The sequence below is a fragment of the Procambarus clarkii genome, chromosome 13, assembly GCF_040958095.1.
Source record: "Procambarus clarkii isolate CNS0578487 chromosome 13, FALCON_Pclarkii_2.0, whole genome shotgun sequence".
Taxonomy (NCBI): domain Eukaryota; kingdom Metazoa; phylum Arthropoda; class Malacostraca; order Decapoda; family Cambaridae; genus Procambarus; species Procambarus clarkii.
This window is the reverse complement of record NC_091162.1, coordinates 27,991,317-28,063,405: the sequence shown is the minus strand read 5'-3', so window position 1 is coordinate 28,063,405 and position 72,089 is coordinate 27,991,317. Positions and strand designations below refer to the sequence as shown.

At 48.4% G+C, this 72,089-nt stretch overlaps 6 protein-coding genes across 6 annotated transcripts; 4 read left to right on the top strand and 2 right to left on the bottom strand.

Annotated features, from left to right (window-relative positions):
* Positions 1-17,413: 17,413 nt before the first annotated feature.
* LOC138364435 (mucin-2-like) lies at positions 17,414-25,325 on the bottom strand. The gene is made up of 3 exons (XM_069324067.1): positions 25,314-25,325; positions 18,142-20,364; positions 17,414-18,010 (listed from the first exon to the last, which is right to left on the bottom strand). Exons 1-3 carry the CDS (start codon positions 25,323-25,325, stop codon positions 17,414-17,416), a joined length of 2,832 nt encoding a protein of 943 aa, XP_069180168.1.
* Positions 25,326-31,570: 6,245 nt separating this feature from the next.
* LOC138364434 (uncharacterized) lies at positions 31,571-32,077 on the top strand. Its single transcript, XM_069324066.1, has one exon. The coding sequence runs from the start codon at positions 31,571-31,573 to the stop codon at positions 32,075-32,077; it is 507 nt and encodes a 168-aa protein (XP_069180167.1).
* A 6,467-nt stretch (positions 32,078-38,544) lies between these two features.
* On the top strand, positions 38,545-39,267 carry LOC138364433 (coagulation factor V-like). The gene has a single exon (XM_069324065.1). It carries the CDS (start codon positions 38,545-38,547, stop codon positions 39,265-39,267), a length of 723 nt encoding a protein of 240 aa, XP_069180166.1.
* Position 39,268: 1 nt separating this feature from the next.
* Positions 39,269-39,694, top strand: LOC138364432 (coagulation factor V-like). The gene has a single exon (XM_069324064.1). The coding sequence runs from the start codon at positions 39,269-39,271 to the stop codon at positions 39,692-39,694; it is 426 nt and encodes a 141-aa protein (XP_069180165.1).
* A 158-nt stretch (positions 39,695-39,852) lies between these two features.
* LOC138364431 (coagulation factor V-like) lies at positions 39,853-40,599 on the top strand. Its single transcript, XM_069324063.1, has one exon. It carries the CDS (start codon positions 39,853-39,855, stop codon positions 40,597-40,599), a length of 747 nt encoding a protein of 248 aa, XP_069180164.1.
* Positions 40,600-40,816: 217 nt separating this feature from the next.
* On the bottom strand, positions 40,817-41,320 carry LOC138364430 (transmembrane protease serine 13-like). The gene has a single exon (XM_069324062.1). It carries the CDS (start codon positions 41,318-41,320, stop codon positions 40,817-40,819), a length of 504 nt encoding a protein of 167 aa, XP_069180163.1.
* Between the last annotated feature and the right edge of the window lie 30,769 nt (positions 41,321-72,089).

Sequence of the window (72,089 nt, the reverse complement as noted above, 5' to 3'; positions counted from 1 at the left end):
AGTTAGTAGTAGTGACATCTTCCTTGTTGTGTGGGGCTGGTCTCGTGTCTCATAGTTAGTAGTAGTGACATCCTCCTTGTTGTGTGGGGCTGGTCTCGTGTCTCATAGTTAGTAGTAGTGACATCCTCCTTGTTGTGTGGGGCTGGTCTCGTGACATCCTCCTTGTTGTGTGGGCTGGTCTCGTGTCTCATAGTTGGTAGTGTTGTATACCGTAAAGGGGTCGTCAAGACTTGGTAAGTAGGTGTTCTTCATTTTGTATAACTGCTTTACTGAGAGTTTGTGGCGGCGTCTGTTCAACGGTTCTATCTTTAATCGGGTGTGGAGACTGTCAGTCCGAATATTTGTCAGCAAGTGTCACTCCTGCTACACATCTGAGTGCTCTACTTTGAACCCTTTGATGATTCAACATATTTGACTGTTTAGTAAGAGCAAGCGGGTTGTATGGGTACTCCAGGACAGGTCGAATAAACATTCTGTATAGGTGTAGCTTCACATGCTGTGGAGCTTGCCTGACTCCGTACAGCCCAGCTAGTTGTGCTTTGGCTATGGCTACTTTCTTATTGATATGCTCAGTGGAATTCATCAGTCTCGATATTACACTGCCCAGAATTGTAGCGGAGTTCTGAACCTGTATTAACGTGCCACCAATGATGGCCCCGAGTGTACTAGCCCAGCTGTCCACCGAAAACAATTGTATCTTGTTAGGTTTTGTCACGTTTTTCCAGTCTTCTTCCCAACTTGCTGTGGCTGCTAGTTCCTCTTTCGTCTTCCTTATTGCCTGAATCGTGTTTAGTTCCTTGGCCAGCAGACATCCACGACACTACATCAATGACAACGTCCGCGAATTGAGTGATAATAGTGTCGCTATAAACAGGGCGTGGCAACAGGGCGTGGCAACAGGGCGTGGTAACAGGGCGTGGCAACAAGGCGTGGCAACAGGGCGTGGCAACAGGGCGTGGCAACAAGGCGTGGCAACAGGGCGTGGCAAATCGTTTACAAAGAGATTGAAGAGGAGTGGGTTGATGCACGATCCCTGAGGAACTCCTGCTGTCGGGGTAAAGGTCTGAGCTTCCTTGTTGTTAAACATTGGAATTATTGTTGTATTGCTTAGAATATGTTACTAGTGTTAGGAGAGCACAGTTGTGGTGTGGCATGGTTGGAGCTTATACAGCACACCATTATGCTATAAACTGTCAAAGGCCTTGTTGACATCTCTGGTTGCTAATGCTGTCTGGTGCTATTGCCTGATACTGTCTGCTGCATCATAGCTTATATTGATGGCATGTTGCATTGATCTGTGGTTTCTAAAACCAAAGTATACTTCAGTATACAGGTGGAGGTACTCCATGTAGTAGTTAATACGATTTGAGAGTATTTTCTCAAAGCACTTTCTTTTCGATTCCAACAGGTAGATAGGCCTATAGTTTCTAGGGACATGTCTGCTTTTGCCTGACTTCTGGATAAAGATCATTTTGGCAGTTTTAAATAGCTGCGGAAAGTGGCCTGAGACGAGGATGGCGTTGAGGACATTGAGGAAGGACTGCAGGTGGTTGAGAGGTAGAAACTTAAGTTGGTTGACTGTTATTCCTGACACACCTGGCGCTTTGTGCCCCGTTTTCTTTAATACTTCTATCGGCTCCCGTAAGGTCGGGTGATCGGGTGGTCAGGGTCGAGGAGTGCGGTGTCCACTAGAGGCCTGCCAGACAGGTTCTCCACATTTACAACAACCCATTGGTCCACAGTACGGTGGTTGTCATTGTTGATTTGGCTGATGTTTTCTGTAAAGATTTCCTCCCAAACTAATCCCAAGAGTTTAGCCTGCAGGTGTGCATCTTCCACTGTGTTGGTTGTCACCTCGTTGTTGTCAACAGTATATGGACAGTTGAGGTGCGACAGCGTTGTCTTTAACGATCCCAGGAGTTGTCTGCTCCTTCCCCAGACTCTGGCAGGTTCTCTCTTGTACTGGTTCGCCTGGTTGACTAGTGTACCCCAAATATGACGTGTAGGAGGTGAAGCCTAAGACTTCACGTCTGAGGGCCTGAAGGATTTGGAGGGATGGCTGGCCTGTGCGTAGACGCCTCACGCATTCTTGTTGGTAATGCCTCATTTTATCCTTGATCTCTCTGGTCGGTTTGTATTGCTGAATTATTCTGGTGTTAGTTAGGTCACAAAGGTGCCAGAGTTGCTTCAGTGATGCGAGCATGTATGGAGGCAATTACTGCGTCAGTGTCCTGGACCGGTTGATTGTCAAGATCAGCGGTTAGATCACTGCCAAGGAACTCCATATATGGACGAAGTCGAAGCGTGTTTAGTTTGGGTCTGTAGCGTCCCAGAATTCTAAAGGGAGATGTTTGGAGGTGTAGAATAACAGGTATGTGATCTGAACCCACATCATTACCTGGGAGAATTCTACTGTAAAAGATATTGCATTCAACATTCGTCAGTATAATATCAGGTTTTCGTTGGTGGTTGCCTACAAAGGTTTTGAAGTAGGGACCCAAGAAGGTTAAGTTCCTCGCTGTCATGAGGTTATATAAGAGTCGACTTTTGATGTCATCACGTCCATTGGTGTCATTGAAAAATGCTGCATGGTGTGCATTGAAGTCCCCGGGAAGGATCGTTGGGACATTTCTGTTGAGTACCTTGTGAATGGCTCTCGAAGGGATGGAGTGCTGCCCTGAGGGGGGGGGGGAGCATGTAGGTAGTTAAAAATAGGAAGTGGGCCATGATTTGTGACTATTTCCAGTGCTAGGGTCATTCTCTTCTTGGAGGTAGATATTGGTGAAGGAGCAGCCCAGCTTGACAAGCGCCGCAACACCTCTGGTCTGCCCAGAGTTCCTTTCAATGGTCGTGTATCCATGAGGTTTGATGTGTTGGTGTGGGCGTGCAGAGGTCTCGTTTAACACGATGACTTCAGGGTGATGGGTGCACGCTTCCAGTTCTAGTCGATATTTGTCGCTGAAGAAGTGCCTAATGTTAAGGTGCATAATTGTAACCCAGGTTATCTGGTGTTGGACTGTCTAGAGTTACTGGCGACCTTCCAGGCCTGCTCTTTTGCTGGCCTTTTTTCCTTAGCTGTCTGGTCAGATTTCGTCCCCTTAAGTGGTGTGCTTTCCCTGCCCCCTGGTGGTCCTCTGCCCCCTCCTCTTCCTCCCTCTCTGGTGCTTCATCATCCTCTTCTGCTTCATCACCATCTTCATCTTCTTCTTCTTCTGCTTGTTCTTGTTATGTTTCATCTTTATGTTCATCGTCTGAGACTCGTTCGTCTTCTACTACTGTATTGGTCCCTTATGGGACTGCTTATCGATGAGCTAAGTTGGCTGGTAGGGAGGCAGTGGCGTCTCCTGTTGTAGGGAAGGTTACTCCTCTCAGTCTTCAACGTGGATATCAAGAGGTTATGTTATTGGTAATTGGTTACATAAATCAGAAGCCCTGCGTTAAGGTGTCACTTGATAAGTGAAACCAGGTACCAAACTTTAGGTCACACACCAGGTACCAAACTTTAGGTCACACACCAGGCACCAAACTTTAAGTCACACACCAAGTACCAAACTTTAGGTCACACACCAGGCACCAAACTTTAGGTCACACACCAAGCACCAAACTTTAGGTCACACACCAAGTACCAAACTTTAGGTCACACACCAGGCACCAAACTTTAGGTCACACACCAAGTACCAAACTTTAGGTCACACACCAGGCACCAAACTTTAGGTCACACACCAAGCACCAAACTTTAGGTCACACACCAAGTACCAAACTTTAAGTCACACACCAAGTACCAAACTTTAGGTCACACACCAGGCACCAAACTTTAGGTCACACACCAAGTACCAAACTTTAGGTCACACACCAGGTACCAAACTTTAGGTCACACACCAAGTACCAAACTTTAGGTCACACACCAGGTACCAAACTTTAGGTCACACACCAAGTACCAAACTTTAGGTCACACACCAAGTACCAAACTTTAGGTCACACACCAGGCACCAAACTTTAGGTCACACACCAAGTACCAAACTTTAGGTCACACACCAAGTACCAAACTTTAGGTCACACACCAAGTACCAAACTTTAGGTCACACACCAAGTACCAAACTTTAGGTCACACACCAAGCACCAAACTTTAGGTCACACACCAAGTACCAAACTTTAGGTCACACAACAAGTACCAAACTTTAGGTCACACACCAAGTACCAAACTTTAGGTCACACACCAGGTACCAAACTTTAGGTCACACACCAAGTACCAAACTTTAGGTCACACACCAAGCACCAAACTTTAGGTCACACACCAAGTACCAAACTTTAGGTCACACAACAAGTACCAAACTTTAGGTCACACACCAAGTACCAAACTTTAGGTCACACACAAAGCACCAAACTTTAGGTCACACACCAAGCGCCAAACTTTAGGTCACACACCAAGTACCAAACTTTAGGTCACACACCAAGTACCAAACTTTAGGTCACACACCAAGTACCAAACTTTAGGTCACACACCAGGTACCAAACTTTAGGTCACACACCAAGTACCAAACTTTAGGTCACACACCAGGTACCAAACTTTAGGTCACACACCAAGTACCAAACTTTAGGTCACACACCAGGTACCAAACTTTAGGTCACACACCAAGCGCCAAACTTTAGGTCACACACCAAGTACCAAACTTTAAGTCACACACCAAGTACCAAACTTTAGGTCACACACCAGGCACCAAACTTTAGGTCACACACCAAGTACCAAACTTTAGGTCACACACCAGGTACCAAACTTTAGGTCACACACCAAGTACCAAACTTTAGGTCACACACCAGGTACCAAACTTTAGGTCACACACCAAGCACCAAACTTTAGGTCACACACCAAGTACCAAACTTTAGGTCACACACCAAGCACCAAACTTTAGGTCACACACCAGGCACCAAACTTTAGGTCACACACCAGGCACCAAACTTTAGGTCACAAACGTCAGGTCAGGCACAAAAACACACTAATACGAGGCACAAAAGCGCGGAACCAAAATAAATAATCCCATCAGGAGCCAGTAACGTTTGACCATCAAAATAATTAACCAGTTGGGCTAAACAATTAATTACAAAGCTTCCCATCACTTAATTTACTTTGGAATAAATTATATTTATCACTGGTAAAAATAGACTCGCTCATCGTATCACAAAATTTACTCTCAAATTCTTCATCAAATTTTAACTGTGAAGATCACGAAGCTTGCAGCCGCACACTAATGAACTCAATCCATGCTGACGGAGACTATCTTTTGGTGCAGGGCGTGCGTGATGTTTGATGTTAGATGTTCCGTCTTCAGGTCCCCGCGTGATGTTTGATGTTCCGTGTTCAGGTCCCCGTGTGATGTTTGATGTTAGATGTTCCGTCTTCAGGTCCCCGCGTGATGTTTGATGTTCCGTGTTCAAGTCCCCGTGTGATGTTTGATGTTAGATGTTCCGTCTTCAGGTCCCCGCGTGATGTTTGATGTTAGATGTTCCGTGTTCAAGTCCCCGTGTGATGTTTGATGTTAGATGTTCCGTGTTCAAGTCCCCGTGTGATGTTTGATGTTAGATGTTCCGTCTTCAGGTCCCCGCGTGATGTTTGATGTTCCGTCTTCAGGTCCCCGCGTGATGTTTGATGTTCCGTGTTCAAGTCCCCGCGTGATGTTTGATGTTAGATGTTCCGTGTTCAAGTCCCCGTGTGATGTTTGATGTTAGATGTTCCGTGTTCAAGTCCCCGTGTGATGTTTGATGTTAGATGTTCCGTGTTCAAGTCCCCGTGTGATGTTTGATGTTAGATGTTCCGTGTTCAAGTCCCCGTGTGATGTTTGATGTTAGATGTTCCGTCTTCAGGTCCCCGCGTGATGTTTGATGTTCCGTGTTCAAGTCCCCGTGTGATGTTTGATATTAGATGTTCCGTGTTCAGGTCCCCGCGTGATGTTTGATGTTAGATGTTCCGTGTTCAGGTCCCCGCGTGATGTTAGATGTTCCGTGTTCAAGTCCCCGCGTGATGTTTGATGTTCCGTGTTCAAGTCCCCGTGTGATGTTTGATGTTAGATGTTCCGTGTTCAAGTCCCCGTGTGATGTTTGATGTTAGATGTTCCGTGTTCAAGTCCCCGTGTGATGTTTGATGTTAGATGTTCCGTGTTCAAGTCCCCGTGTGATGTTTGATGTTTGATGTTCCGTGTTCAAGTCCCCGCGTGATGTTTGATGTTAGATGTTCCGTGTTCAAGTCCCCGCGTGATGTTTGATGTTAGATGTTCCGTGTTCAAGTCCCCGCGTGATGTTTGATGTTAGATGTTCCGTGTTCAAGTCCCCGTGTGATGTTTGATGTTAGATGTTCAGTGTTCAGGTCCCCGTGTGATGTTTGATGTTAGATGTTCAGTGTTCAGGTCCCCGCGTGATATTTGATGTTCCGTGTTCAGGTCCCCGTGTGATGTTTGATGTTAGATGTTCCGTGTTCAAGTCCCCGCGTGATGTTTGATGTTCAGTGTTCAGGTCCCCGTGTGATGTTTGATGTTAGATGTTCCGTGTTCAGGTCCCCGTGTGATGTTTGATGTTAGATGTTCCGTGTTCAAGTCCCCGCGTGATGTTTGATGTTCAGTGTTCAGGTCCCCGTGTGATGTTTGATGTTAGATGTTCCGTGTTCAGGTCCCCGCGTGATGTTTGATGTTAGATGTTCCTTGTTCAGGTCCCCGTGTGATGTTTGATGTTAGATGTTCCGTGTTCAGGTCCCCGTGTGATGTTTGATGTTAGATGTTCCGTGTTCAGGTCCCCGTGTGATGTTTGATGTTAGATGTTCCGTCTTCAGGTCCCCGCGTGATGTTTGATGTTCCGTGTTCAAGTCCCCGTGTGATGTTTGATATTAGATGTTCCGTGTTCAGGTCCCCGTGTGATGTTTGATGTTAGATGTTCCGTGTTCAGGTCCCCGCGTGATGTTAGATGTTCCGTGTTCAAGTCCCCGCGTGATGTTTGATGTTAGACGTTCAGTGTTCAAGTCCCCGTGTGATGTTTGATATTAGATGTTCCGTGTTCAGGTCCCCGTGTGATGTTTGATGTTAGATGTTCCGTGTTCAGGTCCCCGCGTGATTTTTGATGTTCCGTGTTCAAGTCCCCGCGTGATGTTTGATGTTAGACGTTCAGTGTTCAAGTCCCCGTGTGATGTTTGATGTTAGATGTTCCGTGTTCAAGTCCCCGTGTGATGTTTGATGTTAGATGTTCCGTGTTCAAGTCCCCGTGTGATGTTTGATGTTAGATGTTCCGTGTTCAAGTCCCCGTGTGATGTTTGATGTTAGATGTTCCGTGTTCAAGTCCCCGCGTGATGTTTGATGTTAGATGTTCCGTGTTCAAGTCCCCGCGTGATGTTTGATGTTAGATGTTCCGTGTTCAAGTCCCCGTGTGATGTTTGATGTTAGATGTTCCGTGTTCAAGTCCCCGTGTGATGTTTGATGTTAGATGTTCCGTGTTCAAGTCCCCGTGTGATGTTTGATGTTAGATGTTCCGTGTTCAAGTCCCCGCGTGATGTTTGATGTTAGATGTTCCGTGTTCAAGTCCCCGTGTGATGTTTGATGTTAGATGTTCAGTGTTCAGGTCCCCGCGTGATATTTGATGTTCCGTGTTCAGGTCCCCGTGTGATGTTTGATGTTAGATGTTCCGTGTTCAAGTCCCCGCGTGATGTTTGATGTTCAGTGTTCAGGTCCCCGTGTGATGTCTGATGTTAGATGTTCCGTGTTCAGGTCCCCGTGTGATGTTTGATGTTAGATGTTCCGTGTTCAGGTCCCCGTGTGATGTTTGATGTTAGATGTTCAGTGTTCAGGTCCCCGTGTGATGTTTGATGTTAGATGTTCAGTGTTCAGGTCCCCGTGTGATGTTTGATGTTAGATGTTCCGTGTTCAGGTCCCCGTGTGATGTTTGATGTTAGATGTTCAGTGTTCAGGTCCCCGTGTGATGTTTGATGTTAGATGTTCCGTGTTCAGGTCCCCGTGTGATGTTTGATGTTAGATGTTCCGTGTTCAGGTCCCCGCGTGATGTTTGATGTTCCGTGTTCAAGTCCCCGCGTGATGTTTGATGTTAGACGTTCAGTGTTCAAGTCCCCGTGTGATGTTTGATGTTAGATGTTCCGTGTTCAAGTCCCCGTGTGATGTTTGATGTTAGATGTTCCGTGTTCAAGTCCCCGTGTGATGTTTGATGTTAGATGTTCCGTGTTCAAGACCCCGTGTGATGTTTGATGTTAGATGTTCCGTGTTCAAGTCCCCGCGTGATGTTTGATGTTAGATGTTCCGTGTTCAAGTCCCCGTGTGATGTTTGATGTTAGATGTTCAGTGTTCAGGTCCCCGCGTGATATTTGATGTTCCGTGTTCAGGTCCCCGTGTGATGTTTGATGTTAGATGTTCCGTGTTCAAGTCCCCGCGTGATGTTTGATGTTCAGTGTTCAGGTCCCCGTGTGATGTTTGATGTTAGATGTTCCGTGTTCAAGTCCCCGCGTGATGTTTGATGTTCAGTGTTCAGGTCCCCGTGTGATGTTTGATGTTAGATGTTCCGTGTTCAGGTCCCCGTGTGATGTTTGATGTTAGATGTTCCGTGTTCAGGTCCCCGTGTGATGTTTGATGTTAGATGTTCAGTGTTCAGGTCCCCGTGTGATGTTTGATGTTAGATGTTCAGTGTTCAGGTCCCCGTGTGATGTTTGATGTTAGATGTTCCGTGTTCAGGTCCCCGTGTGATGTTTGATGTTAGATGTTCAGTGTTCAGGTCCCCGTGTGATGTTTGATGTTAGATGTTCCGTGTTCAGGTCCCCGTGTGATGTTTGATGTTAGATGTTCCGTGTTCAAGTCCCCGTGTGATGTTTGATGTTAGATGTTCAGTGTTCAGGTCCCCGTGTGATGTTTGATGTTAGATGTTCAGTGTTCAGGTCCCCGTGTGATGTTTGATGTTAGATGTTCAGTGTTCAGGTCCCCGTGTGATGTTTGATGTTAGATGTTCCTTGTTCAGGTCCCCGTGTGATGTTTGATGTTAGATGTTCAGTGTTCAGGTCCCCGTGTGATGTTTGATGTTAGATGTTCCTTGTTCAGGTCCCCGTGTGATGTTTGATGTTAGATGTTCCGTGTTCAGGTCCCCGTGTGATGTTTGATGGTAGATGTTCCGTGTTCAAGTCCCCGTGTGATGTTTGATGGTAGATGTTCCGTGTTCAAGTCCCCGCGTGATGTTTGATGTTAGATGTTCAGTGTTCAGGTCCCCGTGTGATGTTTGATGTTAGATGTTCCGTGTTCAGGTCCCCGTGTGATGTTTGATGTTAGATGTTCCGTGTTCAGGTCCCCGTGTGATGTTTGATGGTAGATGTTCCGTGTTCAAGTCCCCGTGTGATGTTTGATGGTAGATGTTCCGTGTTCAAGTCCCCGCGTGATGTTTGATGTTTGATGTTCAGTGTTCAGGTCCCCGCGTGATGTTTGATGTTCAGTGTTCAGGTCCCCGCGTGATGTTTGATGTTTGATGTTCAGTGTTCAGGTCCCCGCGTGATGTTTGATGTTTGATGTTCAGTGTTCAGGTCCCCGTGTGATGTTTGATGTTAGATGTTCCGTGTTCAGGTCCCCGTGTGATGTTTGATGTTCCGTGTTCAGGTCCCTGCGTGATGTTAGATGTTCCGTGTTCAGGTCCCCGTGTGATGTTTGATGTTAGATGTTCCGTCTTCAGGTCCCCGCGTGATGTTTGATGTTTGATGATCCGTGTTCAGGTCCCCGTGTGATGTTTGATGTTAGATGTTCCGTGTTCAGGTCCCCGTGTGATGTTTGATGTTAGATGTTCCGTGTTCAAGTCCCCGTGTGATGTTTGATGTTAGATGTTCCGTCTTCAGGTCCCCGCGTGATGTTTGATGTTTGATGTTCCGTGTTCAAGTCCCCGTGTGATGTTTGATGTTTGATGTTCCGTGTTCAGGTCCCCGTGTGATGTTTGATGTTTGATGTTCCGTGTTCAGGTCCCCGTGTGATGTTTGATGTTAGATGTTCAGTGTTCAGGTCCCCGCGTGATGTTTGATGTTAGATGTTCAGTGTTCAGGTCCCCGCGTGATGTTTGATGTTAGATGTTCAGTGTTCAGGTCCCCGTGTGATGTTTGATGTTCCGTGTTCAAGTCCCCGTGTGATGTTTGATGTTCCGTGTTCAGGTCCCCGTGTGATGTTTGATGTTTGATGTTCCGTGTTCAGGTCCCCGTGTGATGTTTGATGTTCCGTGTTCAGGTCCCCGTGTGATGTTTGATGTTCCGTGTTCAGGTCCCCGTGTGATGTTGATGTTTGATGTTCCGTGTTCAGGTCCCCGTGTGATGTTTGATGTTCCGTGTTCAGGTCCCCGTGTGATGTTTGATGTTCCGTGTTCAGGTCCCCGTGTGATGTTTGATGTTTGATGTTCCGTGTTCAGGTCCCCGCGTGATGTTTGATGTTCCGTGTTCAGGTCCCCGTGTGATGTTTGATGTTTGATGTTCAGTGTTCAGGTCCCCGCGTGATGTTTGATGTTCAGTGTTCAGGTCCCCGCGTGATGTTAGATGTTCAGTGTTCAGGTCCCCGCGTGATGTTTGATGTTCCGTGTTCAGGTCCCCGTGTGATGTTTGATGTTTGATGTTCAGTGTTCAGGTCCCCGCGTGATGTTTGATGTTCAGTGTTCAGGTCCCCGCGTGATGTTAGATGTTCCGTGTTCAGGTCCCCGCGTGATGTTTGATGTTCAGTGTTCAGGTCCCCGTGTGATGTTTGATGTTCAGTGTTCAGGTCCCCGCGTGATGTTTGATGTTCCGTGTTCAGGTCCCCGTGTGATGTTTGATGTTTGATGTTCAGTGTTCAGGTCCCCGCGTGATGTTTGATGTTCAGTGTTCAGGTCCCCGCGTGATGTTTGATGTTCAGTGTTCAGGTCCCCGCGTGATGTTTGATGTTCAGTGTTCAGGTCCCCGCGTGATGTTTGATGTTCAGTGTTCAGGTCCCCGTGTGATGTTTGATGTTCAGTGTTCAGGTCCCCGCGTGATGTTTGATGTTCCGTGTTCAGGTCCCCGTGTGATGTTTGATGTTTGATGTTCAGTGTTCAGGTCCCCGCGTGATGTTTGATGTTCAGTGTTCAGGTCCCCGCGTGATGTTTGATGTTCAGTGTTCAGGTCCCCGCGTGATATATAATCAATATAATAGAGAGAGCAGCTTCTGTGGCTAGCAGGAACGGATCCAGGCTACTAATTATGGTAGACTTCAACCATGGAAAGATAGATTGGGAGAACAGAGACCCACATGGAGGCCCAGACACATGGAGAGCTAAGCTGCTGGATGTGGCAACAAGAAACTTTCTAAGTCAACACGTCAAGGGACCGACAAGAATGAGAGGAGGGGATGAACCAGCCTTGCTTGATCTGATATTTACCCTAAATGAGTCGGATATAAGGGAAGTTAAGTTGGAAGCCCCCCTTGGGAATGAGTGATCATAGTGTATTGAGCTTTGAGTACCTGGTTGAGCTGGGAATTATCACCCACAAAAAAGAACTGGGAACCAAAGGGCTGGCGTACCGAAAGGGAAACTATGAGGAAATGAATAAATTCCTATGGGATATACATTGGGACACAGAACTCGGAACCAAGTCCGTACAAGACATGATGGACTATGTCACCCAAAAATGTCAGGAGGCTGTAAGCAGGTTTGTCCCAGCCCGACAGGAAAAAACAGAGAAGCAAAGGAAGAATCCGTGGTTTAATAAGGAATGTATGAAAGCAAAGGAGCAGAACAAAAGGGCATGGAGGAACTTCCGTAATAACAGAACACCAGAAAGTAGAAAGAGATACCAGAGAACCAGGAACGAGTATGTCAGTGTGAGAAGAGCAGCTGAGAAAAGGTATGAAAATGATATAGCTAATAAAGCCAAGACCGAACCAAAGCTATTACACAGTCACATCAGGAGGAAGACAACAGTGAAGGAACAGGTGATGATACTTAGGGTGGGCGAAGGACAGGTACACATAGAATGACAAAGAGGTGTGTGAAGAACTCAACAAAAGGTTCCAGGAGGTTTTTACAATAGAACAGGGAGATGTCGCGGCGCTAGAAGAGGTGGCAGCAAACCAGGTGAATTTGCATAGGTTCGAAATTACAAGAGATGAGGTCAAGAAGCACCTATTGGAGCTGGATGTGAGAAAAGCTGTTGGGCCGGATGGAATCTCGCCATGGGTATTGAAAGAGTGTGCAGGAGCATTTTGCCTACCACTCTCCATAGTGTATAGTAGGTCACTGGAAACGGGGGACCTACCAGAAATATGGAAGATTACTAATGTAGTACCAATATACAAAAAGGGTGACAGACAAGAGGCACTGAACTACAGGCCAGTGTCCTTAACTTGTATACCATGCAAGGTGATGGAGAAGATTGTGAGAAAAAACCTAGTAACACATCTGGAGAGAAGAGACTTCGTGACAACCCATCAACATGGGTTCAGGGAGGGTAAATCTTGCCTTACAGGATTGATAGAATTCTACGATCAGGTGACAAAGATTAAACAAGAAAGAGAAGGGTGGGCGGACTGCATTTTTTGGACTGTCGGAAAGCCTTTGACACAGTACCCCATAAAAGGTTGATGCATAAGCTAGAGAAACAGGCAGGAGTAACTGGTAGGGCGCTCCAGTGGATAAGGGAGTACCTAAACAATAGGAAGCAGAGAGTTACAGTGAGGGGTGAGACCTCAGACTGGCGTGAAGTCACCAGTGGAGTCCCACAGGGCTCTGTACTTGGACCTATCCTGTTTCTGATATACGTAAATGATCTCCCAGAGGGTATAGACTCATTCCTCTCAATGTTTGCTGACGACGCCAAAATTATGAGAAGGATTAAGACAGAGGAGGACAGTTTGAGGCTTCAAGAAGACCTGGACAAGCTGCAGGAATGGTCGAACAAATGGCTGTTAGAGTTTAATCCAAGCAAATGTAATGTAATGAAGATAGGGGTAGGAAGCAGGAGACCAGATACAAGGTATCACTTGGGAGATGAAATACTTCAAGAGTCCGAGAGAGAGAAAGACCTGGGGGTTGATATCACGCCAGACCTGTCCCCTGATGCTCATATCAAGAGGATAACAGCAGCAGCATATGCCAGGTTGGCTAACATAAAAACGGCCTTTAGAAACTTGTGTAAGGAATCTTTCAGAACATTATATACCACATATGTCAGACCAATCCTGGAGTATGCGGCACCAGCATGGAGTCCATATCTAGTCAAGCATAAGACTAAAATGGAAAAGGTTCAAAGGTTTGCCACCAGACTAGTACCCGAGCTGAGAGGTATGAGCTACGAGGAGAGACTACGGGAATTAAACCTCATTTCGTTGGAAGACAGAAGAGTTAGGGGGGACATGATCACCACATTCAAGATTTTCAAGGGAATTGACAGGGTTGATAAAGACAGGCTGTTTAACACAAGGGGCACACGCACTAGGGGACACAGGTGGAAACTGAGTGCCCAAATGAGCCACAGAGATATTAGAAAGAACTTTTTTAGTGTCAGAGTGGTTGACAAATGTAATGCATTTGGAAGTGATGTGGTGGAGGCTGACTCCATACACAGTTTCAAGTGTAGATATGATAGAGCCCAATAGGCTCAGGAACCTGTACACCTTTTGATTGACGGTTGAGAGGCGGGACCAAAGAGCCAGAGCTCAACCCCCGCAAGTACAACTAGGTGAGTAGGTGAATACAAGTAGGTGAATACACACTCTCTCTCTCTCTCTCCTCTCTCCTCTCTCTCTCTCTCTCTCTCTCTCTCTCTCTCTCTCTCTCTCTCTCTCTCTCTCTCTCTCTCTCTCTCTCTCTCTCTCTCTCTCTCTCTCTCTCTCTCTCTCTCTCTCTATCTCTCTCTCTCTCTCTCTCTCTCTCTCTCTCTCTCTCTCTCTCTCTCTCTCTCTCTCTCTCTCTCTCTCTCTCTCTCTCTCTCTCTCTCTCTCTCTCTCTCTCTCTCTCTCTCTCTCTCTCTCTCTCTCTCTCTCTCTCTCTCATCTTTCCCATCTCTCTCTCTCTCCCCCCTTCTCTCTCAACTCTCTCTAAGAGAACAAAAGAGAACTTGTTAGCAAGGAAGAGCGGACTAGCAAATGTACAGAAGTTCAAGAAAGTATTCCTGCAGAGGACAAGGGACGCTCCCTCCTCGCAGCCACAAGGAGGGAGCACAGGGAGAAAGAAAGGAATCAGGGAGCCACAACCCCAAACCCTACACTCCCAGAGGGGAGTGGGCAACCCTCCACCAGCAGGTCACCAGACACAGTGAGAGAAGAACCACCCTCGTCCTCCTCCCAATAGATGCCCAACCTGCCCCAACCCCTGGATCCAAGGTGCCCACCTAGGGCACCCTCCCCCCACTCTCCCCTCTCCAGGATCTCCCTTCTTCCCCCCACCCCCCAACACCTCCCTAATCACCCATGCCCTCCCTTCTCCCCCACTCTCCTCAGCCCTCCCTTCTTCCTCATCCCACTCAGCACTCCCTCTCCCCCAACCTCCGCCCCCCAAGCCCTCCTTCCTTTTATGCCACCCCAAGCCCCCCATTCCCCCATCCCCCCATCCCCCCATCCCCCCAAGGCCTCCCTTCTCTCATACCACTCCCCCAAGCCTCCCCCTCTCACCCACCCACTCCAAGACTCCCCCGCCTCTTTTTTTCTCGCCAACCCTCCTACCACATGTCCTGCACCAGGCCTGGTGAACCACCTGTCCTGCACCAGGCCTGGTAAACCACCTGGCCTGCACCAGTCCTGGTGAACCAGCTGTCCTGCACCAGTCCTGGTGAACCACCTGGCCTGCACCAGGCCTGGTGAACCACCTGTCCTGCACCAGGCCTGTTAACCACCTGGCCTGCACCAGTCCTGGTGAACCAGCTGTCCTGCACCAGTCCTGGTGAACCACCTGGCCTGCACCAGGCCTGGTGAACCACCTGTCCTGCACCAGTCCTGGTGAACCACCTGTCCGCACCAGTCCTGGTGAACCACCTGGCCTGCACCAGGCCTGGTGAACCACCTGTCCTGCACCAGTCCTGGTGAACCACCTGTCCTGCACCAGTCCTGGTGAACCACCTGGCCTGCACCAGGCCTGGTGAACCACCTGTCCTGCACCAGTCCTGGTGAACCACCTGGCCTGCTACAGTCCTGGTGAACCACCTGTCCTGCACCAGGCCTGGTGATCCACCTGTCCTGCACCAGGCCTGGTAAACCACCTGGCCTGCACCAGTCCTGGTGAACCAGCTGTCCTGCACCAGTCCTGGTGAACCACCTGGCCTGCACCAGGCCTGGTGAACCACCTGTCCTGCACCAGTCCTGGTGAATCACCTGTCCTGCACCAGTCCTGGTGAACCACCTGTCCTGCACCAGTCCTCGTGAACCACCTGGCCTGCACCAGGCCTGGTGAACCACATGTCCTGCACCAGGCCTGGTGAACCACCTGTCCTGCACCAGGCCTGGTGAACCACCTGTCCTGCACCAGGCCTGGTGAACCACCTGTCCTGAACCAGTCCTGATGAACCACCTGGCCTGCACCAGGCCTGGTGAACCACCTGTCCTGCACCAGTCCTGGTGAACCACCTGGCCTGCACCAGGCCTGGTGAACCACCTGTCCTGCACCAGTCCTGGTGAACCACCTGTCCTGCACCAGTCCTGGTGAACCACCTGTTCTGCACCAGTCCTGGTGAACCACCTGTCCTGCACCAGTCCTGGTGAACCACCTGTCCTGCACCAGTCCTGGTGAACCACCTGGCCTGCACCAGTCCTGGTGAACCACCTGTCCTGCACCAGTCCTGGTGAACCACCTGTCCTGCACCAGTCCTGGTGTACCACCTGTCCTGCACCAGTCCTGGTGTACCACCTGTCCTGCACCAGTCCTGGTGAACCACGTGTCCTGCACCAGTCCTGGTGAACCACCTGTCCTGCACCAGTCCTGGTGAACCACCTGTCCTGCACCAGGCATGGTGAACCACCTGTCCTGCACCAGGCCTGGTGAACCACCTTTCCTGCACCAGTCCTGGTGAACCACCTGTCCTGCACCAGTCCTGGTGAACCACGATGCCTGTACCAGGCCTGGTGAACCACCTGTCCTGCAGCAGGCCTGGTGAACCACCTGGCCTGCACCAGGCCTGGTGAACCACCTGTCCTGCACCAGTTCTGGTGAACCACCTGGCATGCACCAGGCCTGGTGAACCACCTGTCCTGCACCAGGCCTGGTAAACCACCTGTCCTGCACCAGGCCTGGTGAACCACCTGCCCTGCAGCAGGCCTGGTGAACCACCTGGCCTGCACCAGGCCTGGTGAACCACCTGGCCTGCACCAGGCCTGGTGAACCACCTGTCCTGCACCAGTCCTGGTGACCCACCTGGCCTGCACCAGGCCTGGTGAACCACCTGGCCTGCACCAGGCTTGGTGAACCACCTGGCCTGCACCAGGCCTGGTGAACCACCTGTCCTGCACCAGTCCTGGTGAACCACCTGACCTGCACCAGGCCTGGTGAACCACCTGGCCTGCACCAGGCCTGGTGAACCACCTGTCCTGCACCAGGCCTGGTGAACCACCTGTCCTGCACCAGTCCTGGGGAACCACCTGGCCTGCACCAGGCCTGGTGAACCACCTGTCCTGCACCAGTCCTGGTGAACCACGTGTCCTGCACCAGTCCTGGTGAACCACCTGTCCTGCACCAGTCCTGGTGAACCACGTGTCCTGCACCAGTCCTGGTGAACCACCTGGCCTGCAGCAGGTTAACGAGTAAACCAGGTCATTGTGAACAGCTCCGGACCCTAAATAGCTGAGGATAACTTTTACTGAGGTAGTGAGAGAGTGGTGAAGTGAGAGAGTTAAAGGTGCGCTGTGGGCCAGGGAGAGTGGCGGCCACACTGGGAGAGTGGCGGCCACACTGGGAGAGTGGCGGCCACACTGGGAGAGTCGCGGCCACACTGGGAGAGTGGCGGCCACACTGGGGGAGTGGCGGCCACACTGGGAGAGTGGCGGCCACACTGGGAGAATGGCGGCCACACTGGGAGAGTGGCGGCCACACTGGGAGAGTCGCGGCCACACTGGGAGAGTGGCGGCCACACTGGGAGAGTCGCGGCCACACTGGGAGAGTGGCGGCCACACTAGGAGAGTGGTGGCCACACTGGGAGAGTCGCTGCCACACTGGGAGAGTGGCGGCCACACTGGGAGAGTCGCGGCCACACTGGGAGAGTCGCGGCCACACTGGGAGAGTCGCGGCCACACTGGGAGAGTCGCGGCCACACTGGGAGAGTCGCGGCCACACTGGGAGAGTCGCGGCCACACTGGGAGAGTCAGACTGTGGGAGAGTGGCGGCCACGCTGGGAGAGTCAGGCTGTGGGAGAGTGAGAGTCGTGGCCACACTGGGAGAGTCAGGCTGTGGGAGAGTGAGAGTCGTGGCCACACTGGGAGAGTCAGGCTGTGGGAGAGTGGCGGCCACACTGGGAGAGTCGCGGCCACACTGGGAGAGTGGCGGCCACACTGGGAGAGTCAGGCTGTGGGAGAGTGGCGGCCACACTGGGAGAGTCAGGCTGTGGGAGAGTGGCGGCCACACTGGGAGAGTCAGGCTGTGGGAGAGTGAGAGTGGCGGCCACACTGGGAGAGTCAGGCTGTGGGAGAGTGAGAGTCGTGGCCACACTGGGAGAGTCAGGCTGTGGGAGAGTGAGAGTCGCGGCCACACTGGGAGAGTCAGGCTGTGGGAGAGTGGCGGCCACACTGGGAGAGTCAGGCTGTGGGAGAGTGAGAGTCGTGGCCACACTGGGAGAGTCAGGCTGTGGGAGAGTGAGAGTTGTGGCCACACTGGGAGAGTCAGGCTGTGGGAGAGTGAGAGTCGCGGCCACACTGGGAGAGTCAGGCTGTGGGAGAGTGAGAGTCGTGGCCACACTGGGAGAGTCAGGCTGTGGGAGAGTGGCGGCCACACTGGGAGAGTCAGGCTGTGGGAGAGTGGCGGCCACACTGGGAGAGTCAAGCTGTGGGAGAGTGAGAGTGGCGGCAACACTGGGAGAGTCAGGCTGTGGGAGAGTGAGAGTCGCGGCCACACTGGGAGAGTCAGGCTGTGGGAGAGTGAGTGGCGGCCACACTGGGAGAGTCAGGCTGTGGGAGAGTGAGAGTCGTGGCCACACTGGGAGAGTCGCGGCCACACTGGGAGAGTGGCGGCCACACTGGGAGAGTCAGGCTGTGGGAGAGTGGCGGCCACACTGGGAGAGTCAGGCTGTGGGAGAGTGAGAGTCGCGGCCACACTGGGAGAGTCAGGCTGTGGGAGAGTGAGAGTCGTGGCCACACTGGGAGAGTCAGGCTGTGGGAGAGTGAGAGTGGCGGCCACACTGGGAGAGTCAGGCTGTGGGAGAGTGGCGGCCACACTGGGAGAGTCAGGCTGTGGGAGAGTGAGAGTGGCGGCAATACTGGGAGAGTCAGGCTGTGGGAGAGTGAGAGTCGCGGCCACACTGGGAGAGTCAGGCTGTGGGAGAGTGAGAGTGGAGGCCACACTGGGAGAGTCAGGCTGTGGGAGAGTGAGAGTGGAGGCCACACTGGGAGAGTCAGGCTGTGGGAGAGTGGCGTCCACACTGGGAGAGTCAGGCTGTGGGAGAGTGGCGGCCACATTGGGAGAGTCAGGCTGTGGGAGAGTGGCGGCCACACTGGGAGAGTCAGGCTGTGGGAGAGTGGCGGCCACACTGGGAGAGTCAGGCTGTGGGAGAGTGGCGGCCACACTGGGAGAGTCAGGCTGTGGGAGAGTGAGAGTGGCGGCCACACTGGGAGAGTCAGGCTGTGGGAGAATGAGAGTGGCGGCCACACTGGGAGAGTCAGGCTGTGGGAGAGTGGCGCTGGCGGCCACACTGGGAGAGTCAGGCTGTGGGAGAGTGAGAGTCGTGGCCACACTAGGAGAGTCAGGCTGTGGGAGAGTGGCGGCCACACTGGGAGAGTCAGGCTGTGGGAGAGTGGCGGCCACACTGGGAGAGTCAGGCTGTGGGAGAGTGAGAGTGGCGGCCACACTGGGAGAGTCAGGCTGTGGGAGAATGAGAGTGGCGGCCACACTGGGAGAGTCAGGCTGTGGGAGAGTGGCGCTGGCGGCCACACTGGGAGAGTCAGGCTGTGGGAGAGTGAGAGTCGTGGCCACACTAGGAGAGTCAGGCTGTGGGAGAGTGGCGGCCACACTGGGAGAGTCAGGCTGTGGGAGAGTGAGAGTCGTGGCCACACTGGGAGAGTCAGGCTGTGGGAGAGTGAGAGTCGTGGCCACACTGGGAGAGTCAGGCTGTGGGAGAGTGAGAGTGGCGGCCACACTGGGAGAGTCAGGCAGTGGGAGAGTGGCGGCCACACTGGGAGAGTCAGGCTGTGGGAGAGTGAGAGTGGCGGCAATACTGGGAGAGTCAGGCTGTGGGAGAGTGAGAGTCGCGGCCACACTGGGAGAGTCAGGCTGTGGGAGAGTGAGAGTGGAGGCCACACTGGGAGAGTCAGGCTGTGGGAGAGTGGCGGCCACACTGGGAGAGTCAGGCTGTGGGAGAGTGGCGGCCATATTGGGAGAGTCAGGCTGTGGGAGAGTGGCGGCCACACTGGGAGAGTCAGGCTGTGGGAGAGTGGCGGCCACACTGGGAGAGTCAGGCTGTGGGAGAGTGGCGGCCACACTGGGAGAGTCAGGCTGTGGGAGAGTGAGAGTGGCGGCCACACTGGGAGAGTCAGGCTGTGGGAGAATGAGAGTGGCGGCCACACTGGGAGAGTCAGGCTGTGGGAGAGTGGCGCTGGCGGCCACACTGGGAGAGTCAGGCTGTGGGAGAGTGAGAGTCGTGGCCACACTAGGAGAGTCAGGCTGTGGGAGAGTGGCGGCCACACTGGGAGAGTCAGGCTGTGGGAGAGTGAGAGTCGTGGCCACACTGGGAGAGTCAGGCTGTGGGAGAGTGAGAGTGGCGGCCACACTGGGAGAGTCAGGCAGTGGGAGAGTGGCGCTGGCGGCCACACTGGGAGAGTCAGGCTGTGGGAGAGTGAGAGTTTCGGCCACACTGGGAGAGTCAGGCTGTAGGAGAGTGAGAGTCGTGGCCACACTGGGAGAGTCAGGCTGTGGGAGAGTGAGAGTGGCGGCCACACTGGGAGAGTCAGGCTGTGGGAGAGTGGCGGCCACACTGGGAGAGTCAGGCTGTGGGAGAGTGAGAGTCGTGGCCACACTGGGAGAGTCAGGCTGTGGGAGAGTGAGAGTGGCAGCCACACTGGGAGAGTCAAGTTGTGGGAGAGTGGCGGCCACACTGGGAGAGTCAGGCTGTGGGAGAGTGAGAGTCGTGGCCACACTGGGAGAGTCAGGCTGTGGGAGAGTCGTGGCCACACTGGGAGAGTCAGGCTGTGGGAAAGTGAGAGTGGCGGCCACACTGGGAGAGTCAGGCTGTGGGAGAGTGAGAGACAGGTGAGAGTTGGTGGGGGGTGGGGGGGGGGTGAAGGAGGGGTCAGCCAGCCACCAAGCGAGTCAGCCAGACAGACAGACAGCCAGCTAGCCAGCCAGCCAGCCAGCCAGCCAGCCAGCCAGCCAGCCAGCCAGACAGACAGCCAGCCAGACAGACAGACAGCCAGCTAGCCAGCCAGCCCGCCAGCCAGCCAGTCAGTCAGCCAGCCAGCCAGCTAGTCAGTCAGACAGCTAGCTAGGCTGTCAGCCAATCAGCCAGCCAGCCAGCCAGCCAGACAGCCAGCCAGACAACCAGCCAGCCAGACAGCCAGCTAGCCAGCCAGCCAGCCAGCCAGCCAGCCAGCCAGCCAGTCAGTCAGTCAGCCTGCCAGCCAGTCAGCCAGCCAGCCAGTCAGTCATCAGTCAGCCAGCCAGCTAGTCAGCCAGCCAGCCAGCCAGCCAGACAGCCAACCAGCCAGCCATTCAGCCAGCCAGCCAGTTAGTCAGACAGCCAGTCAGCCAGTCAGTCAGACAGTCAGTCAGCCAGGCAGTCAGTCAGATAGCCAGTCAGTCAGCCAGCCAGACAGCAAGCCTGACAGCCAGCCAGCCAGCCAGCCAGCCAGCTTGTCAGCCAGACAGCCAGCCAGCCAGACAGCCAGCCAGCCAGCCAGCCAGCCAGCCAGCCAGCGAGTCAGCCAGCCAGCTAGTCAGCCAGACAGCCAGCCAGCTAGTCAGCCAGCCAGTCAGTCAGCCATTCAGTCATTCAGCCAGCCAGCCAGCCAGCCAGTCAGCCAGTCAGTCAGTCAGCCAGCGAGCGAGTTAGCCAGCCAGCTAGTCAGCCAGACAGACATCCAGCGATCCAGGCAGCCAGCCAGCCAGTCAGGCAGCCAGTCAGCCAGCCAGTCAGCCATCTAGTCATTCAGACAGCCAGCAAGTCAGCCAGTCAGCCAGCCAGCCAGACAGCGAGCAAACCAGGCAGCTAGCCAGCCAGCCAGCCACAGTCAGTCAGTCAGCCAGCCAGCTAGTCAGCCAGACAGCCAGCCAGTCAGCCACCAGCTAGGCAGCCAGATAGCCAGCCAGACAGCCAGCTAGACAGCCAGCCAGCCAGGCAGCCAGCCAGACAGCCAGCCAGATAGACAGCTAGCCAGCCAGCCACCTAGGCAGCCAGCCAGACAGCCAGCCAGCCAGTCAGCCAGCCAGCCAGTCAGCTAGGCAGCCAGCCAACCAGACAGACAGTCAGCCAATCAGCCAGACAGACAGTCAGCCAGTCAGCCAGCCAGCCAGCCAACCAGTCAGCCAGCTAGGCAGCCAGATAGCCAGCCAGACAGCCAGCCAGCCAGCCAGCCAGCCAGCGAGTCAGCCATCCAGCCAGCCAGCCAGCCAGCGAGTCAGCCATCCAGCCAGCCAGCCAGCCAGCGAGTCAGCCATCCAGCCAGCCAGCCAGCCAGCGAGTCAGCCATCCAGCCAGCCAGCCAGCCAGCCAGCCAGCCAGCGAGTCAGCCATCCAGCCAGCCAGCCAGCCAGGCAGGCAAGTGCTCCCTGCAGGTAGTCTTAATGTTGTGATGCAAGTTGTAAATTGTGTAACGCCTCTGATGCTTGTATATTGCTTTTGTGCATGTGTACATGTGTGTGTGCGTGTGTACATGTGTGTGTGCGTGTGTACATGTGTGTGTGCGTGTGTACATGTGTGTGTTGCGTGTGTACATGTGTGTGTGCGTGTGTACATGTGTGTGTGCGTGTGTACATGTGTGTGTGCGTGTGTACATGTGTGTGTGCGTGTGTACATGTGTGTGTGCGTGTGTACATGTGTGTGTGCGTGTGTACATGTGTGTGTGCGTGTGTACATGTGTGTGTGCGTGTGTACATGTGTGTGTGCGTGTGTACATGTGTGTGTGCGTGTGTACATGTGTGTGTGCGTGTGTACATGTGTGTGTGGTGTGTACATGCGTGTGTGCGTGTGTACATGTGTGTGTGCGTGTGTACATGTGTGTGTGCGTGTGTACATGTGTGTGTGCGTGTGTACATGTGTGTGTGCGTGTGTACATGTGTGTGTGCGTGTGTGCGTGTGTACATGTGTGTGTGCGTGTGTACATGTGTGTGTGCGTGTGTACATGTGTGTGTGCGTGTGTACATGTGTGTGTGCGTGTGTACATGTGTGTGTGCGTGTGTACATGCGTGTGTGCGTGTGTACATGTGTGTGTGCGTGTGTACATGTGTGTGTGCGTGTGTACATGTGTGTGTGCGTGTGTACATGTGTGTGTGCGTGTGTACATGTGTGTGTGCGTGTGTACATGTGTGTGTGCGTGTGTACATGTGTGTGTGCGTGTGTACATGTGTGTGTGCGTGTGTACATGTGTGTGTGCGTGTGTACATGCGTGTGTGCGTGTGTACATGTGTGTGTGCGTGTGTACATGTGTGTGTGCGTGTGTACATGTGTGTGTGCGTGTGTACATGTGTGTGTGCGTGTGTACATGTGTGTGTGCGTGTGTACATGTGTGTGTGCGTGTGTACATGTGTGTGTGCGTGTGTACATGTGTGTGTGCGTGTGTACATGTGTGTGTGCGTGTGTACATGTGTGTGTGCGTGTGTACATGTGTGTGTGCGTGTGTATATGTGTGTGTGCGTGTGTACATGTGTGTGTGCGTGTGTACATGTGTGTGTGCGTGTGTACATGTGTGTGTGCGTGTGTACATGTGTGTGTGCGTGTGTACATGTGTGTGTGCGTGTGTATATGTGTGTGTGCGTGTGTACATGTGTGTGTGCGTGTGTACATGTGTGTGTGCGTGTGTACATGTGTGTGTGCGTGTGTACATGTGTGTGTGCGTGTGTATATGTGTGTGTGCGTGTGTACATGTGTGTGTGCGTGTGTACATGTGTGTGTGCGTGTGTATATGTGTGTGTGCGTGTGTATATGTGTGTGTGCGTGTGTACATGTGTGTGTGCGTGTGTACATGTGTGTGTGCGTGTGTACATGTGTGTGTGCGTGTGTACATGTGTGTGTGCGTGTGTACATGTGTGTGTGCGTGTGTACATGTGTGTGTGCGTGTGTACATGTGTGTGTGCGTGTGTACATGTGTGTGTGCGTGTGTACATGTGTGTGTGCGTGTGTACATGTGTGTGTGCGTGTGTACATGTGTGTGTGCGTGTGTACATGTGTGTGTGCGTGTGTACATGTGTGTGTGCGTGTGTACATGTGTGTGTGCGTGTGTACATGTGTGTGTGCGTGTGTACATGTGTGTGTGCGTGTGTACATGTGTGTGTGCGTGTGTACATGTGTGTGTGCGTGTGTACATGTGTGTGTGCGTGTGTACATGTGTGTGTGCGTGTGTACATGTGTGTGTGCGTGTGTACATGTGTGTGTGCGTGTGTACATGTGTGTGTGCGTGTGTACATGTGTGTGTGCGTGTGTACATGTGTGTGTGCGTGTGTATATGTGTGTGTGCGTGTGTACATGCGTGTGTGCGTGTGTATATGCGTGTGTGCGTGTGTACATGTGTGTGTGCGTGTGTACATGCGTGTGTGCGTGTGTACATGTGTGTGTGCGTGTGTACATGCGTGTGTGCGTGTGTACATGTGTGTGTGCGTGTGTACATGTGTGTGTGCGTGTGTACATGTGTGTGTGCGTGTGTACATGTGTGTGTGCGTGTGTACATGTGTGTGTGCGTGTGTATATGCGTGTGTGCGTGTGTACATGCGTGTGTACATGCGTGTGTACATGCGTGTGTACATGTGTGTGTGCGTGTGTACATGCGTGTGTGCGTGTGTACATGCGTGTGTACATGCGTGTGTATATGCGTGTGTGCGTGTGTACATGCGTGTGTGCGTGTGTACATGCGTGTGTGCGTGTGTACATGTGTGTGTGCGTGTGTACATGCGTGTGTGCGTGTGTACATGCCTGTGTACATGCGTGTGTGCCTGTGTACATGCGTGTGTGCGTGTGTACATGCGTGTGTACATGCGTGTGTGCGTGTGTACATGCGTGTGTACATGTGTGTGTGCGTGTGTACATGCGTGTGTGCGTGTGTACATGCGTGTGTACATGGGTGTGTGCGTGTGTACATGCGTGTGTGCGTGTGTGCGTGTGTACATGCGTGTGTGCGTGTGTGCGTGTGTACATGCGTGTGTGCGTGTGTACATGTGTGTGTGCGTGTACTCACCTAGTTGTACTCACCTAGTTGTGTTTGCGGGGGTTGAGCTCTGGCTCTTTGGTCCCGCCTCTCAACCGTCAATCAACAGGTGTACAGATTCATGAGCCTATCGGGCTCTGTCATATCTACACTTGAAACTGTGTATGGAGTCAGCCTCCACCACATCACTTCCTAATGCATTCCATTTGTCAACCACTCTGACACTAAAAAAGTTCTTTCTAATATCTCTGTGGCTCATTTGGGCACTCAGTTTCCACCTGTGTCCCCTTGTGCGTGTTCCCCTTGTGTTAAATAGACTGTCTTTATCTACCCTATCAATCCCCTTCAGAATCTTGAATGTGGTGATCATGTCCCCCCTAACTCTTCTGTCTTCCAGCGAAGTGAGGTTTAATTCCCGTAGTCTCTCCTCGTAGCTCATACCTCTCAGCTCGGGTACTAGTCTGGTGGCAAACCTTTGAACCTTTTCCAGTTTAGTCTTATCCTTGACTAGATATGGACTCCATGCTGGGGCTGCATACTCCAGGATTGGCCTGACATATGTGGTATACAAAGTTCTGAATGATTCTTTACACAAGTTTCTGAATGCCGTTCGTATGTTGGCCAGCCTGGCATATGCCGCTGATGTTATCCGCTTGATATGTGCTGCAGGAGACAGGTCTGGCGTGATATCAACCCCCAAGTCTTTTTCCTTCTCTGACTCCTGAAGAATTTCCTCTCCCAGATGATACGTGTGTACATGCGTGTGTGCGTGTGTACATGCGTGTGTGCGTGTGTACATGTGTGTGTGTGTGTTTGTATACTCACCTCGTTGTGCATGCTTTTGGCTGAGCTTGAGCTCCTGGGAGTCGCCTTTCCACCTGTAAAGAGTGGTGTAAGATCAAGAGCACCTTACTCGCTCTCCTCTCACACATAACTGTCCCGACAACTTGCCCTCATAGTTCCAGCAGTGTGGTGGAGGGTACACACCGCCGCTTGTACTACCCCAGCTCCTCTGTACACTCAGGGTTCCAGCAGTGTGTTGGAGGGTACACACCGCCGCTTGTACCACCCCAGCTCCTCTGGACACTCAGGGTTCACCTCTGTCGAACACTCTCCTGCTGCCTATATTATAGATGATTTTGGTATAATATATGTCGCGAACATATCTCCTCCAGTGACCGTGGATTCTCACCTAGCTCATTGTGGAAGGCAGAGCAATAGGTGCTAACCCTTGGGTGTGGGTGATCCTGAGATGAACAACATGTGTGACTAGTCAAGGAGCCACACATACCTGGTTGATGGGGTTCTGGGAGTTCTTCTACTCCCCAAGCCCAGCCCGAGGCCAGGCTTGACTTGTGAGAGTTTGGTCCACCAGGCTGTTAGTTGGAGCGGCCCGCAGGCCCACATACCCACCACAGCCCGGTTGGTCCGGCACTCCTTGAAGGAAACAATCTAGTTTCCTCTTGAAGATGTCCACGGTTGTTCCTGTAATATTTCTAATGCTCGCTGGTAGGACGTTGAACAACCGCGGACCTCTGATGTTCATACAGTGTTCTCTGATTGTGCCTATGGCACCTCTGCTCTTCACTGGTTCTATTCTGCATTTTCTTCCATATCGTTCACTCCAGTACGTTGTTATTTTACTGTGCAGATTTGGGACCTGGCCCTCCAGTATTTTCCATGTGTATATTATTTGGTATCTCTCTCGTCTCCTTTCTAGTGAGTACATTTGGAGAGCTTTGAGATGATCCCAATAAATTAGGTGCTTTATCACGTCTATGCGAGCCGTATATGTTCTCTGTATTCCCTCTATTTCAGCAATCTCTCCTGCTCTGAAGGGGGAAGTGAGTACTGAGCAGTACTCAAGACGGGACAACGCAAGTGATTTGAAGAGTACAACCATTGTGATGGGATCTCTGGACTTGAAGGTTCTCGTAATCCATCCTATCATTTTTCTGGCTGTCGCAATATTTGCTTGGTTATGCTCCCTAAACGTTAGGTCGTCGGACATCATTATTCCCAAATCCTTGACATGCTGTTTTCCTACTATGGGCAGATTCGATTGTGTTTGGTACCCTGTATTATGTTTCAGAGCCTCATTTTTGCCGTACCTGAGTACCTGGAATTTATCACCGTTAAACATCATGTTATTTTCTGCTGCCCAATCGAAAACTTTGCAAACAAGTTAAATTAATATCTGTTTGTAGTTTATTAATGTCTTCAGCAGAGGTAATTTTCATGCTGATTTTTGTATCATCTGTAAAGGATGACATGAAGCTGTGACTTGTCTTTTTGTCTATATCTTATATGAGAATAAGGAACAGTAGCGGTGCAAGGACTGTACCTTGAGGTACAGAGCTTTTAACATCGCTCGGATTCGATTTTACTTGATTGACTGTTACTCTTTGTGTTCTGTTCGACAGGAAATTGAGTATCCAGCGTCCTACTTTACCAGTTATACCCATTGACCTCATTTTGTGTGCAATCACTCCATGGTCACATTTGTCGAATGCCTTTGCAAAATCTGTGTATACGACATCTGCATTATATTTTTCCTCTAATGCCTCAGTGATTTTGTCATAGTGGTCAAGTAGCTGTGAGAGGCATGATCTTCCCGCTCTAAATCCATGTTGGCCTGGGTTGTGGAGGTCATTGATTTCCATGAATCTAGTGACCTGACTCCTGATCACTCTTTCAAATATTTTTATTATGTGGGACGTTAGTGCAACTGGTCTATAATTCTTTGCCAATGCTTTGCTCCTTCCCTTGTGTAGAGGGGCTATGTCTGCTGCTTTAAGCGCATCTGGTATCTCCCCCGTGTCCAAGCTCTTCCTCCACACTATACTGAGTGCCTGTGCTACTGGCACTTTGCATTTCTTTATAAATATTGAATTCCATGAGTCTGGACCCGGGGCTGAGTGCATGGGCATATTGTCAATTTCTCTTTCAAAATCTGCCACGCTCGTGCTGATATCAGTTATATTTACAGGTGTTTGAGTATCATTCATAAAGAAATTGTCCGAATCTTCCACTTTCATGCTGAGTATCGGAGTGCAAAACATGTCTTCATACTGCTTTTTTAGGATATCACTAATTTCTTTGTCATCCTCAGTGTATGAACCTTCACTAATACGAATAGGTCCAATACTGGCAGTGATTTTCGCTTTTGATTTAGCATATGTGAGGGAATATTTTGGGTTTTTCTATATTTCTTGAATTGCTTTCTGTTCTAGTTGCCTTTCTTCAGTCTGATAGGACTGCTTCCGTCTCTGTTCGATTTCTTCAATCTCCCTGTTTAAATTATTTCTTCTCTGTATGGAGAGTCGTGTCTGCTTAAGCATTTCCGTTAATTTCTTCCTCCTTTTGTAATGTCGTCTGCGTTCTCTTTCTACATTGGACCTCTTTCTGGCTTTCCTCAAAGGAACATGTTTCAGACAGACTTCATATGCTTCAGAAGTCAGTTTTTCTATTCCTTGTGTAGGATTTTTATCTCTTAGAACATTTTCCCATTGAATGTTTGTAAGTTCCCTGTTTATTTTATCCCAGTCTATCCCTCTTATTATTAAAATTGAATTTATTGAATAGCCCTTCTCGCTTGTTGTTTCTCTTGGGCCTACTACCGTTATTAATGTTAGTTTGCACTTCAATGAGCTTGTGGTCCGAGTACGTAGTGTCTGAGACAGTAATGTCTCTGATTAGCTCCTCATTGTTCGTGAATATCAGGTCCAGCGTGTTTTCGTTCCTAGTTGGTTCTGTAATCTGCTGACTGAGCGAGAATTTGTCACAGAATCTCAGTAGTTCTCTGACCTGTGGTTGATTATTTCCAGGTTGACTTCCTGCTATAATGTTATTGTTTACTATTCTCCATTTTAAACTGGGCAGATTGAAGTCTCCAAGGAAGATAATATCTGGTACTGGGTTTGCTAGGTTATCAAGGATATTCTCTATTTTGTGCATCTGTTCAGTGAATTCCTCAACTGTTGCATCTGGCGGTTTGTATATTAATATAATAATAGTCACATGTGTGACTAGTCAAGGCACACATGTGTGACTAGCCAAGGAGCCACACATGTGTGACTAGTCAAGGAGCCACACATGTGTAACTAGCCAAGGAGCCACACATGTGTGACTAGTCAAGGCACACATGTGTGACTAGCCAAGGAGCCACACATGTGTGACTAGTCAAGGAGCCACACATGTGACTAGTGCACGCAGGTGTAGGCAGGTGTTGTCACAAAAGTTGCTCTGGTCTCTGGGGATGTGTTCAGCGTTCACTCCGGGTCAGGTATGGGGAGAGTTTGTCCAAGTGTGTTGCTGTCAGAGGGCGGCTGCTGCTGCACACCAACACTGCACACTGCACACCAACACTGCACACCAACACTGCACACTGCACACCAACACTGCACACCAACACTGTCAACACCACTGTGTTCCACTGTGATCATAATGTACCGTTGTGAGTGTCTACCTCTTATTATTGGCTTTGTTGAAGATGTATTGAGTTTTAATTACTTTATTCATGTCTACTACAGATTATGTGATACCTGAACACTGTGCCCCACATCTGAACACTGTGCCCCACACCTGAACACTGTGCCCCACACCTGCACACTGTGTCCCACACCTGAACACTGTGCCCCACACCTGAACACTGTGCCCCACACCTGAACACTGTGCCCCACACCTGAACACTGTGCCCCACACCTGAACACTGTGCCCCACACCTGAACACTGTGCCCCACACCTGAACACTGTGCCCCACACCTTAACACTGTGCCCCCCACCTGAACACTGTGCCCCACACCTGAACACTGTGCCCCACACCTGAACACTGTGCCCCACACCTGAACACTGTGCCCCCCACCTGAACACTGTGTCCCACACCTGAACACTGTGCCCCACACCTGAACACTGTGTCCCACACCTGAACACTGTGCCCCCCACCTGAACACTGTGCCCCCACCTGAACACTGTGCCCCACACCTGAACACTGTGCCCCCCACCTGAACACTGTGTCCCACACCTGAACACTGTGCCCCACACCTGAACACTGTGTCCCACACCTGAACACTGTGCCCCACACCTGAACACTGTGTCCCACACCTGAACACTGTGCCCCACACCTGAACACTGTGTCCCACACCTGAACACTGTGCCCCACACCTGAACACTGTGCCCCACACCTGAACACTGTGCCCCAACACCTGAACACTGTGTCCCACACCTGAACACTGTGCCCTACACCTGAACACTGTGCCCTACACCTGAACACTGTGTCCCACACCTGAACACTGTGCCCACACCTGAACACTGTGTCCAACACCTGAACACTGTGCCCACACCTGAACACTGTGCACCACACCTGAACACTGTGCCCCACACCTGAACACTGTGCCCCACACCTGAACACTGTGTCCCACACCTGAACACTGTGTCCCACACCTGAACACTGTGCCCTACACCTGAACACTGTGCCCCACACCTGAACACTGTGCCCCACACCTGAACACTGTGTCCCCACACCTGAACACTGTGCCCTACACCTGAACACTGTGCCCCACACCTGAACACTGTGCCCCAACACCTGAACACTGTGCCCTACACCTGAACACTGTGCCCTACACCTGAACACTGTGCCCTACACCTGAACACTGTGCCCCACACCTGAACACTGTGCCCCACACCTGAACACTGTGTCCCACACCTGAACACTGTGTCCCACACCTGAACACTGTGCCCTACACCTGAACACTGTGCCCCACACCTGAACACTGTGCCCCACACCTGAACACTGTGTCCCACACCTGAACACTGTGTCCCACACCTGAACACTGTGTCCCACACCTGAACACTGTGCCCTACACCTGAACACTGTGCCCTACACCTGAACACTGTGCCCCACACCTGAACACTGTGTCCCACACCTGAACACTGTGTCCCACACCTGAACACTGTGTCCCACACCTGAACACTGTGTCCCACACCTGAACACTGTGTCCCACACCTGAACACTGTGCCCCACACCTGAACACTGTGCCCCACACCTGAACACTGTGCCCCACACCTGAACACTGTGCCCCACACCTGAACACTGTGCCCCACACCTGAACACTGTGCCCCACACCTGAACACTGTGCCCCACACCTGAACACTGTGTCCCACACCTGAACACTGTGCCCCACACCTGAACCCTGTGTCCAACACCTGAACACTGTGCCCCACACCTGAACACTGTGCCCCACACCTGAACACTGTGCCCCACACCTGAACACTGTGCCCCCACACCTGAACACTGTGCCCCACACCTGAACACTGTGCCCCACAACTAAACACTGTGTCCCACACCTGAACACTGTGCCCCACACCTGAACACTGTGTCCAACACCTGAACACTGTGCCCCACACCTGAACACTGTGCCCCACACCTGAACACTGTGCCCCACACCTGAACACTGTGCCCCCACACCTGAACACTGTGCCCCACAACTAAACACTGTGTCCCACACCTGAACACTGTGTCCCACACCTGAACACTGTGACCCACACCTGAACACTGTGCCCCACACCTGAACACTGTGCCCCACACCTGAACACTGTGCCCCACACCTGAACACTGTGCCCCACACCTGCACAATACAAGTGGTTTATCATCTTGATTGTTGTATAAAATATTGTTTAGAGAGACCAAAGGTGAGGGAGACGCGGGTGCAGCAGTGTGGAGGGTGTGTCAGCACCTCTCATGCCATGGTCAACACTGAGGAACATGGCGCACACTTGGGACACAAGTGGAGGGGAATTGTGCTTCTTATGTGGCAACACAAATGCGTGGCATATGTGGCAACACAAAGGTGTGGTATATGTGGCAACACAAAGGTGTGGTATATGTGGCAACACAAAGGTGTAGTATATGTGGCAACACAAAGGTGTGGTATATGTGGCAACACAAATGCGTGGCATATGTGGCAACACAAAGGTGTGGTATATGTGGCAACACAAAGGTGTGGTATATGTGGCAACACAAAGGTGTAGTATATGTGGCAACACAAAGGTGTGGTATATGTGGCAACACAAAGGTGTAGTATATGTGGCAACACAAAGGTGTGGTATATGTGGCAACACAAAGGTGTGGTATATGTGGCAACACAAAGGTGTGGTATATGTGGCAACACAAAGGTGTGGTATATGTGGCAACACAAAGGTGTAGTATATGTGGCAACACAAAGGTGTGGTATATGTGGCAACACAAAGGTGTGGTATATGTGGCAACACAAAGGTGTGGTATATGTGGCAACACAAAGGTGTGGTATATGTGGCAACACAAAGGTGTAGTATATGTGGCAACACAAAGGTGTGGTATATGTGGCAACACAAAGGTGTGGTATATGTGGCAACACAAAGGTGTGGTATATGTGGCAACACAAAGGTGTGGTATATGTGGCAACACAAAGGTGTGGTATATGTGGCAACACAAAGGTGTGGTATATGTGGCAACACAAAGGTGTAGTATATGTGGCAACACAAAGGTGTGGTATATGTGGCAACACAAAGGTGTGTTATATGTGGCAACCAATGGTTCAGAGATGACTTAAGACTGTCCAGGTCTTGTGAAGAGAAAAGATGTGAACAACTCGTGTGTGACACACAGTACTTTTAGCACCAATTGTTCCCCCGGGACGAATATTATGGTTGACGTGAAGTGTTGGGGGCTGACCTCCACCACCACCATCCTGGGTGAAGTGTTGGGGGCTGACCTCCACCACCACCACCATCCTGGGTGATGTGTTGGGGGCTGACCTCCACCACCACCACCATCCTGGGTGAAGTGTTGGGGGCTGACCACCACCACCACCACCATCCTGGGTGATGTGTTGGGGGCTGACCACCACCACCACCACCATCCTGGGTGAAGTGTTGGGGGCTGACCTCCACCACCACCACCATCCTGCGTGAAGTGTTGGGGGCTGACCTCCACCACCACCACCATCCTGGGTAAAGTGTTGGGGGCTGACCTTCACCACCACCACCATCCTGCGTGAAGTGTTGGGGGCTGACCTCCACCACCACCACCATCCTGCGTGAAGTGTTGGGGGCTGACCACCACCACCACCACCACCACCATCCTGGGTGAAGTGTTGGGGGCTGACCACCACCACCACCACCATCCTGGGTGATGTGTTGGGGCTGACCACCACCACCACCACCATCCTGGGTGAAGTGTTGGGGCTGACCACCACCACCACCACCATCCTGGGTGAAGTGTTGGGGGCTGACCTCCACCACCACCACCACCATCCTGGGTGAAGTGTTGGGGGCTGACCTCCACCACCACCACCACCATCCTGGGTGAAGTGTTGGGGGCTGACCTTCACCACCACCCCCACCATCCTGGGTGATGTGTTGGGGGCTGACCTCCACCACCACCACCACCACCACCACCACCACCACCATCCTGGGTGAAGTGTTGGGGGCTGACCTCCACCACCACCACCACCACCACCACCACCACCATCCTGGGTGAAGTGTTGGGGGCTGACCTCCACCACCACCACCACCATCCTGGGTGAAGTGTTGGGGGCTGACCACCACCACCACCACCACCATCCTGGGTGAAGTGTTGGGGGCTGACCACCACCACCACCACCACCATCCTGGGTGAAGTGTTGGGGGCTGACCTCCACCACCACCACCACCATCCTGGGTGAAGTGTTGGGGGCTGACCACCACCACCACCATCCTGGGTGAAGTGTTGGGGGCTGACCACCACCACCACCACCACCATCCTGGGTGAAGTGTTGGGGGCTGACCACCACCACCACCATCCTGGGTGAAGTGTTGGGGGCTGACCACCACCACCACCACCATCCTGGGTGAAGTGTTGGGGGCTGACCACCACCACCACCACCACCATCCTGGGTGAAGTGTTGGGGGCTGACCACCACCACCACCACCACCATCCTGGGTGAAGTGTTGGGGGCTGACCTCCACCACCACCACCACCATCCTGGGTGATGTGTTGGGGGCTGACCTCCACCACCACCACCATCCTGGGTGAAGTGTTGGGGGCTGACCACCACCACCACCACCATCCTGGGTGATGTGTTGGGGGCTGACCACCACCACCACCACCATCCTGGGTGATGTGTTGGGGGCTGACCACCACCACCACCACCATCCTGGGTGAAGTGTTGGGGGCTGACCTCCACCACCACCATCCTGCGTGAAGTGTTGGGGGCTGACCTCCACCACCACCACCACCATCCTGGATGATGTGTTGGGGGCTGACCTCCACCACCACCACCACCATCCTGGGTGATGTGTTGGGGCTGACCACCACCACCACCACCATCCTGGGTGAAGTGTTGGGGGCTGACCTCCACCACCACCATCCTGCGTGAAGTGTTGGGGGCTGACCTCCACCACCACCACCACCATCCTGGGTGATGTGTTGGGGGCTGACCTCCACCACCACCACCATCCTGGGTGAAGTGTTGGGGGCTGACCTCCATCACCACCATCCTGCGTGAAGTGTTGGGGGCTGACCTCCACCACCACCACCATCCTGGGTGAAGTGTTGGGGCTGACCTCCACCACCACCACCATCCTGGGTGAAGTGTTGGGGGCTGACCTCCACCACCACCACCATCCTGCGTGAAGTGTTGGGGGCTGACCTCCACCACCACCACCATCCTGGGTGAAGTGTTGGGGGCTGACCTCCACCACCACCACCATCCTGGGTGAAGTGTTGGGGCTGACCTCCACCACCACCACCATCCTGGGTGAAGTGTTGGGGGCTGACCTCCACCACCACCATCCTGCGTGAAGTGTTGGGGGCTGACCACCACCACCATCCTGCGTGAAGTGTTGGGGGCTGACCACCACCACCATCCTGCGTGAAGTGTTGGGGGCTGACCACCACCACCACCACCACCACCATCCTGGGTGAAGTGTTGGGGGCTGACCACCACCACCACCACCATCCTGGGTGATGTGTTGGGGCTGACCACCACCACCACCACCATCCTGGGTGAAGTGTTGGGGCTGACCACCACCACCACCACCATCCTGGGTGAAGTGTTGGGGGCTGACCTCCACCACCACCACCACCATCCTGGGTGAAGTGTTGGGGGCTGACCTCCACCACCACCACCACCATCCTGGGTGAAGTGTTGGGGGCTGACCTTCACCACCACCCCCACCATCCTGGGTGATGTGTTGGGGGCTGACCTCCACCACCACCACCACCACCACCACCACCACCACCATCCTGGGTGAAGTGTTGGGGGCTGACCTCCACCACCACCACCACCACCACCACCACCACCATCACCATCCTGGGTGAAGTGTTGGGGGCTGACCTCCACCACCACCACCACCATCCTGGGTGAAGTGTTGGGGGCTGACCACCACCACCACCACCACCATCCTGGGTGAAGTGTTGGGGGCTGACCTCCACCACCACCACCACCATCCTGGGTGAAGTGTTGGGGGCTGACCTCCACCACCACCACCACCATCCTGGGTGAAGTGTTGGGGGCTGACCACCACCACCACCATCCTGGGTGAAGTGTTGGGGGCTGACCACCACCACCACCACCACCATCCTGGGTGAAGTGTTGGGGGCTGACCACCACCACCACCATCCTGGGTGAAGTGTTGGGGGCTGACCACCACCACCACCACCATCCTGGGTGAAGTGTTGGGGGCTGACCACCACCACCACCACCACCATCCTGGGTGAAGTGTTGGGGGCTGACCACCACCACCACCACCACCATCCTGGGTGAAGTGTTGGGGGCTGACCTCCACCACCACCACCACCACCATCCTGGGTGATGTGTTGGGGGCTGACCTCCACCACCACCACCATCCTGGGTGAAGTGTTGGGGGCTGACCACCACCACCACCACCATCCTGGGTGATGTGTTGGGGGCTGACCACCACCACCACCACCATCCTGGGTGATGTGTTGGGGGCTGACCACCACCACCACCACCATCCTGGGTGAAGTGTTGGGGGCTGACCTCCACCACCACCATCCTGCGTGAAGTGTTGGGGGCTGACCTCCACCACCACCACCACCATCCTGGATGATGTGTTGGGGGCTGACCTCCACCACCACCACCACCATCCTGGGTGATGTGTTGGGGCTGACCACCACCACCACCACCATCCTGGGTGAAGTGTTGGGGGCTGACCTCCACCACCACCATCCTGCGTGAAGTGTTGGGGGCTGACCTCCACCACCACCACCACCATCCTGGGTGATGTGTTGGGGGCTGACCTCCACCACCACCACCATCCTGGGTGAAGTGTTGGGGGCTGACCTCCATCACCACCATCCTGCGTGAAGTGTTGGGGGCTGACCTCCACCACCACCACCATCCTGGGTGAAGTGTTGGGGCTGACCTCCACCACCACCACCATCCTGGGTGAAGTGTTGGGGGCTGACCTCCACCACCACCACCATCCTGCGTGAAGTGTTGGGGGCTGACCTCCACCACCACCACCATCCTGGGTGAAGTGTTGGGGGCTGACCTCCACCACCACCACCATCCTGGGTGAAGTGTTGGGGCTGACCTCCACCACCACCACCATCCTGGGTGAAGTGTTGGGGGCTGACCTCCACCACCACCATCCTGCGTGAAGTGTTGGGGGCTGACCACCACCACCATCCTGCGTGAAGTGTTGGGGGCTGACCACCACCACCATCCTGGGTGAAGTGTTGGGGGCTGACCTCCACCACCACCATCATCCTGGGTGAAGTGTTGGGGGCTGACCACCACCACCATCCTGGGTGAAGTGTTGGGGGCTGACCACCACCACCATCCTGGGTGAAGTGTTGGGGGCTGACCTCCACCACCACCATCCTGGGTGAAGTGTTGGGGGCTGACCTCCACCACCACCACCATCCTGGGTGAAGTGTTGGGGGCTGACCTCCACCACCACCATCCTGGGTGAAGTGTTGGGGGCTGACCTCCACCACCACCATCCTGGGTGAAGTGTTGGGGGCTGACCTCCACCACCACCATCCTGGGTGAAGTGTTGGGGGCTGACCTCCACCACCACCACCATCCTGGGTGAAGTGTTGGGGGCTGACCTCCACCACCACCATCCTGGGTGAAGTGTTGGGGGCTGACCACCACCACCACCATCCTGCGTGAAGTGTTGGGGGCTGACCACCACCACCACCATCCTGGGTGAAGTGTTGGGGGCTGACCTCCACCACCACCATCCTGGGTGAAGTGTTGGGGGCTGACCTCCACCACCACCATCCTGCGTGAAGTGTTGGGGGCTGACCACCACCACCACCATCCTGGGTGAAGTGTTGGGGGCTGACCACCACCACCACCACCATCCTGGGTGATGTGTTGGGGGCTGACCTCCACCACCACCACCACCATCCTGGGTGATGTGTTGGGGGCTGACCACCACCACCACCACCATCCTGGGTGATGTGTTGGGGCTGACCACCACCACCACCACCATCCTGGGTGAAGTGTTGGGGGCTGACCTCCACCACCACCATCCTGCGTGAAGTGTTGGGGGCTGACCTCCACCACCACCATCCTGGGTGAAGTGTTGGGGGCTGACCTCCACCACCACCATCCTGGGTGAAGTGTTGGGGGCTGACCTCCACCACCACCATCCTGCGTGAAGTGTTGGGGGCTGACCTCCACCACCACCATCCTGGGTGAAGTGTTGGGGGCTGACCTCCACCACCACCATCCTGGGTGAAGTGTTGGGGGCTGACCTCCACCACCACCACCACCATCCTGGGTGAAGTGTTGGGGGCTGACCTCCACCACCACCACCATCCTGGGTGAAGTGTTGGGGGCTGACCTCCACCACCACCACCACCACCCTGGGTGAAGTGTTGGGGGCTGACCACCACCACCACCACCACCATCCTGGGTGAAGTGTTGGGGGCTGACCTCCACCACCACCACCACCATCCTGGGTGAAGTGTTGGGGGCTGACCTCCACCACCACCACCACCATCCTGGGTGAAGTGTTGGGGGCTGACCTCCACCACCACCACCACCATCCTGGGTGAAGTGTTGGGGGCTGACCACCAGCACCATCACCATCCTGCGTGAAGTGTTGGGGGCTGACCTCCACCACCACCACCACCATCCTGGGTGAAGTGTTGGGGGCTGACCTCCACCACCACCACCACCATCCTGGGTGAAGTGTTGGGGGCTGACCTCCACCACCACCACCATCCTGCGTGAAGTGTTGGGGGCTGACCTCCACCACCACCACCATCTTGCATCACTCATAACTTAACACACTTCACAGCTACTCAACATTTTGAAACACTTATAAATAATACCACAATTAGAACAACTTTTCAACAATTACTTGATAAAGTGAACGTTGCCCACAATGTTAAGAGCAGTGTGAGCGTTCTTTGTTTATGACTTGTGAATGTCAACTTGAGGGCCGCACTCTCTTTATTTTGTTAAGACACAAATGAAAGCTGTTCTGATTCATCATTCTGGACAAGATGTAACATTTATGTGTGTCAAAGGAGCACTCAAAGACTCATCTCATCTACTTCTCTAGACGTTGGAGAGCAAACCAAGATGTTCAACAATCCTGGGCAGCGAACAGCTGACAAAACAAAGGGCACAGCATCTGGTAAATGTTCTTATACACTATTAGTTTTAACTTGATGACTTCTGTGATGACTCTGGCCTTGAAACTTGATGACTTCTGTGATGACTCTGGCCTTGAAACTTGATGACTTCTGTGATGACTCTGGCCTTGAAACTTGATGACTTCTGTGATGACTCTGGCCTTGAAACTTGATGACTTCTGTGATGACTCTGGCCTTGAAACTTGATGACTTCTGTGATGACTCTGGCCTTGAAACAAGCTCGTTATAGTTAAACAATAATAAACCTGAGAGTTGGAACAACGTCTTCCCTGACGCGAGATAATAATGATATTAACTAGAAAGCTGAACAAAAAATTTAAAATAATATATTATATTTTCCTCAATGGCCTGAAGAACAATTCTTTTCATCGTTACACTCAACCAGCAAGACATGACATGACCCCAGAGTTGTCAGTATATGACATGACCCCAGAGTTGTCAGTACATGACATGACCCCAGAGTTGTCAGTACATGACATGACCCCAGAGTTGTCAGTACATGACATGACCCCAGAGTTGTCAGTACATGACATGACCCCAGAGTTGTCAGTACATGACATGACCCCAGAGTTGTCAGTACCTGACATGACCCCAGAGTTGTCAGTACATGACATGACCCCAGAGTTGTCAGTACATGACATGACCCCAGAGCTGTCAGTACATGACATGACCCCAGAGCTGTCAGTACATGACATGACCCCAGAGTTGTCAGTACATGACATGACCCCAGAGTTGTCAGTACATGACATGACCCCAAAGCTGTCAGTACATGACATGACCCCAGAGCTGTCAGTACATGACATGACCCCAGAGCTGTCAGTACATGACATGACCCCAGAGCTGTCAGTACATGACATGACCCCAGAGTTGTCAGTACATGACATGACCCCAGAGCTCTCAGTACATGACATGACCCCAGAGTTGTCAGTACATGACATGACCCCAGAGTTGTCAGTACATGACATGACCCCAAAGCTGTCAGTACATGACATGACCCCAGAGCTGTCAGTACATGACATGACCCCAGAGCTGTCAGTACATGACATGACCCCAGAGCTGTCAGTACATGACATGACCCTAGAGTTGTCAGTACATGACTCCAGAGTTGTCAGTACATGACATGACCCCAGAGCTGTCAGTACATGACATGACCCCAGAGCTGTCAGTACATGACATGACCCCAGAGCTGTCAGTACATGACATGACCCCAGAGTTGTCAGTACATGACATGACCCCAGAGTTGTCAGTACATGACATGACAACAGTGTTGTCAGTACCTGACATGACCCCAGAGTTGTCAGTACCTGACATGACCCCAGAGTTGTCAGTACAAGACATGACCCCAGAGTTGTCAGTACATGACATGACCCCAGAGCTATCAGTACATGACATGACCCCAGAGTTGTCAGTACATGACATGACCCCAGAGATGTCTGTACATGACATGACCCCAGAGCTGTCAGTACATGACATGACCCCAGAGTTGTCAGTACATGACATGACCCCAGAGTTGTCAGTACATAACCCCAGAGTTGTCAGTACATGACATGACCCCAGAGTTGTCAGTACATGACATGACCCCAGAGTTGTCAGTACATGACATGACCCCAGAGTTGTCAGTACATGACATGACAACAGTGTTGTCAGTACCTGACATGACCCCAGAGTTGTCAGTACCTGACATGACCCCAGAGTTGTCAGTACATGACCCCAGAGTTGTCAGTACATGACATGACCCCAGAGTTGTCAGTACATGACATGACCCCAGAGTTGTCAGTACATGACATGACCCCAGAGTTGTCAGTACATGACATGACCCCAGAGTTGTCAGTACATGACATGACCCCAGAGTTGTCAGTACATGACATGACCCCAGAGTTGTCAGTACATGACATGACCCCAGAGCTGTCAGTACATGACATGACCCCAGAGTTGTCAGTACATGACATGACCCCAGAGCTGTCAGTACATGACATGACCCCAGAGTTGTCAGTACATGACATGACCCCAGAGTTGTCAGTACATGACATGACCCCAGAGCTGTCAGTACATGACATGACCCCAGAGCTGTTAGTACATGACATGACCCCAGAGCTGTCAGTACATGACATGACCCCAGAGCTGTCAGTACATGACATGACCCCAGAGTTGTCAGTACATGACATGACCCCAGAGCTGTCAGTACATGACATGACCCCAGAGCTGTCAGTACATGACATGACCCCAGAGTTGTCAGTACATGACATGACCCCAGAGCTGTCAGTACATGACATGACCCCAGAGCAGTCATTACATGACATGACCCCAGAGTTGTCAGTACATGACATGACCCCAGAGCTGTCAGTACATGACATGACCCCAGAGTTGTCAGTACATGACATGACCCCAGAGCTGTCAGTACATGATCACCACCCAACACACTCACCCATGGTCCTCGTAGGGGCCTCGTAGCCTGGTGGATAGCGCGCAGGACTCGTAATTCTGTGGCGCGGGTTCGATTCCCGCACGAGGCAGAAACAAATGGGCAAAGTTTCTTTCACCCTGAATGCCCCTGTTACCTAGCAGTAAATAGGTACCTGGGTGTTAGTCAGCTGTCACGGGCTGCTTCCTGGGGGTGGAGGCCTGGTCGAGGACCGGGCCGCGGGGACACTAAAGCTCCGAAATCATCTCAAGATAACCTCAAGATGGTATTATACCAGTATATTCTAGGGAAACGTTCTCTGGGGGAAACATTCACAGGGGAAACATTCTCTGGGGAAACGTTCACTGGGGAAACGTTCACTGGGGAAACGTTCACCTGGGAAACATTCTCTGGGGAAACGTTCTCTGGGGGAAACATTCTCTGGGGAAACATTCTCTGGGGAAACGTTCTCTGGGGGAAACATTCTCTGGGGAAACATTCTCTGGGGAAACATTCACTGGGGAAACATTCTCTGGGGGAAACATTCACTGGGGAAACATTCTCTGGGGAAACATTCTCTGGGGAAACATTCTCTGGGGAAACATTCTCTGGGGAAACATTCTCTGGGGAAACATTCTCTGGGGAAACATTCTCTGGGGAAACATTCTCTGGGGAAACATTCACTGGGGAAACGTTCACTGGGGAAACGTTCACTAGGGAAACATTCCTTGGGGAAACATTAGCTGGGGAAACATTGGCTGGGGGAAACATTCACTGGGGAAACGTTCACTGGGGAAACGTTCACTAGGGAAACATTCTCTGGGGAAACATTCACTGGGGAAACGTTCACTGGGGAAACGTTCACTAGGGAAACATTCCTTGGGGAAACATTAGCTGGGGAAACATTGGCTGGGGAAACATTCACTAGGGAAACATTCTTTGCGGAAACATTGGCTGGGGGAAACATTCACTGGGGAAACATTCACTTGGGAAACACTCACTGGGGAAACACTCACTGGGGAAATATTCACTAGGGAAACATTCTCTGGGAAAACATTCACTAAGGAAACATTCACTTGGGAAATGTTCACTGGGGAAACACTCACTGGGGAAACGTTCACTGGGGAAATATTCACTAGGGAAACATTCTCTGGGAAAACATTCACTAAGGAAACATTCACTTGGGAAATGTTCACTAGGGAATCATTCATTAGGGAAACATTCACTTGGGAAACCTTCACTAGGGGGAAACATTCACTTGGTTAAAGATTCTCTAGAGGAAACATTCACTAAGAGAATCATTCACTTGGGGAAACAGTCACCAGGGGGAAACACCCAGCAAACATTTTCACGTTTTTAAAACGTTCTAAAAACGACATTTTATTGTTTTCAGCACGTTTGTAATTACGTTTAAAAAACGTATTTTGAGAAGTTGTAAAAATGACCTTAGAATGTGAAATGGAAACTTTTAAAAAACTTTTTATAATCTTTTAATTACCGACATTAAAAAGTTTCGAGCTAATTTTTTTATCTAATATTGTTGCCAATTTATTTACATACAAATTAGGTCAATTACAAATAAATAGGGTACAAAAGAGAATTAAAATATTATATTTAATTGAGATTCAGTAATACAAAATATATGTTATTTGTAAATGATTTATATAATATACAGTATATATAATATATAATATATAAAATAGGAAGGGAGTACCACCTCTAGCTGGAAGAAGGGGGACCCATAGCCTCGGAGGAAACCACGCATAACGCATTAGAGGGAATGTTTAGATCCCCTCCAATACAGTTTCTGTGTGCTTTTCTCCTACCACCCTTCTCCTACTATAATATATAATATATAATATATATAATATATAATATTATATATATATATATATATATACATGAATATACATATATATATATATATATATATATATATATATATATATATATATATATATATATATATATATATATATATATATGCGAACAAGCCTGAATGGTCCCCAAGACAATATGCAACTGAATATATATATATATATATATATATATATATATATATATATATATATATTGTGACGGTAACGCGTTGGTGTTCGGCTGTTTAAGGCTAGGGGTATGGCCTCGTCACATAGTTATAAAAAAAAATAGAAAAACTGGAACTTCGTCTGTGGTAAGGTAAGGAGAAGACACACAAAACACAAGTAAACTTTAACAATGAAATTTTAATTACGTTAAATAAATCAAAACATGAAAATAATGCACAAACAAATTCTTATAATAAAATCAATCAATCAAAATAATAAGAATACTTAAATGACAAAATGAAAAGTTACGTTAAGGCAAAATAACAAGAAGTGCAACACAAAGGTAAGTGGGAGGTGCTGGAATATTGGCTTAAAGCCACCACCTCTCTCAGTACACGCTAGAGTCTAGCTGGGAGGTGTGATGGCCACGAAAGCACTGAACATTCTAAGGACTGATGTTGGGGCGACCCCAGACATCAGGTAGTATTGGGGGGGGGCGAGGCAGGTGCAGCCAGACCGGCGACCAATCAGCGGAGCCGTAGCGATCAACGGGTAGTTTGGTGGTTGGAGTTCGAACAGGTGGCTGGCTGCATACGTTTTGCTCACCCTGGCAAGCCTTGCTGGTGTTGTTGTCGTTGTTGGACATTTCTTCCATAGTCTTTTTATATAATTGTGAAGACGTAATTATGGAGGGAAGAGCAGGCTCAATCTCTTGAAGGAGATTATCGTCACAACTCTCCCCCGAAGCCTGCGGTTCTGGAAGAAGTACGTCGTTATGTGGTGGAGTATTAGATGGAGTTGCTTCTACTTCATAAACTCTGGAGAGATCATGGGCTAAGATGTTGTCAGACTCTTGGTATAGCGTGTCTCCAGGTTGAATTTCTGCAGTTAGCAAGCCCATAGTAGAAGACGTTGAGATGAGAAGTGGGCGTGCTGCAGGAGGTGTAGGGTGGTGTGGTCCGTATTGATGGTGGACCGAGCACTTTTCAGGTGTGGAGTGAAGTGCTGAAGCTTCAGGATGAGGAAGAGTAGCTCCTTGCCAATTGTTCCGTCGTTCCTTGTAGCAGTAGTCGCTGACAGGTGTATTCTTCTCGCCTCGTTGCTGCATCACGACACCACCATCGTCGGTACCATTGGCGTCGACATGGAGGATGTAGGGCTTATCTGACGAGGTGAGAGTGGAATTAGAAGAGGGCATAGGAGCACGAGTATTATCCTGAAAGCATTTGGGAAGATCATTAAGGATTTTGGAATTAGAAAGCGCCGACTCCTTGTCAGTGCTTTCGGGAGAAGAAGCCGGGATGGTCTCACTGTGGATGTAGGGTTCTGTGAAGGTAGAACAATTAATCAAGACAGTGGGAGGAGTACCATTATATTGCTTCAGGAGGTTGACGTGGCACAGCTGGGTCTTCCGCCGCCTATCTGGAGTCTCTATCACATAATTATTATTATTCCTGCACTCTTTGACGCAGTAGGGTCCTGAAAATCTGTTTTGTAAAGGTGAACCTGGGATAGGGAAATAAGCAAGGACGAAGTCTCCCGGCTTGAATTTTCTTACTTTGCTGGTCTGGTCGTAATGAGTCTTCATTCTCACCTGGGCTTTCAATAGATTATCATGGGCAAAGCGGTGGACTCTCTCTAGAATGTGCTGAAGGTTTTGAAGAAACTGGGGCACATTCTGATGCTCACTGAAGGTGGCATCTCTGAGAGAGTCTTTGAAAGCCTTAAGGGGAGTACGGCACTTACGGCCGTAGAGCATCTCATAAGGAGATACTCCTAGGGACTCATTGGGGAGACTTCTGAAAATACACATTATTAGGTCAATCTGCTTATCCCAATCCTTTGAGGTTTCACTACAAAACTTTTTCAAGAGTGCTTTGATGGTCTGATGACTACGTTCAAGAGAACCCTGTGAAGCAGGATGATAGGGGCTGGACAATACCTGTTTGATGTTGAACTCCTCCAGTGTCCTTTTGAAGAGATCACTGGTGAAGTTGGTGCCACAGTCACTTTGAATCTCCCTGGGAAATCCGTATTGAGTGAAGATCTTCAATAGATGTTTGATAACCGTAGCAGCCGTGATGTTCTTCACTGGAACTGCTATGGGAAATCTGGTGGTAGGACACAGGATGGTTAGGATGTAGGCGTTACCTGAACTGGTCCGAGGTAAAGGACCAACACAGTCTATTATGAGTCTGTGGAAAGGTTCCGCAGGCACCTGTATGGGAATCAGTGGTGCTCTGGGAATGGAGACGTTCGGTTTGCCTGCCATCTGACATGTATGACACTGTTTTACGTACTGTTTGACGTTGTTTACCATACCTGGCCAGTAGTAGTCTTGACGAATCCCATGGTAAGTCTTGTTGAAGCCGTAGTGGGAGAATGCTCCGTGGGCCAGGTGTAGAATAGTGGGCCGCAGGCTGGTGGGAATCACAAGTTGTTCGATGTTGGCCCAATCGTCCTCCTCCTTCAGTTTACTGGGTCTATATCTGCGGTAGAGCAAGTCGTTCTCTAGGAAGAACCCAGGAATACTGTCGGGTTGAGTCTCAGCCTGGAAAAACAATGGTGTTAAAGTAAGATCTTCCCTCTGCAACTTACGGAACTCCAACTTGGTCAGATGCGGGGGTAGTTTCTGAGGGTCTTGAGGGACAGCGGTAGCAGTAGAGTCAGCTGGCTGTGGACGTGCGGCTTGTGCACGGGTGGTCACGAGAACCGGAGGAGAAACTTCATCACTCTCTTGAACCTCTGCTGGAACATACTCAAGAATAGGATTTATTGGCACAGAGTTACACACCTGGGGTTTGTCCATGACGATCAGGTTGGTCGGTTGCAGGTCTTCTGCCAAGTCGTTGCCTAGGAGAAGTTGCACTCCAGGCATGGGAAAAGGCTTTTCCCTGACGGCGACTTGGACTTCCCCGTTCACGTAGGGACAATCCAGGTGGACTCTGGCGAGAGGGTATGGAGTGGTAGCAGTGAGGTCAGTGATGAAGACTGTTTCCCCGGTGTAGACTATGTTGGGCACAGCCGACTTCAAGATGATCGATTGTAGAGCCGCTGTGTCCCTCAAGATCTTCAATTTGAAACGTCCCTCCGGATTTGAACCGTTGGCAGAGACAGTTCCAGTATACAGGTGGTTACTGAAAAGAGAAAGATCATTAACATCAACACCAACATTCATCACAGGCTTACCGGACTTAGGAGGAGTTGGTTTGGGTCTTTGTTGGTCAGTGGTTCCCTTGTATTGAGACTTACCACATTTGTCTATGGTATGTCCATAGAGTCTACAATATTTGCAGTACAGTTGTGAACCAGCTTGATCGGGGCTCACCTTCTCGTAACTGTACCACGACTTCTTACTGGAGGATGGTTCAGGTGTCAGCCGGTGGATGAGGCTGTAAGTGTCAGCCGACTTAGCACACTTCAGGTAGTCGGTTTCTTCTTTATCTGCTAAGTAGAGGCGGACAGGAGGCGGCACACGTCTCAAGAATTCTTCAACAAGCATCAGGTTGACGAGTTCTGTAAAAGTAGAGACATGTGCTGCTTCCAGCCATTTCATGAAATACCTCCGTTTCGTGTTAGCAAACTCGAGGAAGGTAGTGGTACTTGCCTTCAGGTGGTCACGGAATTTCCTTCTATAACTTTCAGTAGAGAGGAGGTAGGCGTCCAACACTGCTTGTTTCAGAGTGTAGTAGTCATTCTCAGACGCCAAAGTACTGAGTGTGACTGTAGCTCTACCTGTAAGATGGACTCTGAGAAGTGTGGCCCATTGGTCGACAGGCCAACTGAGTTGATTAGCAAGGGTTTCAAAGGTGGTGAAAAAAACATCAACTTCTGCTTCTACAAAGGATGGCATTAACTTACTTGCATGTGATATATTAAAACTGACGGGAAGATTGGCAGTAGCTTGCTGGCGTTGAGCGAGGTGTGAAGTTTCCAACGTATATTCCCGTTGACGACACTCAAGAGCCAGAGTCGCTTGTTGCTTGTCATGTTCGCGTTGTATTTCCAACTCGCGTTGTTTGGTTTCAAGCTGTAAGCGTTCCCGCTCCTGGAGTGTTTCAAGCTGTACTCGTTCACGTTCACGGAGCATTGCCAACTCACGTTCCTTGAGGGCGATCTCTTCCCTTCGTATGTCAGCTGCTTCCCTTTGCTGTTCACGGGCTTCCCTTTGCTGCTCACGTTCAATCTTGGCCAGCTCTAGTTTGAGTTTCAGCGTTGCCAAATCAGTTTTATCTGCAATATAGTAAGTTTCATGAGTTTCAGAGTCTATCTTACCTTGCTCTAAATAGTAATCCAGCAACAGGTTGTGTAGGTCATTTTTGTTGGCTTGGTAGGGAACTTCTAGTTGATACTCATGTGCAAGAGTTTGTAGTTCAGTCCTCTTGGCACGACTTAAAGTCCCTATTTCACCTGCTGGATTTGCACGGAAAGTTTGGAGACGAAACATGGTGAAATTAGCAAATAAAGGTACACGAATATTCAATAATGAAATGTCAGAAACAGGACAACGTGGCAACTGGTACCTATCCTGTGTGATCTTTAACAATTAACGTTAAGTGAAAGATATTAAATGATTAAATTAAATCAAGGGCGCAGGAAATCTTGTACCCGGTACTCATGTAAGAGAATAAGGGCAAGAAAATCCTACTAACAAATGAAACAGAGTTTCGAAAACAAATGAAACAGTTAAATGCTTCAAAAGTAAAATTGGTAGTCCAAGGATGTAGGCATACCTTGCCAAGTCTCTATAGGACATAAAGCAAGTTTTTCCTACTGAATTTAATATGATACTTACAGAATTAGCGAACTTTTGTGCTCTGAAAAAATAAGCTAATTCCCTACCGTTGTATGTATCATCATCTCTGACTGACGTGTAGGGGTGCGAGGTGTCAACTTGTGACGAGAACTGCTGCTGAGGTCCCAATTCAGCAACTAAAGTTCGAGCTAGAGGAACTATGGCCCTCTTTGTCCTCCTACAGTCAGATTGCAGAAGATTGGGTACTCTTGACCCGGGGCAGACCACAGTACCAGGGTACCAATATGATCTGTCAGAATGAGAAATATTCAAGGGACATAGATGGTAAATACGAGTAATAACATGGAGGGAGAGATGACCAATTAAGAGTATGACTGAGGCCTACAGTCACCACGTAATCCAAAGTTGTCTCACCTTCACTATATGTTACTCTCGTAATGCACAATACACCGCACCTTATAAAAAATGAAATTGAATGAAAAATAGTAAAGCTACGTTAACAAAGTTAAATACGCTTACCATAAATTACCACTTGGCACCAGTACCTGAGTGAAGCTCCTAGGACAGGCCCCCATATAACTTGTGACGGTAACGCGTTGGTGTTCGGCTGTTTAAGGCTAGGGGTATGGCCTCGTCACATAGTTATAAAAAAAAATAGAAAAACTGGAACTTCGTCTGTGGTAAGGTAAGGAGAAGACACACAAAACACAAGTAAACTTTAACAATGAAATTTTAATTACGCTAAATAAATCAAAACATGAAAATAATGCACAAACAAATTCTTATAATAAAATCAATCAATCAAAATAATAAGAATACTTAAATGACAAAATGAAAAGTTACGTTAAGGCAAAATAACAAGAAGTGCAACACAAAGGTAAGTGGGAGGTGCTGGAATATTGGCTTAAAGCCACCACCTCTCTCAGTACACGCTAGAGTCTAGCTGGGAGGTGTGATGGCCACGAAAGCACTGAACATTCTAAGGACTGATGTTGGGGCGACCCCAGACATCAGGTAGTATTGGGGGGGGGGCGAGGCAGGTGCAGCCAGACCGGCGACCAATCAGCGGAGCCGTAGCGATCAACGGGTAGTTTGGTGGTTGGAGTTCGAACAGGTGGCTGGCTGCATACGTTTTGCTCACCCTGGCAAGCCTTGCTGGTGTTGTTGTCGTTGTTGGACATTTCTTCCATAGTCTTTTTATATAATTGTGAAGACGTAATTATGGAGGGAAGAGCAGGCTCAATCTCTTGAAGGAGATTATCGTCACAATATATATATATATATATATATATATATATATATATATATATATATATATATATATATATATATATATATATATATATAGATATGTGTGTGTGTGTGTGTGTGTGTGTGTGTGTGTGTGTGTGTGTGTGTGTGTGTGTGTGTGTGTGTGTGTGTGTGTGTGTGTGTATCATGAAAATAATAAACACGTGATTAAAAAAGTGACAGTGTCAGACCAAGGAAGAAAATTGAAACAGAAATTTCCTTAAGTACTTTTGTATATTAATACATCTTCAGAAGGAGTACTGAAGATGACTCCTTCTGAAGATGTATTAATATACGAAAGTACTTAAGGAAATTTCTGTTTCAATTTTCTTCGGTGGTATGACACTGTCACATTTTTAATCACGTGTTTATTTTCGTGATACACACACACACACACACACACATATATATATATATATATATATATATATATATATATATATATATATATATATATATATATATATATATATATATATTAGTATATTTTGGTAGCAGTCTTTCCTGTAGACATATATTATTAAATATGACCGAAAAAGTAAGATTAATAATTCTAACACGAATTTTCTCAATCTTTCGTACATTTCGTTTCACTGTTGGAGGTAAATCAAAGATCAATTCTCCAAAATTCATTTTTATTTCTAGTCTGACATATATAGTAGATATAAACCTCGAAGATGTGTAAAGCTCTATTCAGTTTCAGTTGTGTGTTTGTAAACTAAAGTCTTTGAAAATGTAATAAGTTTTACGAAACGCGCTCAAGTGTCGCGTCAGACTAGAAATAAAAATGAATTTTGGAGAATTGATCTTTGAATTACCTCCAACAGTGAAACGAAATGTACGAAAGATTGAGAAAATTCGTGTTAGAATTATTAATCTTACTTTTTCGGTCATATTTAATAATATATATATATATATATATATATATATATATATATATATATATATATATATATATATATATATATATATATATATATCCTGATGAAGCAGGCTGTGATTCATGTTATGCTGAGATCAGTCTGACGTTACAATCAGTTATTGTTACTTAAAACTAAAACAAGTATAATTTCCTGAGTATACATAACACTAGTTATGCCTAAAAATATAAACCTATAAATCATTTATGAAAACTGTAAAGTAAAATCTTAAAGTCTAGGTCTAATTAACTACAAATAAAAATCTACAACTGAATGTAAACACATCCAAGTATAATATTCATGTTAGCATCATGCAATATATCTTAGATTAAGAATCTCCAAGTTAATTTTAAATCAAATGAAATATTAGAGAGAGAGAGAGAGAGAGAGAGAGAGAGAGAGAGAGAGAGAGAGAGAGAGAGAGAGAGAGAGAGAGAGAGAGAGAGAGAGACAGAGACAGAGAGAGACAGAGACAGAGAGAGACAGAGACAGAGAGAAAGAGAGAGAGACAGATAGACACTGAGACAAACAGACAGACAACCACACACACACACACACTCAAACGCAGAACAAGAAAAGAGAGGAGACAGAACAAAATTAAGACAGGGGAGAGAAGACTGAAGAGAAACAACAGAGTGGGGAGAGAGAAATGAGAGAAGATTGAAGAGAAGGGGGAAGAGAAAGACAAGAGAAGAAAAAGATACAAGAAAAGTATACAAGATAAAAATAAAGTGAATACCACAAATGTAAAAAGTAAAGGAAGAGAGAAGCTAGAAGAGACAGGAAAGGAGAGGTGTTAGAAGAGAGGAGGAAAGGAGAGATATAAAAAGAGACAAAAAAAATAGGAGAGAAACGTAACAGAAGAAATAAAAAAAAGGACATTTGTGAGAGGAAAGAAAATAAAGAGACGAGAGAAGACCATATATAACAAGAGAGTGTGAGGATAAAGAAACACTGGATATTTTCTTAGTAGACATCCTCTGCCTCATCTTGTATTTGATGTTTTCGTAGTTTTCGTCAATTGCAAAGTTTTCCCTGAAAAGATATTAACGTATAAATTAATATTTAATTATTTGCTTATGTAAATTGCACACAAATACACAAATTTTATATATATATATATATATATATATATATATATATATATATATATATATATATATATATATATATATATATATATATATATATATATATATATATATATATATATATATATATATATATATATATACACATACACACACACACACAGAAACTGTATTCGAGGGGACCTACATTCCCTCCAATGCGTTATGTGTGGTTTCCTCCGAGGCTATGGGTCCCCCTTCTTCCAGCCAGAGGTGGTACTCCCTTCCCTTTAAAAAATATATATATATATATATATATATATATATATATATATATATATATATATATATATATATATATATATATATATATATATATATATATATATATATATATATATATGTCGTACCTAGTAGCCAGAACGCACTTCTCAGCCTACTATGCATGGCCCGATTTGCCTAATAAGCCAAGTTTTCCTGAAGTAATATATTTTCTCTAATTTTTTTCTTATGAAATGATAAAGCTACCCATTTCATTCTATATGAGGTCAATTTTTTTTTATTGGAGTTAAAATTAACCTAGATATATGGCCGAACCTAACCAACCCTACCTAACCTAACCTAACCTATCTTTATAGGTTAGGTTAAGTTAGGTAGCCGAAAAAGTTAGGTTAGGTAGTCGAAAAACAAATAATTCATGAAAACTTGGCTTATTAGGCAAATCGGGCCTTGTATAGTAGGCTGAGAAGTGCGTTCTGGCTACTAGGTACGACATATATATATATATATATATATATATATATATATATATATATATATATATATATATATATATATATATATAATATATACTTTCTAAGATGTTCGCCATCTTTCAACAATATTAAATTAGAAGAGTATGACAGCTTGCTGAAATCAACACTAGAAAAATCCCTCAATGACTTACAGTGGAAACAGGCCTTCCTTCCTGTCAGACTCAGAGGCCTTGGCGTGCGCACAGCAACACAAATTGCTGTACCAGCGTTCCTGTCCTCTTCAGTGGGGTCTGACAACTTGGTGAAGGAAATCCTACCTAAGCACCTAGTTCAACAGGCAGGGGTACATGATCCCAGCTTTACAGACTGCACAACCAAATGGGTCTTTCTCGCAGGACCAGCACCCCAACCACCGCCTTCTGAAGCCCATAAGCAATCCAGCTGGGATCGCCCCATTGCCGACCAAAAAGCTGCGACTTTGCTAGAAGCTGCGACAACACCACATGACACTGCCCGACTTAGAGCTGTAGCAGCTCCCCATGCAGGTGATTTCCTTTTAATAACCCCAATGTCAGCAACCGGCACCCGTCTCACACCGCAAGCCCTCCGAAGTGCCGTGGCTCTCCTCCTTGCTGCCCCAATCCACACCGAATACAGGTGTATTTGCGGCAAGGCAGAGGCCGACAGATACGGACGGCATGGCCTTCTCTGCCAAATGACAGGAGGATGGCATGCAAGACACGGCGAGGTCAATGACATTATTAAGAGAAGCCTTACCACAGCCGGTTGTCCAGCAGAGAGAGAGCCCCGTTACCTAATGTCCCGCAACTCTGATGAGCCTGTCGGTCGCCCAGACGGAATCACGGTGAACCCCTGGAAGAATGGTAGACAGTTGGTGTGGGACTACACTTGCGTTTTAACATTAGCCAATACCTGTGTTGACTTCAGTGCTACACAAGCAGGAGGAGCTGCCAATCACCGGGAAGCGGCCAAGTCACGTAAATACAGAGACCTTGAGCACCACTACAATTTTGTCCCCATTGCCTCAGAGACACTTGGTGCCTGGGGGAAAAGTGCTGCTAGCTTTTTGAAGGAGTTGGGGTCTAAGCTAATCGAAACAACTAGAGACCCTAGAGGTGCCAGTTTTCTTTTTCAGCACCTTAGTGTGGCAATCCAGAGAGGAAATGCTCACTGCATCCATGGTTCCTGCCTGCCATCTGAGGAGCTGGAGGAGCTGTTCAACTTGTGACAAGCAGCCTTGTACCCTGCATGTAATCAATATTGTAACTTTTTTTGTATAATGACATTTCAAATAAAGTTAGATAAATATACACACATACCAAAATAATAGGGGTGGTAGGAGAAGAAAATATCAAAGTGCTCAGTGAGGATCCATAAGGTCTTCTCTGGGTACTCTATATTTTCTTCTCCGAGGCTATGGGTCCCTACACTTGCACCAGAGGTGGTACCCCTTCTAGGTTTGAAAAAATAAATAAATAAATAAATTATATATATATATATATATATATATATATATATATATATATATATATATATATATATATATATATATATATATCAACCTGTTCTCACACTTTCGTACAGTCAATATTGACTTATTAAATAAGTGCATATGTGACATACTAATTTATTGTAAATATTTTAGTTTACCTTGAAAAGCTTCATAGAAAACACAGACCTTACCTAACCTTCATAGTATGTTCCCCTCCGTGGTGCCTCCTTGCCATGGTGAGGGGCTCACGTACACCTCCCTGGGTCCAGTGTGGGTTGCCTGTGCCCCCTCTTTGGGAGGTGTACGTGCTGAAGGGCACCATGTAGGGGCCTTGTGAGCCATCGGACCACCCGCTGGAAGGTTCGCCTGTGAGAGGCCGCCCTGAGTGGATGGTTGGGTGTCCAGGCTGGGGCGATAGGGGGACTGGGTCTTAGCACCAGTGTGGAAGAATGAACGAAGTAGTAGGACTTCCCTGTTGAAAAGGGGGAGCACCGCTGGGGACGACACACCCTTCCTGCACTGGCCCGCGCTCGGCCTCCCTGGCTGCCCTGGTAGGTGGTATCCCTTGGTTCCAGGTTCCATCTCTCTTGTTTGGTTTGCTGTATGGATAACGACTTGCCTTCTATTACCCAGGCTCAGGGGGTGGGCGACCAGGCTCCTTAGTCAGACCGTCCTGGAAGACCGGGATCTGTAGCCCCCGCTACAGGACCCGGTTTAGGCCCAGACCGGACTCTTCCTCCCTGCTCCCCTCCCTCCTCTGTGGTTGGGTCGAGCCCCAAGCTCGACCAGTAGTCTTGTGACTACTGCACCTTTCGACCCGTCTCTCTCTAAGGGTTCTCATCGCCATGGCCGCTCTCGTATGCTCCCTTCCCATCCTACTTCGTTCCATGCTTTGTTTGGTCCTGCTATGTGGACTAAATACTTTGACCTCCTACCTTTGGATTCAACTCCTCCTGATGATTTTTCCCTTCATAGGCATCTTGTCGATTCCGTGGATGCCTCTATCACCTTCAACCCCACTTGTCTTGGTACCCGTGTCGTTGCTGCTCCTTCTCAGGATGCGGCCGCCCGCTTGGCCGCCTTATCCTGCCTTGGCGAGACCCCTGTTCGGTTCTCGAAGAACGCCCGATTGAATGCCAGTGTTGGCACTGTTCTCCTCCCGCACCATGTTGCGACCGGTGTTAGGGACCTCAAGGACTGCCACGAGGATATCAAGCATATCCTCAAGGCTCAGGGTCATTCTGTACTCCAGGTGGATACATTTACTCGTCCCCCCTCGTGGTCACCGCCGTCTGCCCCTTAGGGTTGTGAAGGTTACCTTTGATGGTAGGTCCCTTCCGCCCTCTGTCATTCTTGCTGGTGTCAGATGCTCCGTTCAGGAATATATTCCCTCTCCAAGGCTCTGCGGTAAGTGCTGGAGGTTTGGGCATGGTACCCTCAAATGCTCTAGTCCTGTCTCTCTCTGTCCCCTGTGTGGAAGCGAGGGTCACTCTAAGTTAGAGTGCACTTCTTCCCAGGCCCGCTGCCTCAATTGCGCTGAGGCCAACCCTACTTTCTCCCGTGCATGTATTCGTTACAAACTTGAGGCGGCTGTCCACAGCTTGAAGCACCGAGACCGTTTGTCTTTTCCTGAGGCTCGGCGCCAAGTTCATCGTCTCCCCTCTTTCGCTGGCGTCTCCTATGCTCGCATGGTGCGCTCTTCCTCTCCTCGTCCTTCCCACCTTTCTCAGTCTCACAACCGTTTCTGAGCCTTAGACCCGGACACACCCACCACCACCTCCCGTGTTTCCCTCCGTTCTGTTCCGAAGGGTCCCCCTCCTGGTTCTCTGTCTAGGGCTCCCCTTCTTTCTACCCAGTCTGTCACGTCTCCAGTGTCTTCTATTTCCTCTCCTTCTAGTCCTTCTTCCCGTCCTTCTCCTCCGTCTCTTGGCTCTCCACGCCGCCTGACTGTGCGGGCCGACGTCCATCGCTATCCTGATGGTTGTATTGCTCGCTCTCGATTTTCTTCTCCTATCGAGACACTGAAGTCTGTTGCCCAGTACGTTGCTGCTGGGATGCCTGTATCTTTGAGTCAGAAGCGGAAACCTGGCTCCTCTCCTTCCTCCTCCCCTGTCGGTAAGAAAGCTTCGCTTTCTTCTTCACCCCCTATCTCTGATTCTATCATTCCTTCCCCTCCCACTTCGGTGGTGGTGCCCCCTGTTCCTACTGTGGGGGTTTCTTTCGCCCCTGGTTCCATCTCGGTTACTGCCCTTGCTGAGGTGCGCTCCCCTCTTTCTGCCCCCCCTCCTCCCCTTCCTTCTCCTCCAGACCCTGCTCGTCCGCCTCTGGTCCATCCTCCCGCTTCTTGCCCTCCTTCTTTACTCAGTTTACCCATGCCCCATAACCCTGACTTCGCTGACCCTGATCCTGACTCTGTGCTTTTTTAGCGTGCTGTGTTCCTTTTTCATCTTTGTTTCTTCTTTGCTCTCTGTTGCTCTCCTCTCTCTCTTTGCTGATGTCTTTTCTCCAGTGGAACATCCGTGGATTTTACGCCAATTTCCTTGACCTCCAACTTCTCATTTCACAGTATTCGCCCCTTTGTGTCTGTCTCCAGGAGCCGATGCTTGGTTCTCGTCCTGGTCGCTTCCGTGGCTATTCTTTTCTCTCCCCATAATTCTTCTGCTCTCTTCATTCGTTCTGATGTTCCCTTTGTCCCCTTACTTTTTTCCTCGCCTCTCCACTGTTCTGCCGCCCGTATCTTTGTGCGTAGATGGTACACGGTTTGTTCTATTTATCTCCCCCCCACTGTCCCACTTTCTCTTCCCGATCTTAAACACCTCCTAGACTCCTTGCCGGAGCCTGTGCTCCTGCTGGGTGATTTCAATTGTCGTCATGCCCTTTGGGGTGATGTGCTGACAAACACCCGGGGTCACCTCCTTGAACCTTTCATCCTCTCTTCTTCCCTGTCCCTTCTTAATTCTGGTGAGCCCACTCATTTGGACTCTCGGACTCGCTCCCTTTCTTGTCTCGATCTTTCTCTGTGCTCGTCATCCTTTTCCTTAGATTTTGGGTGGCGAGTCCTTGATGACCTCCATGGCAGTGACCATTTTCCTATCCTTGTCACTTTTTTCTCCTTTTGCCCTCTTCTCTCCTTCCCTAGGTGGCGGTTTGCCGAGGCTGACTGGCGTTTCTTTACTCTCCGTGCTACTATTTCCGACCTCTCCGTTTTACCTCTCCCTCGCGCCCTCCTTCTTTTTCATGACACTGTCTTTGACGCTGCCCTCCACTCTATTTCTCGCTCTTCCTCTCGGGGAACACGGAAGTGCATTCCCTGGTGGAGTTTGGACTGTGCTCGGGCTGTCCACTGTAAGCGTGCAGCCTGGAAGAGACATCGCCGCCGGCAGACGGTTGAGTCTTTTCTTTTGTTTTGGAAGGCGAGTACGGTGGCCTGTAGGACCATCCGTGCGGCTAAACGTGCTTGCTGGGAGTCTTATGTCTCCTCCGTTACGTCCGAAACTCCTCTTCCACTGGTCTGGAAGCGTACCCGCAAGATTGCAGGTAAGTTCGTTCCCGATGTCTCAACGGTCCTTCGCCTCCATGGTGCTCTTGTGGCGGACCCGTTGCAGGTTGTGACCGAACTGGGTTCCCATTTCTCCTCTGTTAGTTCTGGTTCTCATCTCCCCCAATCCTTCCTTCTTCGTAAGCCTCTCCTTGAATCTCGTCCTTTAAATTTCTGTACTTATCTTCACCTTCCCTATAATGATCCCTTCTCTCTGTCTGAACTTCAATCTGCCCTGGCCCTTTGTGGTTCTACGGCAGCGGACTCCGATGGCATTCATTATGAAATGCTTCGCCATCTCCCTCCGTGCACGTCTCAGTATTTACTGAGTCTGTACAATCGGGTCTGGGAGTCGTCGTCAGTCCCTGAAGACTGGCTCGATGCTGTTGTCCTCCCTGTTCGGAAACCAGGGTCTCTCGGGTCATCCCCCAAGGACTTCCGCCCAATTGCTCTCACGAGTTGTGTCTGCAAGCTCTTTGAACGTATGGTCAACGTTCGTTTGATGTGGTTCTTAGAGCACTATCACCACCTCTCCCCTTCTCAATTTGGTTTTCGCAAGTGCCGCAGCACAACAGATGTCCTGGTGAACTTGGAGGTCTATATTCGTACTGCTTTTGCTGCGAGGACCTCCGTTGTTGCTGTCCTTTTTGACCTGGAAAAGGCTTACGACACTACCTGGCGGTATCATATTCTGTCTCAACTTCATTCTTTTGGCCTTCGTGGGAACCTCCCTCTCTTCCTCCGGAGCTTCCTCTCTCGTCGTTCCTTTCGTGTGCAGCTTGGTACTGCTCTCTCTGCCCCTTTTCAGCAGTATGAGGGTGTACCCCAGGGTAGTGTTCTGAGCACTACTCTTTTTCTAGTTGCCCTCAATGGTCTTCTTTCCTCTCTTCCTTCTGGCATCTTCTCTGCTCTCTATGTTGATGATCTTACCCTTTGATGTCGGGGTGATGATTCCCCTCTCCTTCAACAGCGGCTTCAACTTGCGATTGATGCCATGTCGTCTTGGGCCACTGATCATGGCTTCAAGTTCTCTGCGTCTAAGACTTGTGGTATGACTTTTACTCGGAAGCATGTCATTCTTCGTCCCTCCTTGTCGCTTTATGGTCATCCCACTGTGTACAGGGATTCCGCGAAGCTTTTGGGGTTAGTCTTTGACACTCGTTTGTCTTGGTCAGCCCATATCTCTTACCTCCGAGTTGAATGCTCTAAGGCCCTTAACCTCCTTAAGGTTTTGTCCCATACTTCTTGGGGAGCGGATAGGCGCACGCTCCTCTATTTGCACTCCTCTCTCGTCCTGTCTAAACTCGATTATGGTTGCCCTGCATACTCTTCTGCTTCTTCTTCTACTCTTCGCCGTCTTGATGCTTTGCACCATACTGGGTTGCGTCTCAGCTCTGGTGCCTTTCGTTCGACTCCCGCCCTTAGTTTGTATGTTGACACTGGCTTTCTCTCTCTTCAGGACCGCCGTGATCGCTACTGTCTTCGCTATCTTGCGCGGTCCTTCCAACATCCTTCCTCTCGCCTCTGTCATGCATTGACTTTTCCTCCTCCTGTGGTTCCTGTTCCTCTTCATTGTCTCCCGCTTTCTGTCCGGTTATCTCGCTTACATAATTCTCTTTCTGTTCATATTTCTAATGTTTCTCCTCGTATTGTTCCTTCCTTACCTCGTGGAGAGTCCCCTTTCCCAAGTTTTGTACGTCCTTGACTTGTATTACTAAAGCCTTTACCCCTCCTACTATTCTGAAAAGCCTCTTCCTTGAGCACTTTTCTTCGCACTCCCACTCAATTTCCATCTTCACCGATGAGTCTAAGTCTGCGGACGGTGTGGGCTACTCTGTTGTTTTTCCTGACCGTACTTATATGTGTCGCCTCCCTTCGGAGGCTAGCGTCTTTACTGCAGAACTTTATGCTATTCTCTATGCTCTTCGTCTCTTGCTTTCTCATTCTCATTCCTCCTTTGTGGTTGTAGTTGATTCTCGTAGTGCCCTCATGGCTCTAGGGTCCTTTAATCCTGTCCATCTGGTGGTCATCGAGATTCAACATTGGCTGTTTCTTATTTCTAGTAAATTTAAATCAGTAGAGTTTTGCTGGGTTCCCAGCCATATTGGTGTTTCTTTCAATGAGCGTGCGGATGCTGTCGCTAAGGAAGCTATCCGTTCTTGACCCATCTCCCGTAAAAGTATTCTTTATTCCGACTTTTATCCTGTTATTCATTCTTCGATTCTTGCCCGTTGGCAGGGTTGTTGGTCCTCTGTGGTTGGTAACAAGCTGCGTACTCTCAAACATAGTGTGTCCCTGTGGCCTTCCTCCTACCACCGTAACCGGCGGTGGGAAACTGCTTTGGCACGGCTGCGGGTTGGTCATACCCGCTTAACCCACGGTCACTTAATGGAGCGCCACCCTGCTCCTTATTGTCCAAATTACGTTGTCCCTCTTACAGTTGTGCATATCCTTGTTGAATGTCCTGACTTCCAGGACGAGCGTGTGTCTTGCTTTCCGACCATCCCTCGCGGTCACTTGTCCCTCGATAGAATTCTAGGTGAATCGGACACGTTTGATATCGTTCGCCTTATGCGTTTTTGTTTTCGTATTGGCATTCTTGGTGATATTTAGCGCCCTCTGATTATTTCGCACTTTGATGGTGCTACATAGCCTTCCCGGTTTGGTGCCTTCTTTTGATAATTACCTTACCTTCTTAGTATGTTAAGATAAGCATCTTATTGCTTCGTAATTACAATTATTACTTAACCTATACCTATAATAGGTTAAGTAATAATTGTAATTAAGAAGCAATAAGATGCTTATCTTAACATACTAAGAAGGTTAGGTAAGGTCGGTGTTTTCTATGAAGCTTTTCAAGGTAAACTAAAATATTCTAACTAGGGGAAACATTCACTAGGGGAAACATTCACTAGGGGAAACATTCACTAGGGGAAACATTCACTAGGGGAAACATTCACTAGGGGAAACATTCACTAGGCGAAACACTCACTAGGGGAAACATTTACTAAGGGAAACATTCACCTGGAAACCGTTCACTAGGGGAAACATTCACTAGGGAAAACATTCACAAGGGAAAACACTCGCTAGGGGAAACACTCACTAGAGGATTCATTCAAGGGGTAACATTCACTATGGGAAACATTCACTAGGGGAAACATTCACTATGGGAAACATTCACTAGGGGAAACATTCACTAGGGGAAACACTCACTAGGGGAAACATGCAATAAGGGAAACACTCACTAGGGGAAACATTCACTAGGGGAAACATTTACTATGGGAACATTCACTAGGGGGAACACTCACTAGGGGAAACATTCACTAGGGGAAACATTCACTAGGGGAACACTCACTAGGGGAAACATTCACTAGAGGAATACTCACTAGGGGAATACTCACTAAGGGAAACATTCACTAGGGGAAACACTAGGGGAAACATTCACTAGGGGAAACATTCACTAGGGGAAACACTCACTAGGGGAAACATTCACTAGGGGAAACACTCACTGGGGGAAACATTCACTAGGGGAAACATTCACTAGGGGAAACACTCACTGGGGGAAACACTCACTGGGGGAAACATTCACTAGGGGAAACATTCACTAGGGGAAACACTCACGAGGGGAAACATTCACTAGGGGAAACACTCACTGGGGGAAATATTCACTAGGGGAAACATTCACTAGGGGAAACACTCACCAGGGGAAACACTCACTGGGGGAAACACTCACTGGGGGAAACATTCACTAGGGGAAACATTCACTAGGGGAAACACTCACTAGGGGAAACATTCACTAGGGGAAACATTCACTAGGGGAAACATTCACTAGGGGAAACACTCACCAGGGGAAATATTCAGTAGGGGAAACATACACTAGGGGAAACATTCCCTAGGAGGAAACATTCACTAGGGAAAACATTCACTAGGGGAAACACTCACTAGGGAAATATTCACTAGGGGAAACACTCACTAGGGAGAAACATTCACTAGGGGAAACATTCACTAGGGGAAACATACACTAGGGGAAACATTCCCTAGGGGGAAACATTCACTAGGGGAAACACTCACTAGAGGAAACATTCACTAGGGGAAACACTCACTAGGGAGAAACATTCACTAGGGGAAACACTCACTGGGAGAAACATTCACTAGGGGAAACACTCACTGGGGGAAAAACTCACTGGGGGAAACATTCACTAGGGGAAACATTCACTAGGGGAAACACTCACTAGGGGAAACATTCACTAGGGGAAACACTCTCACTGGGGGAAACATTCACTAGGGGAAACATTCACTAGGGGAAACACTCACCAGGGGAAACATTCACTGGGGGAAACACTCACTAGGGGAAACACTCACTAAGGGAAACATTCACTAGGGGAAACATTCACTAGGGGAAACACTCACTAGGGGAAACACTCACTGGGGGAAACATTCACTAGGGGAAACACTCACTGGGGGAAACACTCACTAGGGGAAACACTCACTAAGGGAAACATTCACTAGGGGAAACATTCACTAGGGGAAACACTCACTAGGGGAAACATTCACTAGGGGAAACATTCACTAGGGGAAACACTCACTAGGGGAAACACTCACTAAGGGAAACATTCACTAGGGGAAACATTCACTAGGGGAAACACTCACTAGGGGAAACATTCACTAGGGGAAACATTCACTAGGGGAAACACTCACCAGGGGAAACATTCAGCAGGGGAAACACTCACTGGGGGAAACAATCACTAGGGGAAAGATTCACTAGGGGAAACATTCTCTATGGGAAACACTCACTTGGGGAAACATTCACTAGGGGAAACATTCACTAGGGGAAACACTCACTAGGGGAAACATTCACTAGGGGAAACAATCACTCGGGAAACAATCACTAGGGGAAAGATTCACTAGGGGAAACATTCACTAGGGGAAACATTCACTAGGGGAAACATCCACTGGGGAAACATTCACTAGGGGAAACATTCACTAGGGGAAACACTCACTAGGGGAAACATTCACTAGGGGAAACACTCACTAGGGGAAACACTCACTAGGGGAAACATTCACTAGGGGAAACATTCACTAGGGGAAACATTCACTAGGGGAAACATTCACTAGAGAAAACATTCACTAGGGGAAACATTCACTAGGGGAAACACTCACTAGGCGAAACATTCACTAGGGGAAACATTCACTAGGGGAAACATTCACTAGGGGAAACATTCACTAGGGGAAACATTCACTAGGGGAAACATTCACTTGGGGAAACATTCACTAGGGGAAACATTCACTAGGGGAAACACTCACCAGGGGAAGCATTCACTAGGGGAAACATTCACTGGGGGAAACATTCACTAGGGGAAGCATTCACTAGGGGAAACATTCACTAGGGGAAACATTCACTAGGGGAAACACTCACCAGGGGAAGCATTCACTAGGGGAAACATTCACTAGGGGAAACATTCACTAGGGGAAACATTCACTAGGGGAAACATTCACTAGGGGAAACATTCACTAGGGGAAACACTCACTAGGGGAAACATTCACTAGGGGAAACATTCACTAGGGGAAACATTCACTAGGGGAAACATTCACTAGGGGAAACATTCACTAGGGGAAACATTCACTAGGGGAAACATTCACTAGGGGAAACATTCACTAGGGGAAACATTCACAAGGGGAAACATTCACTAGGGGAAACATTCACTAGGGGAAACATTCACTAGGGGAAACATTCACTAGGGGAAACATTCACAAGGGGAAACATTCACTAGGGGAAACATTCACTAGGGGAAACATTCACTAGGGGAAACATTCACTGGGGGAAACACTCACCAGGGGAAGCATTCACTAGGGGAAACATTCACTGGGGGAAACATTCACTAGGGGAAACATTCACTAGGGGAAACATTCACTAGGGGAAACATTCACTAGGGGAACATTCACTAGGGGAAACATTCACTAGGGGAAACACTCACTAGGGGAAACATTCACTAGGGGAAACAAGCACTAGGGGAAACATTCACTAGGGGAAACATTCACTAGGGGAAACATTCACTAGGGGAAACATTCACAAGGGGAAACATTCACTAGGGGAAACATTCACTAGGGGAAACATTCACAAGGGGAAACATTCACTAGGGGAAACATTCACTAGGGGAAACATTCACAAGGGGAAACATTCACTAGGGGAAACACTCACTAGGGGAAACATTCACTAGGGGAAACATTCACTAGGGGAAACATTCACAAGGGGAAACATTCACTAGGGGAAGCATTCACTAGGGGAAACATTCACAAGGGGAAACATTCACTAGGGGAAACATTCACAAGGGGAAACATTCACTAGGGGAAACATTCACAAGGGGAAACATTCACAAGGGGAAACATTCACTAGGGGAAACATTCACTAGGGGAAACATTCACTAGGGGAAACATTCACTAGGGGAAACATTCACTAGGGGAAACACTCACTAGGGGAAACATTCACAAGGGGAAACATTCACAAGGGGAAACACTCACTAGGGGAAACATTCACTAGGGGAAACATTCACTAGGGGAAACATTCACAAGGGGAAACATTCACTAGGGGAAACATTCACTAGGCGAAACACTCACTAGGGGAAACATTCACTAGGGGAAACAAGCACTAGGGGAAACATTCACTAGGGGAAACATTCACTAGGGGAAACAAGCACTAGGGGAAACATTCACTAGGGGAAACATTCACTAGGGGAAACACTCACTAGGGGAAACATTCACTAGGGGAAACATTCACTAGGGGAAACATTCACTAGGGGAAACACTCACTAGGGGAAACATTCACTAGGGGAAACACTCACTAGGGGAAACATTCACAAGGGGAAACATTCACTAGGGGAAACACTCACTAGGGGAAACATTCACTAGGGGAAACACTCACTAGGGGAAACATTCACAAGGGGAAACATTCACAAGGGGAAACACTCACTAGGGGAAACATTCACTAGGGGAAACATTCACTAGGGGAAACATTCACAAGGGGAAACATTCACTAGGGGAAACATTCACTAGGGGAAACATTCACTAGGGGAAACATTCACTAGGGGAAACATTCACTAGGGGAAACATTCACTAGGGGAAACATTCACTAGGGGAAACATTCACTAGGGGAAACATTCACTAGGGGAAACATTCACTAGGGGAAACATTCACTAGGGGAAACATTCACAAGGGGAAACATTCACTAGGGGAAACATTCACTAGGGGAAACATTCACTAGGGGAAACATTCACAAGGGGAAACATTCACTAGGGGAAACACTCACTAGGGGAAACATTCACTAGGGGAAACATTCACTAGGGGAAACATTCACTAGGGGAAACATTCACTAGGGGAAACATTCACTAGGGGAAACATTCACAAGGGGAAACACTCACTAGGGGAAACATTCACTAGGGGAAACATTCACTAGGGGAAACATTCACAAGGGGAAACATTCACTAGGGGAAACATTCACTAGGGGAAACATTCACTAGGGGAAACATTCACTAGGGGAAACATTCACTAGGGGAAACATTCACTAGGGGAAACATTCACTAGGGGAAACATTCACTAGGGGAAACATTCACAAGGGGAAACATTCACTAGGGGAAACATTCACTAGGGGAAACATTCACTAGGGGAAACACTCACTAGGGGAAACATTCACTAGGGGAAACACTCACTAGGGGAAACACTCACTAGGGGAAACATTCACTAGGGGAAACATTCACTAGGGGAAACATTCACTAGGGGAAACATTCACTAGGGGAAACATTCACAAGGGGAAACATTCACTAGGGGAAACATTCACTAGGGGAAACATTCACTAGGGGAAACACTCACTAGGGGAAACATTCACAAGGGGAAACATTCACTAGGGGAAACATTCACTAGGGGAAACATTCACTAGGGGAAACACTCACTAGGGGAAACATTCACTAGGGGAAACACTCACTAGGGGAAACACTCACAAGGGGAAACACTCACTAGGGGAAACACTCACAAGGGGAAACACTCACTAGGGGAAACATTCACTAGGGGAAACATTCACTAGGGGAAACATTCACTAGGGGAAACACTCACTAGGGGAAACATTCACTAGGGGAAACATTCACTAGGGGAAACATTCACTAGGGGAAACATTCACTAGGGGAAACACTCACTAGGGGAAACATTCACTAGGGGAAACACTCACTAGGGGAAACATTCACTAGGGGAAACATTCACTAGGGGAAACACTCACAAGGGGAAACACTCACTAGGGGAAACATTCACTAGGGGAAACATTCACTAGGGGAAACATTCACTAGGGGAAACACTCACTAGGGGAAACATTCACTAGGGGAAACATTCACTAGGGGAAACATTCACTAGGGGAAACATTCACTAGGGGAAACATTCACTAGGGGAAACATTCACTAGGGGAAACATTCACTAGGGGAAACATTCACTAGGGGAAACATTCACTAGGGGAAACATTCACTAGGGGAAACATTCACTAGGGGAAACATTCACTAGGGGAAACATTCACTAGGGGAAACATTCACTAGGGGAAACACTCACTAGGGGAAACATTCACTAGGGGAAACACTCACTAGGGGAAACATTCACTAGGGGAAACACTCACTAGGGGAAACACTCACTAGGGGAAACACTCACTAGGGGAAACATTCACTAGGGGAAACATTCACTAGGGGAAACATTCACTAGGGGAAACATTCACTAGGGGAAACATTCACTAGGGGAAACATTCACTAGGGGAAACACTCACTAGGGGAAACACTCACTAGGGGAAACATTCACTAGGGGAAACATTCACTAGGGGAAACATTCACTAGGGGAAACATTATAACTGGGAATTTTATATTCAAAATATTAAATTGGAAATATTTTTTCTCGACTTCATATTTTATCAGGAAATATTATTTCCGCCGCGAATTTAATGGTACCGTCCTGGTATGATAATGGTACCGTCCTGGTATGATAATGGTACCGTCCTGGTATGATAATGGTACCGTCCTGGTATGATAATGGTACCGTCCTGGTATGATAATGGTACCGTCCTGGTATGATAATGGTACCGTCCTGGTATGATAATGGTACCGTCCTGGTATGATAATGGTACCGTCCTGGTATGATAATGGTACCGTCCTGGTATGATAATGGTACCGTCCTGGTATGATAATGGTACCGTCCTGGTATGATAATGGTACCGTCCTGGTATGATAATGGTACCGTCCTGGTATGATAATGGTACCGTCCTGGTATGATAATGGTACCGTCCTGGTATGATAATGGTACCGTCCTGGTATGATAATGGTACCGTCCTGGTATGATAATGGTACCGTCCTGGTATGATAATGGTACCGTCCTGGTATGATAATGGTACCGTCCTGGTATGATAATGGTACCGTCCTGGTATGATAATGGTACCGTCCTGGTATGATAATGGTACCGTCCTGGTATGATAATGGTACCGTCCTGGTATGATAATGGTACCGTCCTGGTATGATAATGGTACCGTCCTGGTATGATAATGGTACCGTCCTGGTATGATAATGGTACCGTCCTGGTATGATAATGGTACCGTCCTGGTATGATAATGGTACCGTCCTGGTATGATAATGGTACCGTCCTGGTATGATAATGGTACCGTCCTGGTATGATAATGGTACCGTCCTGGTATGATAATGGTACCGTCCTGGTATGATAATGGTACCGTCCTGGTATGATAATGGTACCGTCCTGGTATGATAATGGTACCGTCCTGGTATGATAATGGTACCGTCCTGGTATGATAATGGTACCGTCCTGGTATGATAATGGTACCGTCCTGGTATGATAATGGTACCGTCCTGGTATGATAATGGTACCGTCCTGGTATGATAATGGTACCTGTTCCTGGTATGATAATGGTACCGTCCTGGTATGATAATGGTACCGTCCTGGTATGATAATGGTACCGTCCTGGTATGATAATGGTACCGTCCTGGTATGATAATGGTACCGTCCTGGTATGATAATTTAATGGTACCGTCCTGGTATGATAATGGTACCGTCCTGGTATGATAATGGTACCGTCCTGGTATGATAATGGTACCGTCCTGGTATGATAATGGTACCGTCCTGGTATGATAATGGTACCGTCCTGGTATGATAATGGTACCGTCCTGGTATGATAATGGTACCGTCCTGGTATGATAATGGTACCGTCCTGGTATGATAATGGTACCGTCCTGGTATGATAATGGTACCGTCCTGGTATGATAATGGTACCGTCCTGGTATGATAATGGTACCGTCCTGGTATGATAATGGTACCGTCCTGGTATGATAATGGTACCGTCCTGGTATGATAATTGGTACCGTCCTGGTATGATAATTTAATTGTACCGTCCTGGTATGATAATTTAATGGTACCGTCCTGGTATGATAATTTTGTACCGTCCTGGTATGATAATTTTGTACCGTCCTGGTATGATAATTTAATGGTACCGTCCTGGTATGATAATTTAATGGTACCGTCCTGGTATGATAATTTTGTACCGTCCTGGTATGATAATTTTGTACCGTCCTGGTATGATAATTTAATGGTACCGTCCTGGTATGATAATTTAATGGTACCGTCCTGGTATGATAATTTAATGGTACCGTCCTGGTATGATAATTTAATGGTACCGTCCTGGTATGATAATTTAATGGTACCGTCCTGGTATGATAATTTAATGGTACCGTCCTGGTATGATAATTTAATGGTACCGTCCTGGTATGATAAGTTATGTACCGTCCTGGTATGATAATTTAATGGTACCGTCCTGGTATGATAATTTAATGGTACCGTCCTGGTATGATAATTTTGTACCGTCCTGGTATGATAATTTAATGGTACCGTCCTGGTATGATAATTTAATGGTACCGTCCTGGTATGATAATTTGTACCGTCCTGGTATGATAATTTAATGGTACCGTCCTGGTATGATAATTTAATGGTACCGTCCTGGTATGATAATTTTGTACCGTCCTGGTATGATAATTTAATGGTACCGTCCTGGTATGATAATTTAATGGTACCGTCCTGGTATGATAATTTAATGGTACCGTCCTGGTATGATAATTTAATGGTACCGTCCTGGTATGATAATTTAATGGTACCGTCCTGGTATGATAATTTAATGGTACCGTCCTGGTATGATAATTTAATGGTACCGTCCTGGTATGATAATTTTGTACCGTCCTGGTATGATAATTTAATGGTACCGTCCGGGTATGATAATTTAATGGTACCGTCCTGGTATGATAATTTAATGGTACCGTCCTGGTATGATAATTTTGTACCGTCCTGGTATGATAATTTAATGGTACCGTCCTGGTATGATAATTTAATGGTACCGTCCTGGTATGATAATTTTGTACCGTCCTGGTATGATAATTTAATGGTACCGTCCTGGTATGATAATTTAATGGTACCGTCCTGGTATGATAATTTAATGGTACCGTCCTGGTATGATAATTTAATGGTACCGTCCTGGTATGATAATTTAATGGTACCGTCCTGGTATGATAATTTAATGGTACCGTCCTGGTATGATAATTTAATGGTACCGTCCTGGTATGATAATTTTGTACCGTCCTGGTATGATAATTTAATGGTACCGTCCTGGTATGATAATTTAATTGGTACCGTCCTGGTATGATAATTTAATGGTACCGTCCTGGTATGATAATTTAATGGTACCGTCCTGGTATGATAATTTAATGGTACCGTCCTGGTATGATAATTTATTGTACCGTCCTGGTATGATAATTTAATGGTACCGTCCTGGTATGATAATTTAATGGTACCGTCCTGGTATGATAATTTAATGGTACCGTCCTGGTATGATAATTTAATGGTACCGTCCTGGTATGATAATTTAATGGTACCGTCCTGGTATGATAATTTAATGGTACCGTCCTGGTATGATAATTTAATGGTACCGTCCTGGTATGATAATTTATTGTACGTCCTGGTATGATAATTTAATGGTACCGTCCTGGTATGATAATTTAATGGTACCGTCCTGGTATGATAATTTAATGGTACCGTCCTGGTATGATAATTTAATGGTACCGTCCTGGTATGATAATTTATGTACCGTCCTGGTATGATAATTTAATGGTACCGTCCTGGTATGATAATTAATGGTACCGTCCTGGTATGATAATTTAATGGTACCGTCCTGGTATGATAATTTATGGTACCGTCCTGGTATGATAATTTAATGGTACCGTCCTGGTATGATAATTTAATGGTACCGTCCTGGTATGATAATTTAATGGTACCGTCCTGGTATGATAATTTAATGGTACCGTCCTGGTATGATAATTTAATGGTACCGTCCTGGTATGATAATTTAATGGTACCGTCCTGGTATGATAATTTAATGGTACCGTCCTGGTATGATAATTTATGGTACCGTCCTGGTATGATAATTTAATGTACCGTCCTGGTATGATAATTTAATGGTACCGTCCTGGTATGATAATTTAATGGTACCGTCCTGGTATGATAATTTAATGGTACCGTCCTGGTATGATAATTTAATGGTACCGTCCTGGTATGATAATTTAATGGTACCGTCCTGGTATGATAATTTTGTACCGTCCTGGTATGATAATTTAATGGTACCGTCCTGGTATGATAATTTTATGGTACCGTCCTGGTATGATAATTTAATGGTACCGTCCTGGTATGATAATTTTGTACCGTCCTGGTATGATAATTTAATGGTACCGTCCTGGTATGATAATTTAATGGTACCGTCCTGGTATGATAATTTAATGGTACCGTCCTGGTATGATAATTTAATGGTACCGTCCTGGTATGATAATTTAATGGTACCGTCCTGGTATGATAATTTAATGGTACCGTCCTGGTATGATAATTTAATGGTACCGTCCTGGTATGATAATTTAATGGTACCGTCCTGGTATGATAATCTTAATGGTACCGTCCTGGTATGATAATTTAATGGTACCGTCCTGGTATGATAATTTATGTACCGTCCTGGTATGATAATTTAATGGTACCGTCCTGGTATGATAATTTAATGGTACCGTCCTGGTATGATAATTTAATGGTACCGTCCTGGTATGATAATTTAATGGTACCGTCCTGGTATGATAATTTAATGGTACCGTCCTGGTATGATAATTTATGGTACCGTCCTGGTATGATAATTTAATGGTACCGTCCTGGTATGATAATTTAATGTACCGTCCTGGTATGATAATTTAATGGTACCGTCCTGGTATGATAATTTAATGGTACCGTCCTGGTATGATAATTTAATGGTACCGTCCTGGTATGATAATTTAATGGTACCGTCCTGGTATGATAATTTAATGGTACCGTCCTGGTATGATAATTTAATGGTACCGTCCTGGTATGATAATTTAATGGTACCGTCCTGGTATGATAATTTTGTACCGTCCTGGTATGATAATTTAATGGTACCGTCCTAGGTATGATAATTTAATGGTACCGTCCTGGTATGATAATTTAATGGTACCGTCCTGGTATGATAATTTAATGGTACCGTCCTGGTATGATAATTAATGTGTACCGTCCTGGATGATAATTTAATGGTACCGTCCTGGTATGATAATTTAATGGTACCGTCCTGGATGATATTTGTACCGTCCTGGTAGGATAATTTAATGGTACCGTCCTGGTATGATAATTTAATGTACCGTCCTGGTATGATAATTTAATGGTACCGTCCTGGTATGATAATTTAATGGTACCGTCCTGGTATGATAATTTAATGGTACCGTCCTGGTATGATAATTTAATGGTACCGTCCTGGTATGATAATTTAATGGTACCGTCCTGGTATGATAATTTAATGGTACCGTCCTGGTATGATAATTTAATGGTACCGTCCTGGTATGATAATTTAATGGTACCGTCCTGGTATGATAATTTAATGGTACCCGTCCTGGTATGATAATTTAATGGTACCGTCCTGGTATGATAATTTAATGGTACCGTCCTGGTATGATAATTTAATGGTACCGTCCTGGTATGATAATTTTTGTACCGTCCTGGTATGATAATTTATGATACCATCCTGATCTGCATAATTTGTACCGTCCTGGTATGATAATTTAATGGTACCGTCCTGGTATGATAATTTAATGGTACCGTCCTGGTATGATAATTTAATGTACCGTCCTGGTATGATAATTATTGTACCGTCCTGGTATGATAATTTAATGGTACCGTCCTGGTATGATAATTCTGTACCGTCCTGGTATGATAATTTAATGGTACCGTCCTGGTATGATAATTTTGTACCGTCCTGGTATGATAATTTAATGGTACCGTCCTGGTATGATAATTTTGTACCGTCCTGGTATGATAATTTAATGGTACCGTCCTGGTATGATAATTTAATGGTACCGTCCTGGTATGATAATTTAATGGTACCGTCCTGGTATGATAATTTAATGGTACCGTCCTGGTATGATAATTTAATGGTACCGTCCTGGTATGATAATTTAATGGTACCGTCCTGGTATGATAATTTAATGGTACCGTCCTGGTATGATAATTTAATGGTACCGTCCTGGTATGATAATTTAATGGTACCGTCCTGGTATGATAATTTAATGGTACCGTCCTGGTATGATAATTTAATGGTACCGTCCTGGTATGATAATTTAATGGTACCGTCCTGGTATGATAATTTAATGGTACCGTCCTGGTATGATAATTTAATGGTACCGTCCTGGTATGATAATTTAATGGTACCGTCCTGGTATGATAATTTAATGGTACCGTCCTGGTATGATAATTTAATGGTACCGTCCTGGTATGATAATTTAATGGTACCGTCCTGGTATGATAATTTAATGGTACCGTCCTGGTATGATAATTTAATGGTACCGTCCTGGTATGATAATTTAATGGTACCGTCCTGGTATGATAATTTAATGGTACCGTCCTGGTATGATAATTTAATGGTACCGTCCTGGTATGATAATTTTGTACCGTCCTGGTATGATAATTTAATGGTACCGTCCTGGTATGATAATTTAATGGTACCGTCCTGGTATGATAATTTTGTACCGTCCTGGTATGATAATTTAATGGTACCGTCCTGGTATGATAATTTAATGGTACCGTCCTGGTATGATAATTTAATGGTACCGTCCTGGTATGATAATTTAATGGTACCGTCCTGGTATGATAATTTAATGGTACCGTCCTGGTATGATAATTTAATGGTACCGTCCTGGTATGATAATTTAATGGTACCGTCCTGGTATGATAATTTTGTACCGTCCTGGTATGATAATTTAATGGTACCGTCCTGGTATGATAATTTAATGGTACCGTCCTGGTATGATAATTTAATGGTACCGTCCTGGTATGATAATTTTGGTACCGTCCTGGTATGATAATTTAATGGTACCGTCCTGGTATGATAATTTAATGGTACCGTCCTGGTATGATAATTTTGTACCGTCCTGGTATGATAATTTAATGGTACCGTCCTGGTATGATAATTTAATGGTACCGTCCTGGTATGATAATTTAATGGTACCGTCCTGGTATGATAATTTAATGGTACCGTCCTGGTATGATAATTTAATGGTACCGTCCTG

Excerpts from the sequence above, each read along its gene's own strand:
- LOC138364435 (XM_069324067.1), bottom strand. Across the intron at positions 18,011-18,141 it reads GTGTGGCCGCCACTCTCCCA|CCTGACTCTCCCAGTGTTGC; the intron begins GTGTGGCCGCGA and ends ACTCTCCCACAG.
- LOC138364434 (XM_069324066.1), top strand. The coding sequence starts at position 31,571 with ATGTGGCAACACAAAGGTGTGGTATATGTGGCAACACAAAGGTGTGGT.
- LOC138364433 (XM_069324065.1), top strand. The coding sequence starts at position 38,545 with ATGACCCCAGAGTTGTCAGTATATGACATGACCCCAGAGTTGTCAGTA.
- LOC138364432 (XM_069324064.1), top strand. The coding sequence starts at position 39,269 with ATGACCCCAGAGCTGTCAGTACATGACATGACCCCAGAGCTGTCAGTA.
- LOC138364431 (XM_069324063.1), top strand. The coding sequence starts at position 39,853 with ATGACCCCAGAGTTGTCAGTACATGACATGACCCCAGAGTTGTCAGTA.
- LOC138364430 (XM_069324062.1), bottom strand. The coding sequence starts at position 41,320 with ATGTTTCCCCCAGCCAATGTTTCCCCAGCTAATGTTTCCCCAAGGAAT.